Source organism: Triticum aestivum, chromosome 6A, assembly GCF_018294505.1.
Source record: "Triticum aestivum cultivar Chinese Spring chromosome 6A, IWGSC CS RefSeq v2.1, whole genome shotgun sequence".
Taxonomy (NCBI): Eukaryota; Viridiplantae; Streptophyta; class Magnoliopsida; order Poales; family Poaceae; genus Triticum; species Triticum aestivum.
In genome coordinates this window covers 296180722-296252810 of record NC_057809.1, presented here as the reverse complement: position 1 = coordinate 296252810, position 72089 = coordinate 296180722, and positions in this window count along the sequence as shown.

Here is a 72089-nt window from a genome sequence, read left to right as displayed (position 1 = left end):
TGTTCACTTCCCGGACTCCGCCGAAAAGAGATCATCACGGCTACACACATGGTTGATGCATTTTAATTAAAAAGTTCAAAACCCTGCAGGGGTGTCCCAACTTAGCCCATCACAAGCTCTTACGGTCAACGAAGGATATTCTTTCTAGCGGGAAGACCTGATCATTCTCGGAATCCCGGTTACAAGACATTTCGACAATGGTAAAACAAGACCAGCAACGCCGCCCGATGCGCCGACAATCCCGATAGGAGCTGCACATATCTTGTTCTCAGGGCAACACCGGATAGGTCAAGCTACAAGTAAAACCAACCCTCAAGTTTTCCCGAGGTGGCCCCGCAGGCTACCCGTTTCGGACCAACACTTAGAGAAGCACTGGCCTGGGGGGTTAAAATAAAGATGACCCTTGAGTCTGCATAACTCGAGGGAAAAAGGCTTAGGTGGAAAATGTTAGAACCAATGTTGGGCCTTGCTGGAGGAGTTTTATTCAAAGCGAACTGTCAAGGGGTTCCCATAACACACAACCGCGTAAGGAACACAAATTCAAAGAACATAACACCGGTATGACGGAAAAAAGGGAGGCAAGAGTGGAACAAAACACCAGGCATAAGGCCGAGCCATCCAAGTATATATAGATGCATTAATTAAATAAGAGATATTGTGATATCCCAACATATCCATGTTCCAACATGGAACAAACTTCAGCTTCACCTGCCACTAGCAACGCTATAAGAGGGGCTGGGCAAAGCGGTAACATAGCCAAACAATGGTTTGCTAGGACAAGGTGGGTTAGAGGCTTGACATGGCAATATGGGAGGCATGATATAGAAAGTGGTAGGTATCGCAGCATAGCAAAAGAGCGAGCAACTAGCAAGCAAAGATAGAAGTGATTTCGAGGGTATGGTCATCTTGCCTGCAAAGTTCTCTGAGTTGACGTAAGCTTGATCCTCGTAAACGTACTCAACGGGTTCCACAAACATGAACTCGTCTCCCGGCTCTACCCAAGGCAAGAACACAAGCAGGAAACAACAATCAACCACGGTGCAATGCGCAAGCAACATGATGCAAAACATGGCATTATATGCGGGATGTGATATGCAATGCATATGTGTGCTCCGGAAGGAAAATATTGAAACAGGCCTCAAATTGGCAAACCCAAGTGCACCACTGGAAAGATGAGTTGATTTCAGTCGAAATCGATATAAAGATCACCGGAATCGGATGCACGGTTTGCAAATGGCAAGCAAAACAAGAATGGCACAAATCTGCGATTAACAGCATGATGCCATCTAGAACGCAACAAGAAACTAAGCTATTGCACTCCAACATAACAACAAAGCACACGGCAGTGATCTACTCAAGATACTTGACAAAAGATGAACACTGAGCTACGGCTAAAACACACAAGAGCAGGTGTCGGATTTCGGGTTCCGGCAGACCCTTGAGGTTCGAACACTGGGGTGCGCACGGAGATTTCGCCTCCTACCTACCTGCACCCCTCCGCCTTGCTAGGATCTAAACTATGGAAAGAACAACACAAGAGACGCAGAGTTTATACTGGTTCAGGCGACCGTTGTGGTGTAATACCCTACTCTAGTGTGTGGTGTGGTGGATTGCCTCTTGGGCTGATGATGATGACCAATACAAGGAAGAACAGGCTCGCGAGGGTCTGTTCTTGGCTGGGGTGATGAACTGCTGGGAGGAGCTCAGTCACCTTTCTCTCCCTCTCTTTCTGATCTTCTCTATCCTTCCAACCCCCCGGCCACCTCTCTCTTTTTCTTCCTTTTTTTTCTAGCTCTGTGGGTGGCTGGTCCTATTTATAGAGGCCCTGGTCCTCTTCCCAAATATCGAGCGGGAAGGGAGCCAACAATGGCGGGCTAATTTGAAGGGGGCAGCTAGTATCAGCTATCCTGACAAAAGTAGTCTTCGCCTGCGCAAAGCTCTGGTGATGACGCCGTCTTGGACTCCACGGTGACCTCCGTCTCGTAGTCTTCCTGGTCTTGGTCTCGTTGCACCAAAATGGCAACCTTTGCTTGATGCCTCGGTACTCCGCGGCTGCGCTTGCCCCCTTTGCACCAAAGAGGAAGGGAGGACACTGCGCGGGCTGGCACCCGCCTGGCACCCCCGGTCGTCATGGCTTGCGTCACGGGCACCTCGTGAGGTACCCCGCCTTGATCTCTCCGCCTCCTCGTGAGCCATCCTGACGAGGCCGTGCCTGAGGAAGCTCCGCGTCGTCCGCCCCGCGAGGCTTGGCCCCTCGCAAGGGTCTTGGGTTTTTGTTGGTGAAGATGGGCCGCGCTGGCCGCCCTTTGAGCCACACCACAGGCCGCAGGCAGGCAAGTCTGGGGACCCCCGTTCCCAGAACGCCGACAGTAGCCCCCGGGCCCAAGGCGCGCTCGGACTTGTCCGTGCAGGGAGGCGGAAGGGCAAGAGCGAAGCGCCGCGGGCCCTAACAGCCTGCGGCCTTGGGCGCCGCGTGGCGGTTGATTGGACGTGGGCGGCTCCACTTCCCCATGGCGCCTCGGCAACTGCACGGATTGGACAAGTCCCTCCATGCAAAGTGGGTCGTGATTACCTGCAACCGTGGAGGCAGGCGGTTGGCCTTCGCCGGCCATAAGTACGGAACAACGCGCGCCCTTCCAGTCCATCCCTCCTTGCTTCCCCTTCTTCCCGATCCTTGCTCCGTCTTGCTGCGATGGCTCCGATCCGCCGGTTCTCGACGGCAAAGAAGGGAAAGGCTCCCAGAGGGGAACCAGACCCACTCCCGCCGAAGAAACGGCTCGCCCCCCGTGGCTCGGATGAGGGGGGCCCTTCAGGTGGTGTCAAGGCCTTGGTGCGAGCGGGTGCCGCCGGGGTTCCCGCTGCCATTGTACGCCCACGTCAAGGGCCCCGAAGGAGCTGATGCTGACTGCCATGGGCGGTGCCGCCGTCGGCGCCGACGGGTCACGAAGGTGTGGGTCGTCCCCCCTGGGGTCCACACCGAGGGCTCCTCCCGAGAGTTCATGCTCCACGTCGCCATTCCTCTTCAGTCTTGGATCCGCCTTCCTCCCTTCTTCGCCTCCATCGTCCCGCAGGGGGAGCCCCTGGAGCTCTGGCTGCAGCATGCCGGTTGCAGCACCCTCGCGACCGAGGCAGAGGTCGCGGTCGTTGCCCCGGGCGAGGTCTTCATGACTCGGGGCTGGAGAGAGATCGCCCGGGTTTGCAGGGTAAGGGGCGTCTTCGCGGTCCACTTGGATTACGACGGTGCTTCAGTGATGCTCTTCAAGGTCTTCGATGCGAGCGGGCGCCGGCTAGAGTGTTGCCCCGGGGAAGGTGGCCAGGACCCTGCCGCGACGAGGACTGGGCCCGCCAACCGCTCCCTTGGCGGCTCCTCAGGCAGTGGAAGCGTCGGAGGCTCCAGCGACTCCGGCGAGCTCTTCGCGACTCCAGAGACGAGCGACGACAGCTACGAGCCCCCGAGCCGGCGCCGCTCCTGGAGTAGGGCGGGCTCGTCAGGCCGCCGCTGACTCTGATCTGGATGGGGTTGGCATCGGTGCTTGACGGCCCACTGTTGATGATGGCGTCCTTTGTAGGGTCGTGCGTAGTTTGTGTCCCTTTAGGATCTGTTCCCTGCGAGGAATCAAAAACGCGTCCCGTGGGGGCTTGTAAGGTGCCTGTGATCCAGTTTTGTTAATATAACCTTTGTCGTAGAATTGCGCGAGTTGCTCATTCCGTCTTAGCTCAGTCCTCCCTTTCGAACCTCACGAGGGCTCGGTGCTCTGCGCCGACAGGTCCCAGTACCAAGGCGGCTTCAGTCGTCGCTGGTATGCCAGGTCGCGATGTCGTGGTCAAGGCCAGGAGGTGAGCGACCCGGAGTCCGGTAAGAGCCCCTGAGTCGCGATGCTCAGGAGATCCCCTTTGGCGCCCAAGCAGCCGTCGTTTGGTGAGAAAGGAGAGCGGCGTCGCTAACACGGGATAGCATTAGGTGCGGGGATGGTGCCACGGCAGCTGGTGCTTCCGGGTGATGACTTATCTCAAGGATCAGGGGCCGCTCTCTGGTGTGTCGCCGGGTCTGTGCATCGGCAGGCGCGAGGTTGCTCGGCGAGGTCCTCGCGTGTCTCTCCCCTATCGCCTTTGCTCCCCTTTCTGGTTCACGCTCTAGAAGATGTCGCCCTTGGCCTTGGCCCTGCGGCCGAGGCCGAGGCACGTGTCCTGTCTTCTGCAACAATGACGCGGGTCCTCACCCACATCTACCTTCGCGATCCCGGTGTCGACCTCGACAGCCTGCTAGAGCCAGTGAGCGGCGAGCGTGCCGCTGCTGCTGCCAAGGTGTGGGGACCCCGACTCATAAGTCGTGATCACTGAATGCACATGTACAGTGATCCCAGAGATCAATGCTCACTGAACACACAGAAGCTGAATAACGAGAGTCTTACATCCATACATACCGTATTGCACAAGTAGGACCATTATGGCCGAGTCTTGAGTATAACATCGCAGCGGAAATCTTTGTTGATAACTTGGATCCATGCCAACTGCCTTAACCCTACAGGCATTCTGACTGGGAAGCGTCCTAGCTCGCATGTTCGTCACGAAGTATTCTTCATCATATCCTGTTCTTTCATGCCTGGCCAATAAAATAACCAGTGGCAAGCCAATGAGTACTTTGAATGTACTCGCAAGCAACCCATGTTTTGGTTCAAGATACAACAATGCATGATATAGGTAAATTTTTGCGGAAAGCTAGTTTTGAGTGCAATGACATGTTCAACAACTTGTAAGACATGCATCAGGAGAATTCATGAGGACAGGTTACAGATATCAACATAAATAGAGTGGGCATCAACCCAACTCAATCATGTCAAGTCCTTTGACTTGACCCAAGTAGTTCTTCCCACTTACACACTTGTTGAAAACAAGTGGACGTAGCCCAAGAGCGGTTACCCAACTGTCCTTGACCGTGGACACGGCTATTCGAATAGTTTTACACTCTGCAGAAGTTGCACACTTTACCCACAAGATCCGGGGAACTTCCGTGTCATCCACGACCCGCGGTACCTGAAGTACCCGGGGTAAGCACCCGATCACTATCTTTCCCTAGACGACACTAACATGGAGTCCACTCGATTGGTAGTAACCCCCGTGCCCAACATTTCACAACTTAAAATTGTGGAGCCTCGCTCCTATATTCATCACATACCACTGGCACGGGGTACCAACGGTGTGTCCGGTGCCCCATAAAAATGTTCTTGGCCGCCCTACCTGGCACGACCCCATCCCGAGAGAGAGCACCAACTCTCCCCCGTCACTAGTAATGCGGGCTCAAAGCTAGTATCGGCCTAGGTAATCAATAATGCCCTTTCCCATATAAGGCTAGAGTGGTTGCGCATGTAAGGTTGGAATGACGGTCGCAACTTAAACCAATTCGTTTTTGAAAGCAACACACACACACTTGCCTCGGTACACCACTTCGTCATCAAGTGGTTACCCATCTCATTATCTCCCTCGGGCATAAGTGGCACCCGACGGGGTTTTCGAAAAGTCCTTTCAAAATACTTTGTCTCCATCACCATGCATATTCCCGTCCCTTTTTGTGTAGCAACTACTTTAGCATCCTATCTACTCCCACCGGCATAACCCTCATAAGAAGGTAGGGTCATGCATAATGCAGGTATCAACGAGGAAGTAACGAAGGCAACCTACCAAAGTGGTTACCATCTCATCATGATTCTGAAGCAAAACTAATAAAGTGCTATATGACATGCATAAAAAGGGTTTCATAGACATGGTCAAAGGGTTGCTTGCCTATTTTAACAAAGTCTTCGAGGTCTTCAAATATCTGTGGTCCAACTCCGAGCATTTCATCTACTTCATCAACTATCGTCGAAAGCAACCACAATAAGCAACACAACAATGTAGAAAATAAAAGTGCTCTACAAATATTGATTTGACTTTTCTAGAACATCTCAGGTTATATGAAAAATAACCAGAGTGGTTTCATTGGAATTGGGTCCGTGGATATTTCTAAACATTTTGATATGATGGAATCAAGGGGTTTATGGATTTGCAAGAAGTGTACATAAACATATTTTTGAAAAATGAGCAAAGGCACCCATTTAACAAAGGATGATTTTAGAAGCATCTAGGAATTGGTTTTACTGGATTTGGAGTTGAAATGGTTTTCCTATGAATTTGCAAAGTTGACAAATATGAAGAAATGACTCATTATCTTGTGTGGCACAGAAAGTATTAGGAAAAATGTTGAAAAACTAAGTTATGAACTTAGAAGTATCTAGGATCTTGAATCATGGCATTTGGATCAAATTTGAGCCCTCTATGATTTTCTAAAGTTTATGACAGAAATGGAAAAATGGTATTTGATAATTATTTGTGAAAGAAATACTTCTGGAAAAATGTTAAAATAGCACCATGATATAGGGCATGAATTAGAAACTACTAGAAATTTGAATCATTGGATTTGGAGCTCTCATGAATTATTTATGGATTTTTGAAGTTGACTTGAAAAGGAAAAAGGGAATAAGGCTTTAACCTTATCATGCGCACAAGGCGACAGATAGACCGTGGGCCGGCCCAGTGCCACGGCTGCGTGGGCAGAGGTGGTGATGTCGAAGGCGGCTTCGCGGGAGTACGCCTTCACGCAGGGGAGGCGGATCCGGCCGAAGCCGTTTCCACTTAAACGGTCGGGGCCCACCCGCTGGGTCACCGACGCGCGGGGCCCAGCACTCAGGCCTTCGCCTTCCTCCCGCTCGAACAGGCAGAGGTAGGGGAGGCGAGGCCGAGCGGGCACCGGTGATCTCCCCGGTGGTACCGGCCACCTCCGGCGACGCCCGGCATACCGGCATGCTCAGGAGAGTGTGCCGCATCCTCCGAGGTGCGCCAAAACCGCAAGGGTGGCCAGACGCGAGCGCATCCTCGGCCGCGGCAGGCAAGGCCGACGGTGGTGATGGAACTCGACGGCATGGCCATGGAGAGGAGAGGGAGAAGCGCGGGAGGGGCCCGCGGTGATGGTGGAAGTGCTCTGGTGCGGTATAGAGGGGAGGAGGAGGAGTGGTGGGCGCGAATTTAAGCGGAGGCCGACGGAAAGGCTCTGGCCATGGTGGTGGATGGAGGGCACGAGGAGGGAGTTGGCTTGGTCCAGGCGGTCGCTGGGAGGGAGAGAGAGCGAAGGGCATCCAGAGGGAGGCCTCGGGGGCCCTTAAATGGCGAGGCCATGGCTCACCGTGGACGTGGCCTACGGGCATCCGCGGAAATGGCCATGGTGGCCACGGGAAGCGGTTCGGGGCTGTCTGCGGCCCTCGTGGGCATTGAGCAGGGCGCCAGGAAGAGAGAGGAGGAGCGGGGTGAGCTCGAGGGCGGGACCCGTGCTTGAGCAGAGAGTGGCGGAGCTAGGCGGCGCTCTGTCCATGCGTGGGACGGGCAGGGGGGAGAGAGGAAGGAGGGGGCCGGCAGCTTGCCGTGTTGCGGACACCGAGGTGGTCCTTCTGGCGCGTGGGTAAGGCTCGAGGTGGTGGGGGAGTGCAGCGTCAACGGTCGGGAGCACGCTGACATGCTCCAGAGCGCGCAAATGGCCGGCACCCGCGGCTTTTTCTCGCGTCCTCACGCGCCCACTTGTGTCTGGAAGCTGCAGGTGGGAGTAAACAATGTGACAATGGCATTGGATGCCCCGGGGATCCACTGGAGTGAGGAGGGAGGTTGAGAGAGAGAAATGGTGCTGTCCAGAGAGGGAAAAAGAGCTTTTCACCACCAATCATCATGGCTCCTTGGGCAGGGAAAGATGAAGGGGTTAGTGGAGGACCAGATGATGCCGTGGGAGAAAGCTTAGCTCATGGAGATTAATGGAAATGGCCAAAACATGCATTTTAAATTTCTGCCAAAAGGTGTTTGATGGTGGTTTGGGCAAGCAGATGATTTCCATTTGCCATGAGACTCCACAGGGTGAAATTTCTCATATAATTAGGGCCTTCCACCAATTTTGAGCTCATTTGGGCAAAGTTGCCAGTGCAACTTTTGTAAACCCTAGAAATCGACAGAAATGGGTTTTTCAAGATTTAGTCATCCAAAACTATTCTCCTTGGTGCACCACTTGGTTTAGTGTCATCATTTGAGGATTTGAACATGTCCACAAAAATTCAGATCAAAAGGACACACTTGGCAATGTAGAGTTGTTCAAATTTGGTTCTGGACAGAAAGGGTTTTGGGGTACTTTGATCAAGATAAAATTCTCTCGAACTTGTTCCATTTGGTCTAGATCCATTATTACACCATTTGAGAATGTGCACCAAGTTTGAGAGCATTTGGACATGTTTGACAGTGCAAAGCTGTTCAAACTTGAAAAGGACAGAAGTGGTTTTGAGAGGTTTTCATGGGGTTATACTGTTCTCCATGACATGGTACTTGGCAAGATCATAAAAAATGTCATATGTGACATGCTAGAATTTTCCTAGATTTATTTGAAAATATTTCTTATAGAAATATTTCAAATATTTGAAATGAGCTGAAATGGTTCTGGAGGGTTTTGTCCAATATTTTGATCATGACCATAAGTTGAAACTCATATATATGGAAAATATATGTCCATTGAGTCTCCCTAATTTTTCTCAAATATTTTTAAAGCCTTTAAATAATTTTAACCTATTTAAGACCATTTCTGGCCTTAAGAAAAAGACTTTAAATAAAATAGAAAAATAACTTTTAAAATTATCTTTTTGTGGTTTCTGGGTATCCTATATCTAATAGGAGTCAAAAATATTTTTGGAAAGATTTTTACTTCCCTTAATTAAGTACTTGAAGTGCAAACCTCAATTCAGGGGTTTTTGAAAAACTAATTTTTTTAAAAATACTATTTGGCCAAATTATTTTTGTAAGAAATTATTTTTATGTCCTATACACATGGCATGATTATTGGTTCAAGAGTTTGGAGCAAGGAGATGAAGTATAGGAGTTGGAGGATTTATTTGATTTTTAGAGCACTTGCAAACAGCAGACAAAAACCAATCAAGGCAAGGTCCAAAACACTCAAAAGTTTTTGTCAAACCACATTTTATCATGATTGTTAGTTTTAGTGTAGTGGCTTGAAAATCAGGGTGTGACACGAGGCCGTGAAGGGTCGTGTAGAGGCCCTGTTGGGGAAGTTTCGGGCCTTCAGCACCAAGCCGAAGCAAGGCGCTGCCGACCCCACCGCTCCGTGAGGCGTACTCAATCTGCGCCGCTCCATCACCGATAAGTGACTCCGTCGCGGCTCCTGTCCTGCCTTTAATTCCTGCACATGTATCATGCCTCGGGGAGGCGTTAAACTTGCGTTTGGCATCGAGATAACAGTGTGGACTGTAATATTTGCTTTTGAACTTCTTGAAATTTGTGCCTTTCCTTCCTACTTGCTTATGTTCTACGCCGGCAGAGCCTGGCCCCGCGCATGCCTCACACAGCGTTGGTCCCGACCGGAAACCAGGACGGGGCCCAGGAGTGAGGGGCCACGTGACAAGTTAGGCTCTTGAGTCACGATGCTCAGGAGTCCCCTTTGGCGCACGAACAACAAGTAGGGTGGTGTGATGCGGGTGGATCTACCGTTCTACGTCTGCAGAGCCCGGCTGCGTGCGTACCTCACCTAGCATTGGTCCCGACCGGAAACCAGGACGGGGCCACGGAGTGACGGGCTACGTGACCAGTTAGGCTCGTGAGTCGCGATGCTCAGGAGTCCCCCTTGACACACGAACAGCAAGTAGGGAGGCGTGATGCGGGTGGATCTACCGTTCTACGTCTGCAGAGCCCGGCCGCGCGCGTACCTCACCCAGCGTTGGTCCCGACCGGAAACCAGGACGGGGCCACGGAGTGAGGGGCTACGTGACCAGTTAGGCTCCTGAGTCGCGATGCTCAGGAGTCCCCCGTGACGCTCAAACCGCCTGCGTACCTTGGCTCGGCTCAGGGAGAGACGCGCGACGAACCAGGCCCGGGGGGACTTGGCTGGGCGGCGTGCGTCTAGGTGTGACCCAGGCGCAGCCCCCGTGCCCAGCCCCCTCGCGCGGCACTCTCGAGGGGAGGCGTTACGATGAGGCTAGACACTGAGCTCTGGGCTCCCTGAGATTGGTGCGGCCCGGGGGCCACCCTCAGTTATTTATCACCAGCGCGGAGCATAACGCTACCGTATGTGTACGGGCATAGCCGCTCCTCGGCAGTGTCGTCAGCCAGCACGGAGCATGGTGCTTCCACTGGTACGAGGGAGGGAGCCCCCTCCGGGAGGAGCCCCCGGGGCGTGTACAGCCCTGCCCTGACACGTGGCTGGCACGGTAGGGCCTGGCGAGGTGTATCTGGGCACACGTGAGCCAGCGCGGGATTCACGGGGCCCTACCTGTAGGCGGGTTGCGCCTGGCACTGGGCCTTATCTTGTGATGTGTCCCTGCAAATTGGTTAGATGTCGGCACTCTACGTCCTCGGGTCACCGGCCCTCGAGCTGGTCTCAGCCGTCGCTGGTATGCTAGGTCGCGATGCCATGGACAAGGCCAGAGGGTGAGGGCTGGAGAGCCAGTAAGAGCCCTGAGTCGCGATGCTCAAGTACCCCCCCTTTAACGTGCAAGTGGTCGGCATGGAGAAGAACAGGTGCCGTGGACCGGTATCAAATAATCAAGCATGGTGGGTCTAACGCATAATCGGAAATAAACGCAAACGGGATACATGCCGCTGGGCCTGGCCCAAGCGGCTTGGGGATCATGCAGCCCGAGGGGCGCCCCCAACAAGGTAAGCTAACAACATGGAATAAAAAGGGATACACGCCGCAGGGACGGACCCACGCGGCCTGGGAATAATGCAGCCCTGGGGGGCGCTCCCAGCTGCAAACAAAACTCGAAAGATGTCACCTGATAATGTTGAGGACGAAGGAGCGTTGGTGTAGCAGGCTCGGTGGGCTGCGGGAGCCGATCCTCACGAGCCCCCAGGCCCAGGGGCCTCAGGAGGCTCCGGAGGCGCTGGAGGCTCCTCACGGGCCATCTCCATCCCTGCCAGGGCTCCGGAACGCCCTGCCTCTCGTGCCTCCGTGATGCCCCTCATGAGGCGTTGGTACATGTCAGCCGCGTTCGGCAAGCCGTAAGGCATGCGAACGTAGCTGTGGGGTGGGCCTCCGCAGCGCCCCACTCACGAGGGCCAGAGGCGCTCCAGAGAGGCGACTCGGTTGAGCCCTGGTATGTCGATGCAGGCGCGCAGCCCACCATCCTCGCCTGGATGGGGAGCCAGTGCTGGTAGGCGGCGGCCGCCTTTCATGACTCTTGACTCCTGTAGCTCCTGAATGGCCTTGCTAACGAACTCCAGAGGGTCTGGGTCTCCTTGCCATGCTCCTTCTTGAGGGAAACGTGCTTCGAAACACGCCTCCATGTGGTGCCCAAGCGCCTCCCTCATGACCCTAGCTAGGTCGGTGGCCCTCCAGGGGAGAGCCCCTGAGCCCTGCCTGAGGAGGGCGTCGGGCGCGCTTTCCTAAGCAATGGAAGGAGGTTCCCCTGGGCAGGCGCGGGCCCAGAGGGGCCTGCCTCCTGAGTGGTCGGGCCGGACGATGTCTTCTTCTTCTTAGGGGCGGTCTCGGGAGGCCTCCTGCTTCCATGATCCGGGTCTTCCAGTGACGCGGACTGAAAGGCTCGTTCCAGGGAACACACCGCGTCCTTCTCTTCACATGGCACCGTGATGACTCCGCCGCTTCCTGGCATCTTGAGGACGTTGTAGCCGTGGTGAGTTACGGCCATGAACTTGGCCAGCGCTGGGTACCCAAGGATGGCGTTGTACGGCAGGCGAATGTGAGCGACGTCGAAGTCGATAAGCTCGGCGCGGTAGTTGTCGCGTGCCTCGAAGGTGACAGGGAGGCGAACCTGCCCAATCGGGACCGTGGAGCCATCGGTGATACCGGAGAAAGGCTTGGTTGGCTGAAGCTGGCTGTAGGGCACTTGGAGGTTGTTGAATGTTTCCATGGACAGGACGTTGAGCCCTGCTCCACCATCGATGAGGGTCTTGGTGACCACCACGTTGCTGATGATTGGGGAACAAAGCATCAGGAGGACTCCGGCTGTAGCCGCACACTTGAGCTGATCTGCTGAGCTGAACGTGATGGGGCACGCCGACCACCTGAGAGGGCGTGTGGCTTCGAGCCTGGGGAGGACTGCGTTCACATCGCGGGCGAACTGCTTGAAGATGTGCTGAGAGGCTGGGGCTTGTGCCCCGCCCAGGATGCAGGCGATCGCACGCGGCTCCTGGAAGCCCCCAGCCCCCTAGTCCTGGTGGTGGTCCTCGTTTCTTCTTGGCTGCGGCGGCAGCGGTGGGAGGCCTGCGTTGCCTTGCGGGCGATCGTCGCGAGGCTGATCCCTCCAGTCTCCCTCGCGAGGCTGATCTCTCTAGCCTCCCTCGCGAGGCGGGTCTTGCCAGCGATCCCCGCGAGGTTGATCGCGCCACCCTTGGCGCGGGCCACGGTCTTCCCAGCGTCCTGCGTTCCTACCTCCTCCTCGGCCGTAGCCCCGGTCACTGCGGTCAGGGCGACGGCCAATCCTTCCTTCTCACATGGCTCGGAGCTCTTGACATTCGTTGGTGTTGTGGGTGTGGAGGTCGTGGTACACACAGTACCGGCTGCCCTTGGAAGGTTCGGGCTGATCTCTGCCCCACTTGGTGTCTGGTTCTGCTGCCAGCACGGCAGCCCCCTTGCGCTTCACATCCTTGGCCTTGGGCTTCTTCTCTTCTGGGTCTGCGGCAGGCAGCTCGAGGAGGGAGAGACGCCCTTCCTCGGCCCTGGCGCACTTGGTTGCCAGGTTGAATAGTTCCAAGGAAGTGCACAGGTCTTCATGCATCGCGAGCTCCTCCTTCATCTTGACGTCGCGCACGCCGTCGGAGAAGGCCGAGATGATGGCCTCCTCAGTCACCTTGGGAATCTTGAGGCGCGCGTTGTTGAAGCGCTGGATGTACTTCTGCAGGGTCTCCCCGGGCTGTTGCTTGATGCGGCGCATGTCACTCACTGCGGGTGGCCGGTCGCGAGTGCCTTGGAAGTTGGCGATGAAGCGGGTGCGCATCTCGTCCCAGGAGGAGATTGTGCCTGGAGCCAGGTTTAGGAGCCAGGTGCGGGCCCCGTCCTTGAGTGCCATGGGGAACCAGTTCGCCATGACCTTCTCGTCTCCGTTGGCAGCTTTGATGCCCAGCTCGTAGTACGAGCTGGAGGAACTCTGCAGGGTCAGCGGTGCCGTCGTAGCGAGGAGGCAAGTCTGGCTTGAACTTGCCGGGCCACATGACGTTGCGTAGCTCGGCGGTGAAGGCGCAGCAGCCTACTGTGGCCACGGGAGGCCATGGATGACGGGGAACTTGGTCTTGCATGTCCCCACACGCAGCAGCTGGGAGAAGCGCGGGGTCTTCACGCGCGGGAGCAGGAGCATGGTCGCGAGGTGCTGGAGCAGGGAGCGCCCGGGCAGCTTCTTGCGGGTGAGGGACTTCTTGACAGCTCTGCTCTTGCTGCGCTGGCGCCTGACGGAGCGGGTTCCGCCCAGGGGCCACGCGCCTTGGAGCCATGGCGCCTTCCTTAGGAGGAGGTGGCCGGGGCACCGCCGGAGCTTCATTGCCTGCGCGGGGCGAGGTGCGGTGCAGCGGAACGGACGGCGCAGGAGAGCCCCCTGCAGCGCGGACGAGCTTGGCGACGCGGTCGAGCCATTCTTCGTAGACATCGTCGACGGGACGGTAGCGTAGGAGCTCGTTCGCTGCGATGAGTGCAGCCTGAGCCTCCATGGGCACGCGGAGCGCGCAGGACGAAGAACCAGCTGGGGTGAGCGAGGGAGTCGCGGTGCGGCCGTCTTGCCGCACGGATGGATGCTGGGACGATGCTTGCTGCTCGTCCCCCGCCGGGCCGGTGGTGGCGTTGACGGCAGGTGACGGGGAACGGCGAGGACGCCCGCCGACAGGGGCCGTCTGATCTTCTCTATCCTTCCAACCCCCCGGCCAGCTCTCTCTTTTTCTTCTTTTTTTTCCAGCTCTGTGGGTGGCTGGTCCTATTTATAGAGGCCCTGGTCCTCTTCCCAAATATCGAGCGGGAAGGGAGCCAACAATGGCGGGCTAATTTGAAGGGGGACAGCTAGTATCAGCTATCCTGACAAAAGTAGTCTTCGCCTGCGCAAAGCTCTGGTGATGACGCCGTCTTGGGCTCCACGGTGACCTCCATCTCGTAGTCTTCCTGGTCTTGGTCTCGTTGCACCGAAATGGCAACCTTTGCCTGATGCCTCGATACTCTGCGGCTGCGCTTGCCCCCTTTGCACCAAAGAGGAAGGGAGGACACTGCGCGGGCTGGCACCCGCCTGGCGCCCCCGGTCGTCACGGCTTGCGTCACGGGCACCTCATGAGGTACCCCGCCTTGATCTCTCCGCCTCCTCGTGAGCCAGCCTGACGAGGCCGCGCCTGAGGAAGCTCCGCGTCATCCGCCCCGCGAGGCTTGGCCCCTCGCGAGGGTCTTGGGTTTGTGTTGGTGAAGATGGGCCGCACTGGGCCCCCCTTTGAGCCACGCCGTAGGCCGCAGGCAGGCAAGTCTGGGGACCCCCATCCCAGAACGCCGACAGCAGGTTCAAACAAGCATGGCAAAAGTGCAAAAGATAACAGCATCACAGACTTAGTGAAAATAACATGTCAGGAATTAACATCAGGAAGCAATGTTTAGAGCAAGGTATCAACATGCTATAGGAATAGAACATAGCAATACAAGGCATGGCATGAATCTACTCAAAGCATATAACAAAAGGCCCTTACTGACCATAAGCCAAAAAGGATTAGAAGATATGTTGGCACCCATGTAAACATAGCAAGTTTCGTTAACACATTAAGACTTAGCAGAAAACTGGACATGGCATAAACAGAATTATGAAGGCATGTTTGCGAGCTCGATGCACTCAACACAAGGAATGGCATGACAAGATAAGCATACTACCAGCAAGAAGACATGATCAAGAAGCTAACCATGGCAAGAACAATCTCCTAGCATGCATGGATCAACTACAACAACCTTGGCAAAATTGATTAACATGTAAACAATCTGCCATGAACATTTTATAGCAAAAGTAGAGCAAGATTGAGTCATGCTAGGTTATTCCATAAATGCAAACAGGGACATGGATGGATAGCGCACAACCATATCTCAAAATTATCCTTACTGAACATACTCAAAAGAATCATGGATCTCTCTATAGCAACATGAATAGATGGCATAAAAATAACAGCAGACAAAGACTTGGTGAAATTCTAAGTCTCTGAAATCAGCAACATCACGAGAGCTACTTTGCATGCTTGTGCTAGTCACCCCATTTATCACAAAAATACATGGCATACACCCCTGTAAAGATGGAATGGCATATAACAAAACACATGTAGAGCTCATGCCCATATGCAGCACACGATAATCATGGCAAAAATGACAAATGCTCATAATCTGATAAGAATCAGCAACTAACATTTTATAGCACTCTTGCATCAACAATTTGGGCATAAAAGTGGACTCAAAAAAGCATGGTGCAATGGAACAAAACTAAGAGGATATCATGATGAACATTTTGATATCTCATGGACGCAAAACGGAGCAAGGGTGATGATGTTGTGATGCGATGAACAGGGGCTCAAAATACTGCAGAAAAATGACTTAGTGATGAAACGAGGTCAACCTCCGGTACAGATCTACGGTTGGCGCGGATCTCGAGGTTCACCAGAGTAACCCGCCGGATTTGGCATGGAGGAGGTCGCCGGAGAAGCGGGACGCTGTATCCGGACGGAGGTGGGGCGTGGTCGGGGCTCCGGCGAGGCCCTACTAGCCGGAACGGCGACAAGGAGCGACGGAGGGCAGCTCTGCCGGCTAGGCGACGCCGAACGGCGGCGGGGACGCAGCGGCGGCGCCGGCGCTCGGTGGCGGGGTCGAGGCATTGTGCAGGCCCGGAGGAGCAGCAAGGACGGCGGGGGCGCGTGCGGTGGAGCAGCGGGCGGCACGGCGCGCGTGGACGAGCGGGGCGGCGAGGCGCACAAGGCGGCGCGGTGGAGGTCGCCGGCAGTGGTCAGCGGCGATCACCGGCGGAGGAGGCGGTAGGCGAGCGGGCGACACGGCAGGCGCGGGCCGGCGGCGCAGCCGGATGGGCTCAAGCGGGCCATGCCCGGGCTTCGTGGGCCCCGTGGTGGAGGAGAGAGAGGCGGCGGCACATTGCAGTGGGGGATAGGTCCAGGTGGCGGTGACACTGAGGTGGCGGCCTGCGATTGGCCGAGGTGAGGTGGAGGCTGCGGTGGACACGTCCGGCGCGGCGTGGACGCGTCCGGTGGCGCGGGGAAGGAGAGCTCTAGGGTTTGGACTGCGCGAAAAATTCGGAGGGGATCACATATATATAGGTAGAGGGAGCTAGGAGAGTCCAAATGGAGTGCAGTTTTCGGCCACACGATCATGATCGAACGGCTGAGAGGATGGAGGGGGTTCGGATGGGTTTTGGCCCACTTTAGAGGGGTGTTGGGCTGCAACACACATGAGGCCTTTATGGTTCCCCGGTTAACCGTTGGAGTATCAAACGAACTCCAGGCATAAAACTTGACAGGCGGTCTACTGGTAGTGTACCAAGGCCGCTTGGCAAATCTCGGTCCATTCTGAGAAAGTTTAACACCCACACACGAAAAGAGGCAAAAGGGGGCGCCGGAGGACATAGGAATGTCGGATTGCAAAACGGACAACGGGGAAAATGCTCGGATGCACGAGATGAACACGTATGCAAATGCGATGCACATGATGACATGATATGAAATGCATGACACGCAAACAAATGACAAGGCAACAACAGCGAATAACTAGAAGACACCTGGCGCAACGGTCTCGGGGCTTTACAACACTCCACCACTATGAGAGGATCTCGTCCCGACATCTAGGATGGCACCGGAGGGGAAAACGGAAGAGGAAGATAACAGGTAAAACTAAGTTGCTTCTTTGACAAACGAGTGAAACCAAAGAACCTTGAGTTGTTAAACCATTTCAAGAAAAGAATACAACGGAGATAAACGAAGTTGAAAACACTCCGTTAGAAAAGAGGAACAAGGAAGAACCAATTCGGGCAGCACTCCGGTTGAAAAGGGATTTGAAACTTGATAAGATGAAAATTTTTGCAGATATGACACAACACTCCGGTTAAATGGATTAGCATGAAAAGAACACAATCCTCACAATTCGAGATGATGAGAGAAGAGAGCAACATCACAATGCCTCCAGAAAAAATAATAGACGATATATCATTGGAACAAAAGAATGGAGATGAAAATGCCAACTTCTGCCACAAATGAGCTTGGAAAGCACCCTTCCAAGAAGGTTATAATAGAGTTGTTGGAAAAAAACAACAACGAAACGAATAAGCTTGTAGTGGGCTTATGGAAAACTTCTCAAAATTATGAGGTGAAATTCTGCCACTAACGGAAACAATAGATTGGATTGATAGCTAGAAAAGAATAGGAAGCTTCTTGCACTGAGGTGATAAGAAAACTTGGATCATAGGTAATCACCACAAGGAGCAACATTCCCAATGGAAGGCTTTAGGTGAAAACTATACCAAGATAACTCTAAGGAAGAAAATGATGGGTTTAAATATCTCATTCCTGACAACTATTGAATCATGAAACATGAAAGAAAATTGTCAAGAATGGCATATCACCATCCCAAAAGATAAGGTAGAAAGAATTGCACTTAGAAATGCAAGATGAAGAATACTTGAGCTTCTTTGAAAAGAATCTCGATGAACACTTCGAGAAGGAATTAAATCCTTGATGAACCATCATGTAGAGTCTCCAAGAAGAACTCCGGTAACAAAAGAATGATCAATCGAAATGAAATACAAGTTAAAAACACAAGGTGAAGACTTGCAATGATTAGATGGATCTTCATGACGAGAAAATTGAGAGAGCTTGTAACTCCGGGAAAAGAAAAGATGAATCAAGTGAAACCGATAATTTGATGAGCCTCCGGAATAAAGAATTAATCATTTGGGTGAATCAAGATTAAGAATTATGTTATGATCATCCTTCACCAATTTAGATTGATGATGATGAGGACATCAATACCATAGTTACACCCACAGCCCCTGTTGTCATACATGCTGGACCAATTACTAGAGCTCGCGCACGCCAATTGAATTATTAGGTACTTTTGTTTCTTGGTAACGATTCTAATGTTCAGAAGAATATGATGCTGCCTAAATTGGATACATTTGCTTTGCTTACAAATGAAGGGCCTAGCTTGGTGATGTAGGGTAGAGACCCTAATCGCCCGATCTTTCATGAAAGGAGCGGATCCCAGGGAAAACACGAAGAACACGGGGAAGAACGGAAGGACAACACAAGAGGAAATCACTAAACCGACACGAATAAGTCACACATGGGCTAGATCCTCGAGTACATAGAACGATATACGAATCCACGGACAACTAAGGACCATACACGGTAACCGGTTCTTCTCCGTGAGGAGGTCTTGAATCCACAAGGGATCTTCCCGTAAAGGGGGCTTGAATCCGCTTGGGGGATCTTCTTCGGTGGAGGCTCGAATCTCCGAGGAGAAGGTAACCAAGTGGATGAGCAAAGCTCTCTCACAAATATGAGCTAAACATTTTCTAAGCCTAGCTAGGATGAATGGGGGGTCTATTTATAGTCTAAGTGCAAATGGGGCGAAGTGAAGGGGTACATGGGCCTCGGGCCCGAACACTGTGCGCAGACAGGGATCGGACGTCCATTGGGGACCGGTCGTCCGGTGTCTCAGGAGCTGCCAGACGTCCGGTGTCCTCCGGTCGTCCGCTGGTTCCGTTCTTTGATGGGGGTGCCGGATGTCCGGTAGCTCCCGACTTCCGCTGATGTTGGCTCGGGTGCTGGTGCGCTGGTCGTCCGGTCCGGACCGGACATCCGCTCGTTTGCTTCGGGTGCAGGGGCACCGGTCTTCTAGTCTGGACCGGACGTCCGCTCGCTGTGGTTCGGCTGAGGCTTCAGGCGCCGGACGTCCGGTCCCGGCCGGTCGTCCGGTGGCGGGGACTTTTCCTTCAGCCCTCCATCTTCTCCGTCTTCTCGTCCATCTTCCTCTTCTTCTTGTCCTTGCTCCTTAGCTTCTCCATGGTACCTGAGTATGCACAAAGTGTCCATATGAGGTAGTAGCCATGCTTCATGTGCATCGAGGTGGAATTGTGAGAGGAGATATGTCACCTCGGTTTCAAGGGCTCTTGCACGTGATCGAGTCATGGGTCCACTAGGCACTTGATGAGACGATGGTAGGTCCATGGGGATGACCTTGGGATTCTCCGCATCATCTCCCCTCCCTTGGGGAAGATCTGACCTCAGATCGAAATCCTCATCTCCATGGTACGGGGAGAGATGTTTGATGTTGAATATGTCGCTCACGGAGTACTTGTCACGTGGGATGTCGATCTTGTATGCGTTGTTGTTGTAGCGTGCAAGCACCTTGAATGGTCCATCGGCTCGTGGTAGTAGCTTGGACTTGCGTTCGTTGGGTAAGCGTTCCTTGCGAAGGTGTAGCCATACAAGATCTCCAATGTTGAATATCATGTGATTCTTGTTGATGTTGAGCTTGGTTGCGAGTCGTTGTACTTGGAGCTCAATGGTGTGCCTTGTATCTGCATGCATCTTCTTGAGGTGGTTGGCTCGGTCACTCGCGTCCATGTTTATGCACTCGTGTAGTGGTAGAGGTAGGATGTCCAATGGGGACAACGGGTTGAAACCGTACACAACCTCGAAGGGGGACTTGCCGGTAGTCAAATGTCTTGCGCGGTTGTAGGCGTACTCGGCGATGGGTAAGCACTCCTCCCACTCCTTGATGTTCTTCTTGATTAGCACGCGAAGAAGGGTGGACAGTGTGCGGTTTGTCACCTCCGTTTGACCATCGGTTTGTGGATGATAGGCCGTGGAGAATAGAAGCTTGATTCCGAGCTTGGCACATAAGGTCTTCCAAAAGTAACTCAAGAACTTGACGTCGCGGTCCGAGACGATGGTCTTTGGCACACCATGTAGACGCAATATTTCCCTACAAAAGAGATTAGCAACATGTGAAGCATCGTCTATCTTGTTACAAGGAATAAAATGAGCCATTTTTGAGAAACGGCCCACAACGACAAATATAGAATCTTTCCCATTGCGAGTCCTAGGAAAACCAAGTACAAAGTCCATGCTAATGTCTTCCCATGGTTGGTATGGAATCGATAGAGGCATATAGAGGCCATGAGATTGAGCTTTGGACTTAGCTTTGCGGCATGTCAAACATCGGTTGGTGAAGCAATTGACGTCCCAAAACATCTTTGGCCAAAATTAGCTCTTTGAGAGCGTGGCGAACGTCTTGTCGCGTCTGAAATGTCCCATTAAGCCGCCTCCATGTGATTCCAGCAAAAGCAACAAACGAAGGGACGACTTGGGGATGCAAAGTTTGTTAGCTCTCATAAGATAGCCATCTTTGATGTAATAGCGTTCCCAAGATGTATTCGACAAACACTTGGCATAAGGAGTGGCAAAAGTTTCATCATGCTCATACAATTCTTTGATATGCTCGAAGCCAATGACATCTAACTCAAGTTGCGTGACTAGCATGCATATGCGGGAAAGAGCATCCGCTACGATGTTTTCTTTACCCTTGATGTACTTGATGACATAGGGAAAAGACTCAATGAATTCACTCCATTTAGCATGACGCTTGTTCAACTTAGTTTGACCCTTAAGATACTTGAGAGTCTCATGATCAGTATGAATGATAAACTCATGGGGACGAAGGTAATGTTCCCATTCATGTAAAACGCAGACTAAAGCATATAGCTCTTTGTCATAGATGGGTTAGTTGAGTTGCGCTCCGGAAAGTTTCTCACTAAAGTAAGCTATGGGGCGCTTCTCTTGCGTTAACACACCTCCTATGCCATTACCGCTAGCATCGCAATGAATCTCAAAAGGCTTGTCGAAGTTGGGTAAAGCAAGCACGGGAGCATGAGTAAGCAAATTCTTAAGCTCATAGAATGCGGTATCTTGGGATGGTCCCCAAACAAAAGGCGCATTCTTCTTGCTCAAAGCATGTAAAGGCGAATCAATAGTGCTAAAGTCCTTCACAAAGCGACGATAGAAACCCGCAAGACCAAGGAAACTACGCACTTGATGCAAGTTGGTTGGTTGCGGCCAAGTCTTAATAGCATTGATCTTGGACTCATCTACATGAACACCCAATGAAGAGACAACAAAACCCAAGAAAACGAGCTTATCAACACCAAAAAGGCATTTCTCCATATTATCATAGAGACGCTCTTTCCTAAGAGTTTGCAAAACGCTACGGACATGGGTGACATGCTCTTTGATAGATTTGCTAAACACAAGAATGTCATTGAAGTAAACCACAACAAATATACTAATGTAAGGGCGAAAGACATGATTCATAAGGTGCATAAAAGTGTCTGGTGCTTCCGAGAGACCCATAGGCATGACTAACCACTCATACAAACCAAACTTGGTTTTGAAGGTGGTTTTCCATTCATCACCCTCTTGTATGCGGATTTGATAGTAACCACTCTTAAGATCAATTTTGGAAAATATAGTGGCACCACTAAGCTCATCTAGCATATCATCTAGGCGTGGAATGGCATACCTATAATGAACGGTGATAGCATTGATAGGTCTATAATCGGAGCACATGCGAAAGCTACCGTCACGTTTTGGCACAAGAATGACCGCTACGGCACAAGGACTCAAACTTTCACGCACATGACCATGGTCTATGAGATGCTTTACTTGCCTTCGAATTTATTTGGTTTCTTCGGGGTTGACGCAATAGGGAGCTTTGTTCGGAAGCGGTGCTCCAGGGATGAGGTCGATGTGGTGCTCAATGCCTCGTAGTGGAGGTAGTCCCGGAGGTAGCTCATCAAGGAAAACATCTTGAAATTCCTGCAAAAGAGAAGACAACACTAGAGGAAGAGTGTGAGAAGTGTTAGTTTGTGGTGCATTGTCCTTGCACACGAGGACGTAGTGTAGGACACTAGATGGGTTCTCACACACTTCTCTCATCTCACGTTTGGTGGCAAATAGAATTAGGTTCTTGTTTTCGCTCATCGTGGAGGCACTCAATTTGGGCTTGTGGCGCTCACTCTCTTTTTGGTGGCTCACTCTCTCACCATTCTCTCCACGATGGGTGGCTTGCTTATGGGTGATCACTTGGCTTGGAGACATAGGGCGTAGCACAAACTCCTTTCCTTGAATCTTGAAGCTATAGTGGTTGGTACGACCATTGTGGAAGACTCCTCTATCGAATTGCCATGGCCGTCCAAGGATAAGATGACAAACGGTCATTGGGATGACGTCGCACTCCAAGGTGTCTTGGTCGGCGCCGATCTTGAAGGAGACTTGCACTCGGTGCTCGACTTGGATGGTACCGGAGTTACTAAGCCATTGCACTTTGTATGGATGTGGGTGCTTCGTCTTGGGCAATTGGAGCTTGGAGCAAAGTTCTTCACTTGCGAGATTGTGACAACTCCATCCGTCGATGATGACCTTGACGGATCGTCCATTGATGCCGACCTTGGTGTGGAATATGTGGCATTGTTGGTCTTCTTCTGGGTGATGTTGGAGAGTCAAGACTTTGGAGACAGCAAGTGCGGGACTTGAGTCTTCATCACAAAAGACTTGTTCTTCTTCATTGTTCACTTGGCGGTGCATGGCGACTTTCTCAAGGGCTTCCATTTCTCCTTCGCTCATGGAATCATAAGTGTGATCGTCGTTGAAGATCATGGTGCGCTTGTTGGTGCACTCATAGGACTTGTGGCCTCGGCCACCGCAAGTGAAACACTTGAGGGAACTCGTCTTGACGGTCTCATCGGCAGGGGTTGATGATCATGAAGCTCTCGGCTTGAAGTTACTCATATTAGGATTGCTTGTAGTTGGCGAAGCTTTCTTGGAAGTCGACTTGTCAATGTTGGAAGTAGAGGGTCTTGTAGTCGGTGTTAGAGTCATTGAAGGTTGATTATTGGAGAAACCGTAGGACTTGGATGAGAACTTGGCATACTTGAAATCATCTTGCACTTGGCGTTTCGCTTTGGTAGCTTGGTGCACGAGCTCGATGAGATTTGAGTATGGTTGGAAGTCGGCGATCTTATTAATTGGATGATTGAGTCCATTCAAGAAACGTGCCATTGTTTGCTCATCATCTTCCGTCACATTGGCTCTTATCATAGCAATCTCCATCTCCTTGTAGTATTCTTCAATGCTCTTGGTTCCTTGCTTGAGTTGTTGGAGTTTCTTGAAGAGGTCGCGGTTGTAGTAGTTAGGCACGAAGCGTGCTCTCTTTACATCCTTCATTTGTGCCCAAGTAGTGATGGGTGGTTCACCTCTTGCCTCGCGGCGCTCTATGATTTGTTCCCACCAAATGAGGACATAGTCTTGGAACTCAAGGGATGCCATCACGATCTTCTTCTCTTCTTCATAATTGTGCAAACGGAAGATCTTGTCAACTTTAAATGCCCATGAAAGGTATTCTTCAGGATCGTTGCTTCCGTTGAATTTGGGCATGGTGAACTTGAGCTTGCCGTAGCGTTGCTCTTCATTGTGTTGGGGTCGGGGATGATGATGCCCATATTGTAGATGATTGTTCAACTCGTGGTGCTCTTGACACGGAGGGTTGTCAACCTCGTGTTGCTCTTGTCGGGGAGGATTACCATTGTCGTCATGCTCTTGATGAACTTGATGGTCTTGGCGAGCTTGTGGAGGAGCACGTCGAGATGGAGGAGGAACGAAACAATGCATGCGAGCTTGAAATCGTCGTTCTTGAATTTCCTCACGAAGTGCTTCCTCTTGTTCACGGGCTTGTCGGCCTCGGTCGGCAACAACTCGACTCGCATCGCGTAGAGCTTGTTGCGCCTCAAGTGCTTGAGCGTCACGGAGTTGTTGTTCTTGACGTTGAGCCTCGGCATCTTGTGCATTTTGGTGTAGACACGCGCGTTCTTCGTCTTCATGTTCGCGTTGTTGTTGGCATTCTCGAGCTAGCGCAATGGCTTCTTCAGCTTGACGTCGTCGATGTTCTTGCGAGTCGGTGTCTCGAAGTGGATTGGGGTTTGCTTGATGCTCGTTGCGCGCGGCACGTCGAAGTGTGTTTGAAGACGATGTACTTGAGCCGGAGAGGGTAAAGTCGGAATGGCGACTTGAACGGCTCCTTCTTGAAGTGGAAGAAGAGCGGTTGAGCAACAAAGCACGAATCTCGTCCATCCTTGCGTCATTCTCTTGCTTGTGATCATCGAGCTTGTGGTCGAAGTAGTCCCTTGTACGTTGTTCAGGAAGTCGCAAGTCAGTGGCAAGGTTGTCGATGCGTTCACTCATAGCTTGTTCCTCTTGATGCAAAGCACGTTGTGCACCAACGAGGTGACTCTTGGTGACGAAGGAGTTCATGTCGTCGTCTTGCTCCATGAAGAGTGGCTTGGTAGAAGTACTTGGCCTATCCATCATTCCAAGACAAATGTGAGTGGTAGAAAGATAAGAACGAATACCAAATGTACCTTGACCGAAGTTGAAAGTGAATAGATGATCACTCCAATGTAGGACAAGGAAATAGCCCAATTGGTACGAATTCTCGTCGGTTTCTCACACCTACACAAGTAAAAGCTTATGGTGGAGCTTGGTTAGGATGGTGGCACAATTTTTAATGTGAATGTAAGCGAGATTCAATAATGTTGGAAACGATTCGCAAGATGCAATGTAACAAGTAGACCAAGCATATAAGGTACACGGAAACACACGTGCAAAAAGGTAAGTGGGGTTGGGCAACCAAGGGTGACCCAAAATGTGGAATCCACAAAAATGCTCTTGTTGCACAACACGAGAGAGACGCTAGCACGATTGCACGATTGGCGGATACAAGAACTTGTGCACAACCTACTTAGCAAAAATGCAACGACTTCTATCCCAAATATGTTTATGCAAGGCGTTGCTATGATATCATCCAAGATGATCGAGTATGACAATCTTAATGTTGTATGATGCTATGGTTCTTGCTTAAAAGATCTTTGCTTATCTTTCCTCTTTGCTTAAAAGCTTCTTTGGCTCTTTGATGTTTGAGCTCTTTTCTCATGCAATGCTTGACGAACCAAGATAGCAAGTGAGTCTGCGATGACAACTTTGTGACACAAGAGATGATACCAATATAGGCAACAATGATGTATGTATGTATGCTATGGGAAGTATGATCACTAATGTGCACAAGTCTTGTTGCCGGCAATACTCAATGGCTAGTCTCGATGGGTAAGGAACGCAAAGGAGTAAGGCTATGATGGCTATCAATGCAATGGCAAGAGTGATATGTCCAATACCAAGATGAGGTTACCGGCCTTGCTTCCGGTATGGTGTCCAAATGGTGGAACGAATACCAAGTTGTAGTCGAGGTGGTCGTTGTTGATGACGCGTCCGTGGTGAAAATGAGCGACGGTGATGTCGATGTCGAACCGTACCTAGATAGCCGAAACTCAAATTCTCAAAACCAAGTGCGACCAAAAGCGTCGGAGTAGGTAGCGGTAAGTGGTGGTGTGGGTTGGGATATTGGAAATGTTTGCGGAAGTCGATGGTGGTGTAGCGGATGATGTGATGGAAGCCTAAACAACAATTTGAGAGAAATCGGTTTCAATGTAGCGGTCGTACGGAAATGGACGGATGTCCGGTCGCCGAACGTCCGGAAGGGTCGGAAATCCGCTAATATCAGCTCGGTTTAGAGGTTCCGGTAGTCCGGTAAGGTCGGACGTCCGGTGGTTCCTGGGTCGCCGGACGTCCGGTAAGTTGCGGTCGTCCAGTGGGTCGGGGTCAAAATTGAATTGATTTCATGGATTTTGGATGGATTTCGAGGTGGAGATGGTGGGGGATGGCTAGATCGACTTGCAACACAACAAATTCACGGATCAAAACCAACAAAACATCATCATAACTCACAAAACACAAGAAAAATTTGTGGGGCTATTTTTGTGGGGATTTTCGGATTAGGACGAAAAACAACAAAATCAAGCTAGAAAACAAAGAGGGGGCTCCGAAATCGTGATCAACCTTGCTCTAGATACCAAGATGATGTAGGGTAGAGACCCTAATCGCCCGATCTTTCACGAAAGGAGCGGATCTCAGGGAAAACATGAAGAACACAGGGAAGAATGGAAGGAAAACACAAGAGGAAATCACTAAACCCACACGAATAAGTCACACATGGGCTAGATCCTCGAGTACATAGAACGATACATGAATCCACGGACAACTAAGGATGATACACGGTAACCGACTCTTCACCGTGAGGAGGTCTTGAATCCACAAGGGGATCTTCCCGTAAAGGGGCCTTGAATCCGCTTGGGGGATCTTCTCTGGTGGAGGCTCGAATCTCCGAGGAGAAGGTAACCAAGTGGATGAGCAAAGCTGTCTCACAAATATGAGCTAAACATTTGCTAACCCTAGCTAGGATGAATGGGGGGTCAATTTATAGTCTAAGTGCAAATGGGGTGAAGTGAAGGGGTACATGGGCCTCGGGCCTGAACACTGTGCGCAGACAGGGACCGGACGTCCGCTGGGGACTGGTCGTCCGGTGTCTCAGGAGCTGCCGGACGTCCGGTGTCCTCTGGTCGTCCGCTGGTTCCATTCTGTGATGGGGGTGCCGGACGTCCAATAGCTCCGGAGTTCCGCTGATGTGGCTCGGGTGCTGGTGCGCCGGTCGTTTGGTCCGGACCGGACGTCTGCTCGTTTGCTTCAAGTGCAGGGGCACCGGTCGTCCGGTTTGACCGGACGTCCAATCGCTGGGGTTCGGCTGAGGCTTCAGGCGCCGGACGTCCGGTGGTTGGGACTTTTCCTTCAGCCCTCCTTCTTCTCCATCTTCTCGTTCATCTTCCTCGTCTTCTTGTCCTTGCTCCTTAGCTTCTCCATGGTACCTGAGTATGCACAAAGTGTCGATATGAGGTAGTAGCCATGCTTCATGTGCATCGAGGTGGAATTGTGAGAGGAGAGATGTCACCTCGGTTTAAAGAGCTCTTGCACGTGATCGAGTCATGGGTCCACTAGGCACTTGATGAGACGATGGTAGGTCCATGGGGATGACCTTGGGATGCTCCGCATCACTTGGACAAGAAAGATGAACCTTGGAGCAAGTTCAAGCATGGAGATGATGGCATGCGCAAGGGGAACAAGAACAGAGTTACAAGTGATGATTCCAGGACTTTGAAGCCACCATAATGAGTGCATGAAGCCTTGGACAAAATATACAACATGCCACTTCATAAATTTCGTCCAGAGGCTATTCTAGGTGTTGTGTCACCTTATTAGTGGGCCAAGCCCATGTATTTTCTAAGTACTTAAGTATAGGCTGTTTCTATAGTCCGTATGTGTGGGGAAACAAGAGTTAGGGTTGGTTTCGGACCCCTCCACCAAGGTCCACAAAATTCCCCCTCTCTCCTCCATATATACAGCCCTTAGGGCATCGTTTAGACTTTGGGTTTGTTTAGATTAAAGTTTGCCATAGCTGAACTTCGCGTACTTCGTTTGTGTTCAAAGACCAGACAAAGGCGTCACAGAACCCCACCTTGATCAATAAAGCTTTCATCTTATATTCGCAATATCCAGATTGCAATCTCAGTTTATTGCTTGTTCTTCGTTTGCCTGCAGGAAACAGACCTTTGTGGTCAGGTTGATCGTGCTCTGGCGTGGTCAATAACCTCTCGGAGTTGGTTTAGCGATTGCTAAGGCGCGACGTCCTCGCACGTTCGTAGTCGGATCGTCAAAGTCGACTTCCTCCAAAACGATAGCCACCATCTCATCGAAAGACGGTACACCTTTGCCTCTATCAAGTGGTATCAGATTTCCAGGTTGCCCAGTGAGATTTTACAGTTTTTCGTAGTTTAGATCGAGTATGTTCTTCATACCTATAATCCACGAAAAAGCCAAAAAAATTAGGGTTAGTTCATCCTGTCCGAACCAATCTGAGCCTTTGCATAATCTTTTCTGTATTTGCTGTGTTGAATTTGCGGTTGCATCGTCGTGTCTCGTTGCTGGTCTTAGTGTGTAGTCCTTTAGAGTTTCGAGTTCTGTTCACAAGTAGTCACGCCGCCGCCGCATCATCATCATCACTGCTGCCATATACCACCACCGTCATCACCGCTGCCATATTCCGCATATCCACCGCCATCACGATAATTCGAGTCCACGCCCATCACCGATTCGCCACCAGTCCGCGTTCCACCGTCCTACATATCTTTGCCACCAGTCCGAGTTTCCACCAGATTCATCTCCGCCACTAGTCCTAGTCCGAGTGCAGTATTTGTTGCTTTGTTTTCGAGTTCCAGATCACGCGATACTTCGAGTCATGACAGAGTAGGACTCTCCAACTTTCGAGCCATCCACAGAAGAAAAATAGTTCCAAACTCAAAAAAACTATGTCTGGAAAATTTTGACTAGGCAGTTTTTAGACCATTTGTAGACTTTTTCAAAAAAAATTGTTGCGGAGCAAAAAAGAAGAAAAAAAGTGCAAAAAAGTGAAAAAAAAGAAAAAAAATCAGAGCGTGCTCCTCCCTTGTTTACGTGGAGCGCCATGATATTGTTAGTGTTCTAGGCTCGCGTCTCTAGCACGGTCTAGCCTAGGACCAGCACAGTATCGTCGTTGAGCGTTTATTCAACTTTGCATCTCTGAATTGATTATTACTGACCCTTTTTGCTACCATATTATAAGCCTTCCTAGCTCCACATACATCTACGTCGTGCGTTTGAATCTCCCTGGTAATCGCTCTATCCAAGCTTTGAGAGTTTTGACTACGACGGTTGTCGATCACCGCCTGCTGCTAGGTAAGAACTGGTAAGAATTTGAGATTTGCTTGACGGATTTGTGACACTCCACCACCACCATTTTCTAGCAGTCTGTAGGATCATATTCTTGTGTGTTTCTATTACTACTAACCATGGCAGGATCACAACCCGACGTGATTGACTGGGAGAACATGACGAACAAAGAGTTACATGATAAGTTTCAGCAAATGATGAGTGGACAGGTGGAAGATGTGCTAAACAGATTTGAAGAGGCCATGGAAAATATAGATGGCATTGAGAAGGCATTTGAAACAAAGATCAATAACAAGTTTAATGAATTGCTCGTGCGTCTTCCACCGCCTGATGCACATGTCGCACCTCTACAACAACAACAACATCGTCTTCCAAATCAAGTGGGACGAGCACAACGCGTTCCCATTGAGCCTGGTCAAACTTCCGGTGCTGCTGTACCTACTGTTGGTGCTTCTGTTGCTCCTGTTGCTACTGTAGATGTGGAGGACCATTACGAGGATGAGGTTGATCAAAATCAGAACTACGTGCAAGCACCAGCACCAGCACCAGCACCACCACCACCAGGGCGTCCTCATGCATATCATCGCAACGGTAGGGCTACACCACCACATGAGGTACATGACCATCTTCCTAAACTAAAATTGAATATTCCACCATTTGAGGGTAGATATGTTCCTGATATATATCTTCCTTGGGAGTTAGAAACTAAACAATGATTTACATGTTTACAATATCCTGAGGAGCGACATGTTCCTGCTGTTGTTTGTGCTTTCACTAGCTTTGCATGTGTTTGGTGGTCTGGACATTGTAGATTATATCCTATTCCAGCTACTTGGGCTTCTTTGAAAACTGCTATGCATACTCGTTGGGTTCCACCATATTATCAACGTGAATTAATTCAAAAATTGCAGCGTTTAAGACAAGGAAAAAATTATGTAGAAGAATATTATTAGGAATTACAAACTGGCATGATTAGATGTGGTATTGTTGAGGAGAATGAAGCTATGCTTGCACATTTTATGTGTGGATTAAATAGAGAGATTCAGACCATTCTAGAGTATAAGGAGTATACTAATATCACTCGTTTATTCGATCTTGCTTGTAAAGCTGAACGTGAAGTGCAGGATCGACAGGCATTGGTGCGAACTAACTTTTCTGTAGGTCGATCTTCATCATGGACACCACGTGCATCCTCTACTTCCACTCCACCAGCACCTCCATCGGGTGCCACCTACAGCCGTGATACAAGAAAGCAGGCACAACCACCACTATCTGCCAAGAGCACACCTGCCGGGCCTGCGTAGAGCTCTTCTTCTTCCATGGCATCAACAGGGCACACAAGTGATATTATTTGTCGCCGTTGTAAGGGAAGAGGACATTTTGCGAGAGAATGCCAATCTCAGCGCGTGATGATTTCTTCTGAGGATGGTGGGTATGAGTCCGCTAGTGACTATGATGAGGAGACTTTGGCTCTTATTACACATGAAGAACGTGGTGGAGAGGATTCTGATCATGAGACACAATACATGGCTGTTGAAGATGCTAACAGGTATGAATGTTTAGTTGGTCAACTTGCTTTGAGTGTGCAGGTTACACAAGCTGAGCAAAATCAGAGGCATAATTTGTTCCCTACAAAGGGAGTTGTGAAGGAACGTTCTGTTCGCGTCATCATAGATGGAGGGAGCTGCAATAACTTGGCTAGCATGGAGATGGTGGAGAAGCTATCTCTCACCACAAGACCACATCCACATCCTTACTACATCCAATGGTTCAACAACAGCGGCAAGGTTAAAGTAACACGTACTGTTCGTGTGCATTTTAGTATCTCTACATATGCTGATTATGTTGATTGTGATGTGGTACCTATGCAAGCATGTTCCTTATTACTTGGTAGACCATGGAAATTTGATAAAAATTATGTACACCATGGTAGAAACAATCAGTATACTCTTATCCATAAGGATAAAAATATTACTTTGCTTCCTATGACTCCTGAATCCATTTTGAAAGATGATATTAATAGAGCTAATAAAGCAAAATAGGAGAAAAAAAGAGTGAAAATCAGATTGTGGCAAAAGAATTTGAGCAACAAATGAAACCTAATAATAAACCATCTAGTGTTGCTTCTGAAATTAAATTGAAAAGTGCATGTCTACTTGCCACAAAATCTGATATTGATGAGCTAGGTTTCAGCAAATCTGTTTGCTATGCTTTTGTGTGCAAAGAGGCATTATTTTCATTCGAGGAAGTGCCTTCCTCTTTGCCTCCTGTTGTCACTAACATTTTGCAGGAGTTCCCTGACGTCTTTCCAGAAGACGTGCCACTGGGATTACCATCTATTCGAGGGATTGAACATTAAATTGACTTAATTCCTGGTGCATCATTACCCAACCGTGCACCATACCGTACCAATCCAGAGGAGACGAAGGAGATTATGCATCAAGTACAAGGACTGCTTGACAAAGGTTATATACGCGAATACCTTAGTCCTTGTGCTGTTCCTATCATTTTAGTGCCGAAAAAGGATGGTACGTCGCGTATGTGCGTTGATTGTAGAGGCATTAATAATATTACTATTTGTTATCGTCATCCTATTCCTAGGCTAGATGATATGCTTGATGAATTGAGTGGCTCTACAATATTCTCCAAAGTTGATTTGCGTAGTAGATACCGTCAAATTCGTATGAAATTGGGAGATGAATGGAAAACAACATTTAAAACTAAGTTTGGATTATATGAGTGGTTAGTTATGCCTTTTGGGTTAACTAATGCACCTAGTACTTTCATGAGATTAATGAACGAAGTTTTACGTGCTTACATTGGACGATTTGTGGTAGTTTACTTTGATGACATATTGATTTATAGCAAATCTTTGGAGGAACATTTGGAACATTTACGTGCTGTTTTTATTGCTCTACGTGGTGCACATTTGTTTGGTAACCTTGGAAAGTGCACCTTTTGCACCGACCGAGTATCTTTTCTTGGATATGTTGTTACTCCACAGGGAATTGAAGTTGATAAAGCCAAGATTGAAGCTATTGAGAGTTGGCCGCAGCCCAAAATGGTCACACAAGTGAGGAGTTCCCTTGGCCTCACTGGATTCTATAGGTGTTTTGTGAGAGATTTCAGCACCATTGCTGCACCTCTCAACGAGCTTACAAAGAAGGATGTGCCTTTTGTTTGGGATACCGCACAGGAAGAAGCCTTCACGGTATTGAAAGATAAGTTGACACATGCTCCTTTACTCCAACTTCATGATTTTAATAAGACTTTTGAGCTTGAATGTGATGCTAGTGGAATTGGATTAGGAGGTGTGTTATTACAAGATGGCAAACATGTTGCATACTTTTCTGAAAAATTGAGTGGGCCTAGTCTGAACTATTCTACTTATGATAAAGAATTATATGCTCTTGTTCAGACCTTAGAAACATGGCAACATTATTTATGGACCAAGGAATTTGTTATACATTCTGATCATGAATCTTTGAAACACATTAAAAGTCAAGCAAAACTGAACCGTAGACATGCTAAATGGGTTGAATTCATTGAGACTTTCCCTTATGTCATTAAACACAAGAAGGGTAAAGAAAATGTTATTGTTGATGCATTGTCTCGTCGTTATACTATGCTTTCACAACTTGACTTTAAAATATTTGGTTTGTAGACCATCAAAGATCAATATTTTCATGATGCTTAATTTAAAGATGTATTGCAGAATTGTAAGGAAGGGAGAACTTGGAACAAGTTTGTTCTTAACGATGGATTTGTGTTTTGTGCTAACAAGCTATGCATTCCAGCTAGCTCCATTCATCTTTTGTTGTTGTAGGAGGCGCATGGAGGAGGATTAATGGGACACTTTGGCATCAAGAAGATGGATGATATACTTGCTACACATTTCTTTTTGGCCAAAGATGAGACGGGATGCTGAGCGTTTTGTTGCTCGCTGCACTACATGTCAAAAAGCTCAGTCACGACTCAATCCTCATGGTTTATATATGCCTTTGCCTGTACCTAGCGTTCCTTGGGAGGATATATCTATGGACTTTGTTTTAGGTTTACCTCGAAAAAGAAGGGGAGGGATAGCATATTTGTTGTCGTGGATAGGTTCTCGAAAATGGCACACTTTATAACATGTCATAAAAGCGATGATGCTGTTAATGTTGCTGATTTGTTCTTTTGTGAAATTATTCGCTTGCATGGTGTGCCAAATATTATAGTTTCAGATCGTGATACTAAAAATTTTAGCCACTTTTGGAGATGTTTATGGGCTAAGTTGGGGACTAAACTGCTTTTTAGTACTACTTGTCACCCCCAAACTGATGGACAAACTTAAGTAGTCAATAGAACATTGTCTACTATGCTTAGGGCTGTTTTGAAGAATAACAAGAAAATGTGGGAAGAATGCTTGTCTCATATAGAATTTGCTTATAATCGTTCATTGCATTCTACTACTAAGATGTGCCCTTTTGAAATTGTGTATGGTTTCCTACCTCGTGCACCTATTGATTTGTTGCCTTTTCCATCTTCGGAGAAGGTTAATTTTGATGCTAAAGAACGTGTTGAATTGATTTTAAAAATGCACGATTTAACTAAGGAAAACATTGAGCGTATGAATGCTAAATATAAACTTGCTAGAGATAAGGGTAGAAAACATGTTGTGTTTGCACCTGGAGATCTTGTTTAGTTACATTTGCGTAAGGATAGATTTCCTAATTTGCGCAAATCAAAGCTAATGCCACATGATGATGGTCCTTTTAAGGTGTTAGAGAAAATAAATGATAATGCATATAAACTTGAGCTGCCTGCAGATTTTGGGGTTAGTCCCACTTTTAACATTGTAGGTTTGAAGCCTTATTTGGGTGAGGAAGATGAGCTTTCGTCGGGGACAACTTCGTTTCAAGAAGGGGAGGATGATGAGAACATCAATACCATTGTTACACCCACAGCCCATGGTGTTATACATACTGGACCAATTACTAGAGCTCGCACACGCCAATTGTATTATCAGGTACTTTCATTTCTTGGTAATGATTCTAATGTTCATAAGAATACGATGCTGCCTAAATTGGATACATTTGTTTGGCTTACAAATGAAGGGCCTAGCTTGGACAAGAACGATGAACCTTGGAGCAAGTTCAAGCATGGAGATGATGGCATGTGCAAGGGGAACAAGAACGGAGTTACGAGTGATGATTCCAGGACTTTCAAGCCACCATAATGAGTGCATGAAGCCTTGGACAAAATATACAAGATGCCACTTCATAAATTTTGTCCACAGGCTATTCTAGGTGCTGCGTCACCTTATTATTGGGCCAGTCCCATGTATTTTCGAAGTACTTAAGTATATGCTGTTTTTAGAGTCCGTATATGTGGGGAAACAGGAGTTAGGGTTGGTTTCGGACCGCTCCACCAAGGGCCACGAAATTCCCCCTCTCTCCTCCATATATACAACCCTTAGGGCATCGTTTAGACTTTGGGTTTTGTTTAGATTAAAGTTCGCCATAGCTGCAACTTCGCGTACTTCGTTTGTGTTCGACGACCAGACAAAGGCGTCACAGAACCCCACCTTGATCAATAAAGCTTTCATCTTATATTCGCAATATCCAGATTGCAAACTCAGTTTCTTGCTTGTTCTTCATTTGCCTGCAGGAAACAGACCTTCGTGCTCAGGTTGATCGTGCTCCGACGTGGTCAATAACCTCTCGGAGTTGGTTTAGCGATTGCTAAGGCGTGACGACTTCGCACGTTCGTAGTCGGATCGTCAAAGTCGACTTCCTCCAAAACGAGAGCCACCATCTCATCGAAAGACGGGACACCTTTGCCTCTATTAGATGACAAGCAACGAATTTGGCATACTACTTATTCACGTAGAAAGGATTAAGATAGATAGAGCGCAAACTTGAGAAAAGACTTCAACAAACCACTGTTAGGATTGAAACAACGAATAAATCGATATGATACCAAGAGAAAAGGAATGTTGAATGAACCACCGTAAGAATTAAGAAACGATCAAGGAAAAGATAGTGAAACACCGGGAAGAATTAGCAAATGACGAAGAAGCTTGATTAGAAAATATTTGAATGATGCACCGGTAAGATTTGGAGAATGAGAGCTGAAAGCTAAGAATGAATAAACTTGAAATGATGGCCTTCGAAGAATCAAACTGAAAAGACTCTTGAATTGCTCCGGATGGATGAAAAGAATTCTCACAATCAAAAACAATTATGAGAGGATGGCAGCAAGCTACTCTTCTTCGGTCTTCAATTGTCGAGAATGACGATGAGAAAACACCACCATGAATTTTTGAGATACTCCGGAATGAAAATAGAAAGGTTGAACCAACGATGAAAAGAATTGAAAGATCTTGGAGAAAGGCATTTGACTGATGATAACTCATTCTTACGTCAAACTTTGAAAGATTTGAGAATAGTTCCGGTAAAATTAGAAGAGTCAGGTAAGATCCTGGGAAAAAACCTGTGGGTTAGGGCCCACTCAAAAGATACACCATTGAACGATTTGAAAGAGAGATTGTGCCGGTTGAATTAAATGGCTTGAATGAGATAACTGTTGGAAATATGCCCTAGAGGCAATAATAAAAGTATTATTATTATTATATTTCCTTGTTCATGATAATTGTCTTTTATTCATGCTATAACTGTATTATCCGGAAATCGTAATACACGTGTGAATACATAGACCACAATCTGTCCCTGGTAAGCCTCTAGTTGACTAGCTCGTTGATCAATAGATGGTTACGGTTTCCTGACCATGGACATTGGATGTCATTGATAAAGGGATCACTTCATTAGAAGAATGATGTGATGGACAAGACCCAATCCTAAGCCTAGCACAAAGATCGTAGTTCGTATGCTAAAGCTTTTCTAATGTCAAGTATCTTCTCCTTAGACCATGAGATTGTGCAACTCCCGGATACCGTAGGAATGCTTTGGGTGTACCAAACGTCACAACGTAACTGGGTGGCTATAAAGGTGCATTACAGGTATCTCCGAAAGTGTCTGTTGGGTTGGCACGAATCGAGACTGGGATTTGACACTCCGTGTAAACGGAGAGGTATCTCTGGGCCCACTCGGTAGGCCATCATCATAATGTGCACAATGTGACCAAGGGGTTGATCACGGGATGATGTGTTACGGAACGAGTAAAGAGACTTGCCGGTAACGAGATTGAACAAGGTATCGGTATACCGACGATCGAATCTCGGGCAAGTACAATACCGTTAGACAAAGGGAATTGTATACGGGATCGATTGAGTCCTTGACATCGTGGTTCATCCGATGAGATCATCGTGGAACATGTGGGAGCCAACATGGGTATCCAGATCCTGCTGTTGGTTATTGACCGGAGAACATCTCGGTCATGTCTGCATGTCTCCCGAACCCGTAGGGTCTACACACTTAAGGTTCGATGACGCTAGGGTTATAAAGGAAGCTTGTATGTGGTTACCGAATGTTGTTCGGAGTCCCGGATGAGATCCCGGACGTCACGAGGAGTTCCGGAATGGTCCGGAGGTAAAGATTTATATATAGGAAGTCCTGTTTCGGCCATCGGGACAAGTTTCGGGGTCATCGGTATTGTACTGGGACCACCGGAAGGGTCCCGGGGGCCCACCGGGTGGGGCCACCTGCCCCGGGGGGCCACATGGGCTGTAGGGGGTGCGCCTTGGCCTATATGGGCCAAGGGCACCAGCCCCAAGAGGCCCATGCGCCAAGGAAACTTGGGGAGGGAAGAGTCCTCAAAGGGGAAGGCACCTCCGAGGTGCCTTGGGGAGGATGGACTCCTCCCCCCCTCTTGGCCGCACCCCTTTCTTGGAGGAATGGGCAAGGCTGCGCCTCCCCCCTCTCCCTTGCCCCTATATATAGTGGAGGGGAGGGAGGACATCCATACCTGAGTCCCTGGCGCCTCCCTCCCTCCCGTGACACCTCCTCCTCTCCCGTAGGTGCTTGGCGAAGCTCTGCAGGATTGCCACGCTCCTCCATCACCACCACGTCGTTGTGCTGCTGTTGGATGGAGTCTTCCTCAACCTCTCCCTCTCTTCTTGCTGGATCAAGGCATGGTAGACGTCACCGGGCTGTACGTGTGTTGAACGCGGAGGTGCCGTCCGTTCGGCACTAGGATCATCGGTGATCTGAATCACGACGAGTACGACTCCATCAACCCCGTTCACTTGAACGCTTCCTCTTAGCGATCTACAAGGGTATGTAGATGCACTCTCCTTCCCCTTGTTGCTGGTTTCTCCATAGATAGATCTTGGTGACATGTAGGAAAATTTTGAATTTCTGCTACGTTCCCCTACAGTGGCATCATGAGCTAGGTCTATTGCATAGATTCTTTGCACGAGTAGAACACAAAGTAGTTGTGGGCGTTGATTTTGTTCAATATGCTTACCATTACTAGTCCAATCTTGTTTCGATGGTATTGTGGGATGAAGCGGCCCGGACCGACCTTACTCGTACTCTTACGTGAGACCGGTTCCACCGACAAACATGCACTAGTTGCATAAGGTGGCTGGCGGGTGTCTGTCTCTCCCACTTTAGTCGGAACAGATTCGATGAAAAGGGTCCTTATGAAGGGTAAATAGCAATTGGCATATCACGTTGTGGTTTTGCGTAGGTAAGAAACGTTCTTGCTAGAAACCCATAGCAGCCACGTAAAACATGCAAACAACAATTAGAGGACGTCTAACTTGTTTTTGCAGGGTATGCTATGTGATGTGATATGGCCAAAAGGATGTGATGAATGATATATGTGATGTATGAGATTGATCATGTTCTTGTAATAGGAATCGCGACTTGCATGTCGATGACGTGACAAGATGATCATGGAGCCCCAAGATGGAGATCAATGGAGCTATATGATATTGGCCATATCATGTCACTACTATATAATTGCATGTGATGTTTATTATATTTATGCATCTTGTTTACTTAGAATGACGGTAGTAAATAAGATGATCCCTTACAACAATTTCAAGAAGTGTTCTCCCCTAACTGTGCACCGTTGCTACAGTTCGTCGCTTCGAAGCACCACGTGATGATCGGGTGTGATAGATCCTTACGTTCACATACAACAGGTGTAAGACAGATTTACACATGCAATACACTTAGGGTTAACTTGACGAGCCTAGCATGTACAGACATGGCCTTGGAACACAGAAGACCGAAAGGTCGAGCATGAGTCGTATAGAAGATACGATCAACATGAAGATGTTCAACGACGTTGGCTAGTCCGTCTCACGTGATGATCGGACACGGCCTAGTTGACTCGGATCATGTAATCACTTAGATGACCAGAGGGATGTCTATCTGAGTGGGAGTTCATAAGATGAACTTAATTATCCTGAACATAGTCAAAATACCTTTGCAAATTATGTCGTATGCTCGCGCTTTAGTTCCACTGTTTAGATATGTTCCTAGAGAAAATATAGTTGAAAGTTGATAGTAGCAATTATGCGGACAGTAGAAAGCTTATGTGTTTAATGCACTGCTCAGTGTGCTGACCCCAAACGTCGTTTGTGGATGTTGCGAACATCGGACATACACGTTTTGATAACTACATGATAGTTCAGTTAAATGGTTTAAGTAGAGGCACCAAAGACGTTTTCGAAACATCGCGGAACATATGAGATGTTTCAAGGGCTGAAATTGGGATTTCAGGCTCGTGCCCACGTCAAGAGGTATAAGACCTCCGACAATTTTCTTAGCCTGCAAACTCAGGGAGAAAAGCTCAATCGTTGAGCTTGTGCTCAGATTGTCTGAGTGCAACAATCACTTGAATCGAGCGGGAGTTGATCTTCCAGATGAGATAGTGATGTTTCCCCAAAGTCATTACCACCAAGCTGCTAGAGCTTCGTGATGAACTATAACATATCAAGGATAGAGATGATGATCCTTGAGGTATTCGTGTTGTTTGACATCGCGAAAGTAGAAATCAAGAAGGAGCATCAATTGTTGATGGTTGGTGAAACCACTAGTTTCAAGAAGGGCAAGGGCAAGAAGGGATACTTCATGAAACGGCAAATCAGCTGCTGCTCTAGTGAAGAAACCCAAGGTTGAACCCAAACCCGAGACTAAGTGCTTCTGTAATAAGGGAACAACCACTGGAGCAGCATTACCCTAGATACTTGGTAGATGAGAAGGCTGGCAAGGTCGATAGAAGTATATTGGATATACATTATGTTAATGTGTACTTTACTAGTACTCCTAGTAGCACCAGGGTATTAGATACCGGTTCGGTTGCTAAGTGTTAGTAACTCGAAATAAAAGAGCTACGGAATAAACGGAGACTAGCTAAAGGTGAGCTGACGATATGTGTTGGAAGTGTTTCCAGTGTTGATATGATCAAGCATCGCACACACCCTCTACCATCGAGACTGGTGTTAAACCTAAATAATTGTTATTTGGTGTTTGCGTTGAGCATAGACATGATTGGATTATGTCTATCGCAATACGGTTATTCATTTAAAGAGAATAATGGTTACTCTATTTATTTGAATAATACCTTCAATGGTCTTGCACCTAAAGGAATGGTTTATTGAATCTCGATCGTAGTGATACACATTTTCATGCCAAAAGATATAAGATAGTAATGATAGTACCACTTACTTGTGGCACTGCCATGTAAGTCATAATGGTATAAAACGCATGAAGAAGCTCCATGTTGATGGATCTTTGGACTCACTCGTTTTTGAAAAGTTTGAGACATGCGAACCATGTCTATTGGTGTATACGCATGAAGAAACTCCATGCAGATGGATCGTTTGGACTCACTTGATTTTGAATCACTTGAGATATGCAAATCATACCACATAGGCAAGATGACTGAAAAGCCTCGGTTTCAGTAAAATGGAACAAGATAGCAACTTGTTGGAAGCAACACATTTTGATGTGTGCAGTCCAATGAGTGCTGAGGCATGCAGTGAATATCGTTATGTTCTTACTTCACAGATGATTCGAGTAGATGTTGAGAATATTTACTTGATGAAACACAAGTCTGAATTATTGAATGGTTCAAGTAATTTCAGAGTGAAGTAGAAGATCATTGTGACAAGAGGATAAAATGTCTATGATATGATCATAGAGATGAATATCTGAGTTACGAGTTTTGGCACACAATTAAGACATTGTGGAAATTGTTTCACAATTAATACCGCCTGGAACACCATAGTGTGATGGTGTGTCCGAACATCATAGTTGCACCCTATTGGATATGGTGCGTACCATGATGTCTCTTATCGAATTACCACTATTGTTCATGGGTTAGGCATTAGAGACAACCACATTCACTTTAAATAGGGCACCACGTAATTCCGTTGAGATGACACCGTATGAATTATGGTTTAGAGAAACCTAAGTTGTCGTTTCTTAAAGGTTTGGGGCTGCGACGCTTATGTGAAAAAGTTTCAGGATTGATAAGCTCGAACCCAAAGCGGATGAAATACATCTTCATAGGACACCCAAAACAGTTGGGTATACCTCCTAATTCAGATCCGAAAGCAATATGGATTGTTTCTTGAACGGGTCCTTTCTCGAGGAAAAGTTTCTCTCAAAAGAATTGAGTGGGAGGATGGTGGAGACTTGATGAGGTTATTGAACCGTCACATCAACAAGTGTGTATCAGGGCACAGGAAGTTGTTCATGTGGCACCTACACCAATTGAAGTAGAAGCTTATGATAGTGATCATGAAGTTTCGGATCAAGTCACTGCCGTACCTCGTAGGGTGACAAGGATACGTACTACTTCAGAGTGGTACAGTAATCCTGTCTTGAAGGTCATGTTGCTAGACAACAATGAACCTACGAGCTATGGAGAAGCGATGGTGGGCCCGGATTCCAATAAATGGCTCGAGGCCATAAAATCCGAGATAGGATCCATGTATGAAAACAAAGTGTAGACTTTGACAGAATAGCTCGATGGTCATAAGGATGTTGAGTGCGGATGGATTTTAAAAGGAAGACGGACAATGATGGTAAATGTCACCATTAAGAAAGCTCGACTTGTCGTTAAGATGTTTTCCGACAAGTTCAAGGAGTTGACTACGGTGAGACTTTCTCACTCGTAGCGATGCTAAGAGTCTGTTGGAATTATATTAGCGATTACTGCATTATTTATGAAATCTTGCAGATAGGATGTCAAATCATTGTTTCCTCGACGATTTTCTAGAGGAAAGGTTGTATGTGATACAACCGAAAGGTTTTGTCGATCCTAAGGATGCTAAAAGGTATGCTAGCTCCAGCAATCCTTCTAAGGACTGGAGTAAGCATCTTGGAGTTGGAATGTGCGCTTTGATGAGATGATCAAAGATTTTGGGTTTATACAAAGTTCATGAGAAACTTGTATTTCCAAATAAGTGAGTGGGAGAACTATAAAATTTCCGATGAGTATGTGTTGTTAACACGTTGTTGATCGGAAATGATGTAGAATTTCTAGAAAGCATGCAGAGCTATTTGAAAAGTGTTTTTTTTAATGGAAAGCCTGGATTAAGCTACTTGAACATTGAGCATCAAGATCTATAAGGATAGATCAAAACGCTTAATGGTACTTTCAAATGAGCACATACCTTGACATGATCTTGAAGGTGTTCAAGATGGATCAGTCAAAGAAGAAGTTCTTGCCTGAGTTGTAAGGTACGAAGTTAAGACTTAAAGCTCGACCTCGGCAGAAAAGAGAGAAAGAACGAAGGTCGTCCCCTATGCTTAAGACATAGGCTCTACAGTATGCTATGCTGTGTACCGCACCTGAAGTGTGCCTTGCCATGAGTCAGTCAAGGGATACAAGAGTGATCCAAGAATGGATCACAGTACAGCGGTCAAAGTTATCCTTAGTAACTAGTGGACTAAGTAATTTTCTCGGTTATGGAGGTGATAAAGAGTTCGACGTAAAGAGTTACGACGATGCAAGCTTAACACCTATCCGGATAGCTCTGAATAGAGATACCGGATACGTATAATGGAGAAACAATTTAGAATAGCTCCAAGTAGAACAGTTATTTGGAATAGCTCCAAATAGAGCGTGGTAGCTGCATCTAGGAGATGACATAGAGATTTGCAAAGCACACACGGATCTGAAAGGTTCAGACCCGTTGACTATAACATCTCTCAAAAGCATAACATGATCAAACCCAGAACTCAACAAGTGTTAATCACATGGTAATGTGAACTAGATTATTGACTCTAGTAAACTCTTTGGGTGTTAGTCACATGGGGATGTGACCTTGAGTGTTAATCACATATCGATGTGAACTAGATTATTGACTCTAGTGCAAGTGGGAGACTGTTGGAAATATGCCCTAGAGGCAATAATAAAAGTATTATTATTATTATATTTCCTTGTTCATGATAATTGTCTTTTATTCATGCTATAACTGTATTATCCGGAAATCGTAATACACGTGTGAATACATAGACCACAATCTGTCCCTGGTAAGCCTCTAGTTGACTAGCTCGTTGATCAATAGATGGTTACGGTTTCCTGACCATGGACATTGGATGTCATTGATAACAGGATCACTTCATTGGAAGAATGATGTGATGGACAAGACCCAATCCTAAGCCTAGCACAAAGATCGTAGTTCGTATGCTAAAGCTTTTCTAATGTCAAGTATCTTTTCCTTAGACCATGAGATTGTGCAACTCCCGGATACCGTAGGAATGCTTTGGGTGTACCAAACGTCACAACGTAACTGGGTGGCTATAAAGGTGCATTACAGGTATCTCCGAAAGTGTCTGTTGGGTTGGCACGAATCGAGACTCGGATTTGTCACTCCGTGTAAACGGAGAGGTATCTCTGGGCCCACTCAGTAGGACATCATCATAATGTGCACAATGTGACCAAGGGGTTGATCACGGGATGATGTGTTATGGAACGAGTAAAGAGACTTGCCGGTAACGAGATTGAACAAGGTATCGGTATACCGACGATCGAATCTCGGGCAAGTACAATACCGTTAGACAAAGGGAATTGTATACGGGATCGATTGAGTCCTTGACATCGTGGTTCATCCGATGAGATCATCGTGGAACATGTGGGAGCCTACATGGGTATCCAGATCCCGCTGTTGGTTATTGACCGGAGAACATCTCGGTCATGTCTGCATGTCTCCCGAACCCGTAGGGTCTACACACTTAAGGTTCGATGACGCTAGGGTTATAAAGGAAGCTTGTATGTGGTTACCGAATGTTGTTCGGAGTCCCGGATGAGATCCCGGACGTCACGAGGAGTTCCGGAATGGTCCGAAGGTAAAGATTTATATATAGGAACTCCTGTTTTGGCCATCGGGACAAGTTTCGGGGTCATCGGTATTGTACCAGGACCACCGGAAGGGTCCCGGGGGCCCACCAGGTGGGGCCACCTGCCCCGGGGGGCCACATGGGCTGTAGGGGGTGCGCCTTGGCCTATATGGGCCAAAGGCACCAGCCCCAAGAGGCCCATGCGCCAAGGAAACTTGGGGAGGGAAGAGTCCTCAAAGGGGAAGGCACCTCCGAGGTGCCTTGGGGAGGATGGACTCCTCCCCCCCTCTTGGCCGCACCCCTTTCTTGGAGGAAGGGGCAAGGCTGCGCCTCCCCTCTCTCCCTTGCCCCTATATATAGTGGAGGGGAGGGAGGACAACCATACCTGAGTCCCTGGCGCCTCCCTCCCTCCCGTGACACCTCCTCCTCTCCCGTAGGTGCTTGGCGAAGCTCTGCAGGATTGCCACGCTCCTCCATCACCACCACGCCGTTGTGCTGCTGTTGGATGGAGTCTTCCTCAACCTCTCCCTCTCTCCTTGCTGGATCAAGGCGTGGGAGACGTCACCGGGCTGTACGTGTGTTGAACGCGGAGGTGCCGTCCGTTCGGCACTAGGATCATCGGTGATCTGAATCACGACGACTACGACTCCATCAACCCCGTTCACTTGAACGCTTCCGCTTAGCGATCTACAAGGGTATGTAGATGCACTCTCCTTCCCCTCGTTGCTGGTTTCTCCATAGATAGATCTTGGTGACACGTAGGAAAATTTTGAATTTCTGCTACGTTCCCCTACAATAACAATCTCGAAAAGGCCTGAACGAATACAGAGTGGAAGCATGAATCTTCAAGATATCTTCAGCACTCCAGAAAAATTGAATAGCGAGGAGTGGATGATTAAGACGTGCACCGGCATGAGAAAGCATTTGAAACAAGGAAAAGGGATATGATCAACACCAAAAGCTTGATTTGAATCCACCGGAGAAGATAAAAGAAACATAGAATGATGAACTTGAAGCTCTGTTAGTATCTTCATGAGAATCACCGGATAAGAACATTGGAAGAAAAGAATGGAGAGACTTCACATCAATAAGATGGATACTTGATTAAGAAATCTTAGTCCTTGAAGAAAAAGGGTGGGAGGGCGGGAAAACAAAGGCAGCTTGGTACGGACGAAACAAACAATGTTGAGAAGCCTTGAGTTGATCTTGCGGATGTTGAAAAAGATCGGATCCACTTGAAGAGAGACACACCAGTTCATAAGAAATTGAGATGTCAAACTCGAAGATCAAGAAGGATCTGTATTCACATAGGAATATGAGAACACCGCTTAGGAAAGGTATGGAATCAACATTTGACTTCGAAGCAACTCGAATACCACAATGAAAACAAAACAAAGGATTGGCTTGCAGAATAAGCCGGAAACAAACATAAGATAGACCCCATGTCGTATCATGTGTCTGTTGGAAGGATGTCCTACGATATACTTGAATTCCCACTTATAAACTCCCGAAACTTTTTGGTTATGCAATCAGGTGTTGGGGATACAGGGGAAGCATAATATCTCACCCAAACTAATAATACCTACATCCAGTTGTATCCATCCTTCAACACATAACCAAGAACCTTCGGAAATCATTTACCTCAACCTTAGAAAAGCATCCGTTATACGAGTTATGGAAATACTCCCGGACTCCCACCCCAGTACTGGGTGGCGTCGAGGTTATCTCACCAACAACTGCATAAAAGAGAATTTTCAATGTCGGCGAAACTTAGGTATTCCAGAACTGTAACGATAAAATTGTGATGACAACACCTCGGAGCTCAACTCCCCGGGACACTGCCACAACCCCTAAATGTCAGGAGGCACCAAGAACAATGTTCTCGTCACAAAACCATCATAATGATTCCAAGATATCTGCGTGATCGTAAAAAAAATTAGTGAAATTTGAGGAGAGAAGAGTCAAAACTCTACATCAGGATGTCTCACCAGAGCGATGAAGGGACTGAGGAGTAAAAAGAATCCTACTCTCCTATAAGACTCAAAACATTTTTCTAGACTCAACAACGCCAGCGATTGATCAAGCAGGGGGCTCCTAAGTCGGGGAAGGCTCTGATTGCCAATTTGTAACACCCACGATGCGGCTATATCTCCCACGTGTCGGAGCATGACTTAGAGGCATAACCGCATAGTAGGCATGTCGCGAGAGGGGTAATCTTTATACATCCCATGTACTGAATAAGAAAGGGATAAAGAGTTGGCTTACAATCGCCAGTTCACACAATACATAAATATAGCATTACATCATCCAGAATACAATCAAGGTCTGACTACGGAACCAAATAAAGAAAGACAACCCCTAATGCTAGATCCCCGATCGCCCCGACTAGGCTCCACTACTGATCGCAAGGAAACGAAAAAACACAATGAACACGATCATCATTGAGCTCCCACTTGAGCTCAGTTGCGTCATCTGCACTGGTATCATCGGCACCTGCAACTGGTTTTGGAAGTAATTTGTGAGTCACGGGGACTCAGCAATCTCACACCCGCGAGATCAAGACTATTTAAGCTTATGGGTAGGAAAAGGTAGTAAGGTGGAGCTGCAACAAGCACTAGCATATATGGTGGCTAACTTACGCAAATGAGAGCGAGAAGAGAAGCAAAGCATGGACGTGAACTAGAAGTGATCAAGAAGTGATCCTAAATCTACTTACGTTCAAGGATAACACAAGAACTGTGTTCACTTCCCGGACTCCGCCGAAAAGAGACCATCACGGCTACACACGCGGTTGATGCATTTTAATTAAGTTAAGTGTCAGGTTTTCTACAACCGGATATTAACAAATTCCCATCTGCCCATAAACGCGGGCACAGCTTTCGAAAGTTCAAAACCCTGCAGGGGTGTCCCAACTTAGCCCATCACAAGCTCGCACGGTCAACGAAGGATATTCCTTCTAGTGGGAAGACCCGATCCGTCTCGGAATCCCGGTTACAAGACATTTCGACAATGGTAAAACAAGATCAGCAAAGCCGCCCGATGCGCCGACAATCCCGATAGGAGCTGCACATATCTTGTTCTCAGGGCAACACCGGATAGGTCAAGCTACGAGTAAAACCAACCCTCAAGTTTCCCTGAGGTGGCCCCACAGGCTGTCCATTTCGGACCAACACTTAGAGAAGCACTGGCCCTAGGGGTTAAAATAAAGATGACCCTTGAGTCTGCAGAACTCAGGGGAAAAAGGCTTAGGTGGCAAAAGTTAAAACCAAGGTTGGGCCTTGCTGGAGGAGTTTTATTCAAAGCGAACTGTCAAGGGGTTCCCATAACACCCAACCGCGTAAGGAACGCAAATTCAAAGAACATAACACCGGTATGACAGAAACTAGGGCGGCAAGAGTGGAATAAAACACCAGGCATAAGGCCGAGCCTTCCACCCTTTACCAAGTATATAGATGCATTAATTAAATAAGAGATATTGTGATATCCCAACATATCCATGTCCCAACATGGAATAAACTTCAGCTTCACCTGCAACTAGCAACGCTATAAGAGGGACTAAGCAAAGCGGTAACATAGCCAAACAACGGTTTGCTAGGGCAAGGTGGGTTAGAGGTTTGACATGGCAATATGGGAGGCATGATATAGCAACTGGTAGGTATCGCAGCGTAGCAAAAGAGCGAGCAACTAGCAAGCAAAGATAGAAGTGATTTCGAGGGTATGGCCATCTTGCCTGCAAAGTTCTCCGAGTTGACCTAAGCTTGATCCTTGTTAACGTACTCAACGGGTTCCTCGTACACGAACTCCTCTCCCGACTCTACCCAAGGCAAGAACACAAGCAGGAAACAACAATCAACCACGGTGCAATGCGCAAGCAGCATGATGCAAAACATGGCATTATATGCGGGATGTGATATGCAATGCATATGTGTGCTCCGGAAGGAAAATATTGAAACATGCCTCAAATTGGCAAACCAACTGCGCCACTGGAAAGATGAGTTGATTTCAGTCGAAATTGATATAAAGATCACCGGAATCGGATGCACGGTTTGCAAATGGCAAGGGAAACAAGAATGGCACAAATCTGCGATTAACAGCACGATGCCATCTAGAACGCAACAAGAAACTAAGCTACTACACTCCAACATAACAACAAAGCACATGGCAGTGATCTACTCAAGATGCTTGACAAAAGATGAACACTGAGCTACGGCTAAAACACACAAGAGCAGGTTCAAACAAGCATGGCAAAAGTGCAAAAGATAACAACATCACGTACTTAGTGAAAATAACATGTCAGGAATTAACATCAGGAAGCAATGTTTAGAGCAAGATATCAACATGCTACATGAACAGAACATAGCAATTCAATGCATGGCATGAATCTACTGAAAGCATATAACAAAAGTCCCTTAATGACCATAAGCCAAAAAGGATCAGAAGATATGATGGCACCCATGTAAACATAGCAAGTTACGTTAACAGATTCAGACTTAGCAAAAAACTGGACATGGCATAAACAGAATTATGAAGGCATGTTTGCGAGCTCGATGCACTCAACGCAAGGAATTGCATGACAAGATAAGCATACTACCAGCAAGAACACATGATCAAGAAGCTAACCATGGCAAGAACAATCTCATAGCATGCATGGATCAACTACAACAACCTTGGTATAATTGATTAACACGTAAACAATCTGCCAGGAACATTTTATAGCAAAAGTAGAGGAAGATTGGGTCATGCTAGGGTACTCCATAAATGCAAACAGGGACATGGATGGATAGATCACAACCATATCTCAAAATCATCCTTATTGAACATACTCAAAAGAAGCATGGATCTCTCTATAGCAACATGAATAGATGGCATAAAAATAATAGCACACAAAGACTTGGTGAAATTCTAAGTCTCTAAAATCAGCAACATCACGAGAGCTACTTTGCAAGCTTGTGCTAGTCACCACATTTATCACAAAAATACATGGCATACACCCCTGTAAATATGGCATGACATATAACAAAACACATGTAGAGCTCATGCCCATATGCAGCACACAATAATCATGGCAAAAATGACAAATGCTCATACACTGATAAGAATCAGCACCTAACATTTTATAACACTCTTGCATCAACAATTTTGGATTCAAGATGGACTCAAACAAGCATGGTGCAATGGAACAAAATGAAGAGGAAATCATGATGAACATTTTGATATCTCATGCACGCAAAACGGAGCAACGGTGATGAAGTTATGATGCGATGAACAGGGGCTCAGAATACTACAGAAAAGGGACTTGGTGATGAAACAAGGTCAACCTCCGGTCCAGATCTAGGGTTGGCGTGGATCTCGAGGTTCGCCTGAGTTGGCGTGGAGGAGGTCGCCGGAGAAGCGGGACGCCGGATCCGGACGAAGGTCGGGCGCGGTCGGGGCTCCGGAGAGGCCCTGCTGGCCGGCGCGGTGACAAGGAGCGGCGGAGGGCGGCTCTGCAGGCGAGGCGACGCCGGACGGCGGCGGGGAGGCGGCGGCGGCGCCGGTGCTCGGCGGCGGGGTGGAAGTGTTGTGCGGGCGCAGAGGAGTAGCAAGGACGGCGGGGGACGCGCGCGCGGTGGAGCAACGGGCGGCGCGGCACGCGGGGGCGAGCAGGGCGGCGAGGCACCAAGGCGGCGCTGTGGAGGTTGCCGGCGGTGGTCGGCGGCGATCGCCGTCAGAGGAGGCGGCAGGCGAGCGGGTGACTAGGCAGGCGCGGGCCGGTGGCGCGGCCGGATGGGCTCGGGCGGGCCGCGCTCGGGCTTCCCGGGCCGCGCGGTGGATGAGAGAGAGGCGGCGACACGTGGCGGCGGGGGATAGGTCCAGGTGGCGGCGACGCTGGGGTGGCGGCCTGCGATTGGCCGGGGTGAGGTGGAGGCTGTGGTGGACACGTCCGGCGCGGAGCGGACGCGTCCGGTGGCGCGGGGAAGGAGAGATCTAAGGTTTGGACTGCACGAAAAATTGGGAGGGGATCACATATATATAGGTAGAGGGAGCTAGGAGAGACCAAATGGAGTGCGGTTTTCGGCCACATGATCGTGATCGAACGGCCGAGAGAATGAAGGGGGTTTGGATGGGTTTTGGGCCACTTTAGAGGGGTGTTGGGCTGCAACACACACGAGGCCTTTACGGTTCCCCGGTTAACCGTTGGAGTATCAAACGAACTCCAAATGGCACGAAACTTGACAGGCGGTCTACCGGTAGTGTACCAAGGCCGTTTGGCAAATCTCGGTCCATTCCGAGAATGTTTAACACCCGCACATGAAAAGAGGCAAAAGGGGGCGCCGGAGGACATAGGAGTGTCGTATTGCAAAACAGACAACGGGGAAAATGCTTGGATGCATGAGATGAACACGTATGCAAATGGGATGCACATGATGACATGATATGAAATGCATGACACGCAAACAAATGACAAGGCAACAACAGCGAATAACTGGAAGACACCTGGCGCAGCGGTCTCGAGGCGTTGCAATACCGGAAGCTGAAATCTCCACTATGCTTGCTAATTATACTTTTAAAGATGGAGTTCCTAAAAAACTTGGAGATCCGGGAATACCAACTATACCTTGCTCTATCAGAAAGAATTATGTGAAAACTGCTTTGTGGGATTTAGGAGCTGGTGTTAGTGTGATGCTTTTCTCTTTATATAAAAGACTTGACTTGAATAAACTCACACCTACTGAAATATCTTTGCAAATGGCTGATAAATCAACTGCCATACCTATCGGTATATGGGAGGATGTGCCTGTTGTTGTTGCTAATGTTACTATTTTGACTGACTTTGTTATACTTGAGATGCCCGAGGACGACAACATGTCGATTATCCTTGGTAGACCCTTCTTGAATACTGCAGGGGTTGTTATTGATTGCAATAAAACCAAGGTCACTTTTCATATTAATGGTAATGAGCATAGGGTGCACTTTCTGAAGAAACAATTCCTAGTGAATGGTGTTAATGTTATTGAAAAATCTCTGACAATCACTATTGGAAGTTTTCAAATACCTCTATCTACTGTCAAAAAATATTATGAAATGCTTATTGTTGGGGAAATGCATATCCCCATTGAGGTAACCTAGTGATTTACGAAAGTTCTTTGATTTTATGCTAATCGAATGTGGTTGTTAATAATACTTGATCAGCCTTATTAATGGATCATTTTTGAACGGTATGAAGTTGATGAATTTAAGCACTCCTTTCTGTCCCTACTTTTTATTCTCTGCTTTTATTAGTTAAATAAAATAAAATGCCATGTTTTCTCTGTTTTCTGAATTTCCCGTGCAATAAAAAATGACCCAAAAATAAAAGTTCTCAGAATGCCCTGAAAATTTAATACGATTTTTTTTGAATATTTGAGAATTTTTGGTGCAATAAACATCAGAGGGAGGTGCACCAGGTGGGCGCAACCCAGCTGGGTGCGCCAGCACCCCCAGGCACGCCCTGGTGGGTTGTGGTCCCCACGTGGGCCCCCTCACTTACCACTTCATACCACATCATCAAATACCTCCAGAAAAAATCCCCATTGCTCTCTCTCCCGTGTTCTTGAGCTCAAACCCACGGATTTCGATCTCTTTGCTCGAAGCTCCATTTCCGAAACTGTTTCGGGGGATTGTTGCTTGGTATGTGACTCCACCATTTGTCCAATTAGTTTTTGTTTTAGTGGCTTATACTTAGAATAATTAGCTACTCTTGGTGCTTTTGTAGATGTGCTTGCATGTTGAATTCTTAGAGTTTTAAGTAGTTTGAATGCTTGTTATAGCTTCTATGTGTCCCTATGAGTAGTTGCTATCAATCTTACAAAGTTTTGTTCACAAATTTTTGTCACCCCAAAATTTTTATTTTTAGAAAGTTGTACGTGAACATGAATATCTTTAGGAACTTTGGCTCTAAGAAGAAGTCCAAGGATGTTATTGGGGAGTCATCTGACAATGATCTCCACCCTCGGAGGTTGGCGGAAGTACGGCCGTGTGAATGGCCGCACACCATGTTCCTGCAAGAGGATGGAATTCTTGAGGAGTTCATGCAATATATTGCTAATGCCGGCCTCACCGACTTCATCGCAGATGAGTGTGACCAGCACCACATCCTCACAAACATCTTTGTTCTAAGCTTTACTTTCTTGCCTAGAAATAACCCCTGGAGTGAGCTTTGATTTATATGCTGAAAACCATCAGATACCACTTATAGAGTTTTGTGACATATGCATGATCCCATCTGATGGTGATGTAGGGTGGAACCCTAGATGGCCGATCTTTCACGAAAGCAGCGGATCCCGTGAAGAACGTGAAGAACACGAGGGGAAAGACAAGGGGAAAACACGAGAGAATCACTCAAACCAACAAGAACGATCACACATATGCTAGATCCAAGTACACATAGAGATCACACGATCCAAAGTCAACACGGGATGATACAAAGGGTAACCAGTTCTTCTCCATGAGGAGTTCTTCATGGGGGTCTTCTCCGTAAAGTAGGTCTTGAATCCAACGTGGATCTTCTCCGAAGAGGGGCTGCGGTCTCTCGCAAGGAGTAGATCCATATGGATGAGCAAAGCTGTATCTCAAATGAGCTAAACCAATGCTAACCCTAACTAGGAGGAGGTGGAGGAGTATATATAATCTAGGGCCACGAAGTGGTAAGTTGGGGATACATGGGCCTCGGCCCGATACTCTGCGCACAGACAGGCGCCGGTCGTCCGACGGGAACCGGACATTCGGTGCCTCGTGAGGGTCCGATCGTCCGGTACTTATCGGACGTCCGGTGTTATAGCTCGGTTGAGGTGGCGCCAGATTACCGGAGACGGTCGGACGTCCGGTCGCTGGAGTGTGTTGGACGTCTAGTACTTGTCGGTCGTCTGGCCACTGTAGCTTCCGTCGGCTGGCCCTTCTTACTGGATGAGTGTCCAGGCGTCGGACGTCCGGCGTCGTCCGGTCGTTCGGTGGCTGAAGCTTCCAAGCAGCTCCTTCTCTTGCTCCTCGCGCTTGGTGTACTCGCCGTCTTGTCCATGGTCTCCCTCTTGGTTCCTAGTCATGCACAACATATATGTTTAAGGTAGTAGCCATGTCTCACATGTGGAAAGTGACGGTCCGGAGAGGAGCGATTTCACCTTGCATCCAATGGCGTATAGTCGAGGTCTCATCGTATGTCCTCTTGGGGCATGGGGAGTAGCTGTAGTGTACATGGGGATGACCGTAGGATGCTCTGCATCATATACCCCCCCCCCCCTTGGAAAGATCCGACCTCGGATCATGATCCTCATCACCATGGAAACGTTTGTCGTGGATGGACTTGTAATTGGACGTAGTTGAAGACAGGGCGCAATCCAAGTACTCCAAAGTGTCTCCAAAGCGATACACATGCAAAAAGAGCAAACACAAGCGACACTTGGAAATACAATTGTTAGCGCACACAAAGTATCCATCAAGTAAGTATGAGTCTGTTCAGCAAGATTTTTCGTGACAAAGCACATGAAGCTTATCAAGATGATATAGAATGATATGCGAAGCATTCATGGGAACAATAGGATTAGTAGCAAGCACAAAGGTGTGGTGAATGTGATTAATGCGACCATAGTGCAAAATGATGTCATAATGGGATGGTTTATCAAAAGCATGAACATGGTAATTGGTGCTCAATGTGATTATGTTGTCATGCAATTGATGGTAGGCAATATGATCATGATGTATGAATATGCCATCAAGGTAGATCACAACAAATTTCCAAGGAAATGCACAAGCTCATATATCATGGATGACATGGGAATACAAGAGGCAACAAGGCAATCATAATGTGAGTCAATCCATGCATAAGATGCAAATTTGTCATGTGTATGATATGTCCATTGATAGAGGCAAAGGTGTCCCAATGTTTCGATGAGATGGTGGCTATAGTTTCTGTGGGAGTCGACCTTGACGATCTGACTACGAACGTGCGAGACGTCGCGCCTTAGCTATTGCTAAACCAACTTCCGAGGGGTTATTGACCACGCCGGAGCATGATCAACCTAACCACAAGGGTCTGTTTCCTGCGAGCAAACGAAGAACAAGCAAGAAATTGAGATTGCAATCTGGATATTGCGAATATAAGATGAAAGCTTTATTGATCAAGGTGGGGTTCTGTGACGTCTTGGTCTGGTCGTTGGACACAAACGAAGTACACGAAGTTGCAGCTATGGCGAACTTTTAATCTAAACAAAACCCAAAGTCTAAACAATGCCCTAAGGGTTGTATATATGGAGGAGAGAGGGGGAATTTCATGGCCCTTAGTGGAGGGGTCCGAAACCAACCCTAACTCTTGTTTCCCCACACATACGGACTCTAAAAAAAGCCTATACTTAAGTACTTCGAAAATACATGGGCTTGACCCAATAATAAGGTGACGCAGCACCTAAAATAGCCTCTGGACGAAATTTATGAAGTGGCATCTTGTATATTTTGTCCAAGGCTTCAGGCACTCATTATGGTGGCTTCAAAGTCCTGGAATCATCACTTGTAACGCCGTTCTTGTTCCCCTTGCGCATGCCATCATCTCCATGCTCGAACTTGCTCCAAGGTTCATCTTTCTTGTCCAAGCTAGGCCCTTCATTTGTAAGCAAAACAAATGTATCAAATTTAGGCAGCATCATATTCTTTTGAACATTAGTATCGTTACCAAGAAATGAAAGTACCTGATAATTCAATTGGCGTGCGCGAGCTCTAGTAATTGGTCCAGTATGTATAACAGCAGGGGTTGTGGGTGTAACAATGGTATTGATGTCCTCATCATCCTCCCCTTCTTGAAATGAAGTCGTCCTCGACGAAAGCTCATCTTCCTCACCCAAATAAGGCTTCAAATCTGCAATGTTAAAAGTGGGACTAACCCAAATTCTGCAGGTAGCTCAAGTTTATATGCATTATCATTTATTTTCTCTAACACCTTAAAAGGACCATCAACACGTGGCATTAGCTTTGGTTTGCACAAATTAGGAAATCTATCCTTACGCAAATGTAACCAAACAAGATCTCCAGGTGCAAACACAATATGTTTTCTACCCTTATCGCTAGCAAGTTTATATTTAGCATTCATACGCTCAATGTTTTCCTTAGTTAACTCATGCATTTTTAAAATCAATTCAACATGTTCTTTAGCATCAAAATTAACCTTCTTTGAAGATGGAAGAGGCAACAAATCAATAGGTGCACGAGGTAGTTAACCATACACAATTTCAAAAGGGCACATCTTAGTAGTAGAATGCAATGAATGATTATAAGCAAATTCAATATGAGGCAAGAATTCTTCCCACATTTTCTTATTATTCTTCAAAACAGCCCTAAGCATAGTAGACAATGTTCTATTGACTACTTCAGTTTGTCCATCAGTTTGGGGGTGACAAGTAGTACTAAAAAGCAGTTTAGTCCCCAACTTAGCCCATAAACATCTCCAAAAGTGGCTAAGAAATTTAGTATCATGATCTGAAACAATAGTATTTGGCACACCATGCAAGCGAATAATTTCACGAAAGAACAAATCAGCAACATTAACAGCATCATCACTTTTATGACATGGTATAAAGTGTGCCATTTTCGAGAACCTATCCACGATAACAAATATGATATCCCTCCCCTTCTTTGTTCGAGGTAAACCTAAAACAAAGTCCATAGATATATCCTCCCAAGGAACACTAGGTACAGGCAAAGGCATATATAAACCATGAGGATTGAGTCGTGACTTAGCTTTTTGACATGTAGTGCAGCGAGCAACAAAACGCTCAACATCCTGTCTCATCTTTGGCCAAAAGAAATGTGTAGCAAGTATCTGCTCCGTCTTCTTAACGCCAAAGTGTCCCATTAATCCTCCTCCATGCGCCTCCTGCAACAACAAAAGGCGAATAGAGCTAGCTGGAATGCATAGCTTGTTAGCATGAAACACAAATCCATCATTAAGAACGAACTTGTTCCAAGTTCTCCCTTCCTTACAATTCTGCAAAACATCTTTAAATTCAGCATCATGAACATATTGATCTTTGATGGTCTACAAACCAAATATTTTAAAGTCAAGTTGTGAAAGCATAGTATAACGACGAGATAATGCATCAGCAATAACATTTTCTTTACCCTTCTTGTGTTCAATGACATAAGGGAAAGTCTCAATGAATTCAACCCATTTAGCATGTCTACGGTTCAGTTTTGCTTGACTTTTAATGTGTTTCAAAGATTCATGATCAGAATGCATAACAAATTCCTTGGGCCATAAATAATGTTGCCATGTTTCTAAGGTCCGAACAAGAGCATATAATTCTTTATCATAAGTAGAATAGTTCAGACTAGGCCCACTCAATTTTTCATAAAAGTATGCAAGAGGTTTGACATCTTGTAATAACACACCTCCTAATCCAATTGCACTAGCATCACATTCAAGCTCAAAAGTCTTATTAAAATCAGGAAGTTCGAGTAAAGGAGCATGTGTCAACTTATCTTTCAATACCTGGAAGGCTTCTTTCTGTGCGGTACCCCAAACAAATGGCACATCCTTCTTTGTAAGCTCGTTGACAGGTGCAGCAATGGTGCTGAAATCTCTCATAAAACACCTATAGAAACCAGCAAGGCCAAGGAAACTCCTCACTTGTGTGACCGTTTTGGGCTGTGGCCAACTCTCAATAGCTTCAATCTTGGCTTTATCAACTTCAATTCCCTGTGGAGTAACAACATAGCCAAGAAAAGATACTTGGTCGGTGCAAAAGGTACACTTTCCAAGGTTACCAAACAAACGTGCATCACGTAGAGCAATAAAAATAACACGTAAATGTTCCAAATGTTCCTCCAAAGATTTGCTATAAATCAATATGTCATCAAAGTAAACTACCACAAATCGTCAAATGAAAGCACGTAAAACTTCGTTCATTAATCTCATGAAAGTACTAGGTGCATTACTTAACCCAAAAGGCATAACTAACCACTCATATAATCCAAACTTAGTTTTAAATGTTGTTTTCCATTCATCTCCCAATTTCATACGAATTTGATGGTATCCACTACGCAAATCAACTTTGGAGAATATTGTAGAGCCACTCAATTCATGAAGCATATCATCCAGCCTAGGAATAGGATGACGATAACGAATAGTGATATTATTAATGCCTCTACAATCAACGCACATACGCGACGTACCATCCTTTTTCGGCACTAAAATGATAGGAACAACACAAGCACTAAGGGATTCACGTATATAACCTTTGTCGAGCAGTTATTGTACTTGACGCATAATCTCCTTCATCTCCTCTGGATTGGTACGGTATGGTGCACGGTTGGGTAATGATGCACCGGGAATTAAGTCAATTTGATGCTCAATCCCTCGAATAGGTGGTAATCTCGGTGGCACGTCTTCTAGAAAGACGTCAGTGAACTCCTGCAAAATGTTAGTGACAGCAGGAGGCAAAGAGGAAGGCACGTCCTCGAATGAAAATAATGCCTCTTTGCACAAAAAGCATAGCAAACAGATTTGCTGAAATCTAGCTCATCAATATCAAATTTTGTGGCAAGTGAACATGCACTTTTCAATTTAATTTCAGAAGCAACACTAGATGGTTTTTATTAGGTTTTATTTGTTGCTCAAATTCTTTTGTCACAATCTGATTTTCACTCTTATTTTTCTCCTGTTTTTCTTTATTAGCTCTATTAATATCATCTTTCAAAATGGATTCAGGGGTCATAGGAAGCAAAGTAATATTTTTATCCTTATGAACAAGAGTATACTGATTGTTTCTACCATGGTGTACAGAATATTTATCAAATTGCCATGGTCTACCAAGTAATAAGGAACATGCTTGCATAGGTACCACATCACAATCAACATAATCCGCATATGTAGAGATACTAAAATGCACACGAACAATACATGTTACCTTAACCTTGCCGCTGTTGTTGAACCATTGGATGTAGTAAGGATGTGGATGTGGTCTTGTGGTGAGAGATAGCTTCTCCACCATCTCCATGTTAGCCAAGTTATTGCAGCTCCCTCCATCTATGATGACGCAAACAGAACGTTCCTTCACAACTCCCTTTGTATGGAACAAATTATGCCTCTGATTTTGCTCAGCTTGTGTAACATGCACACTCAAAACACGTTGAGCAACTAAACATGCATACCTGTCAGCATCTTCAGCAGCCATGTATTGCATCTCATGATCAGAATCCTCTCCACCGTGTTCTTCATGTGTAATAAGAGCCAAAGTCTCCTCATCATAGTCACTAGCAGACTCATACCCACCATCCTTAGTAGCATCACGTGCTGAGATTGGCATTCTCTCGCAAAATGTCCTCTTCCCTTACAACGATGACAAATAATATCACTTGTGTGCCCTGTTGATGCCATGGAAGAAGAAGAGCTCTGCGCAGGCCCGGCAGGTGTGCTCTTGGCAGATAGTGGTGGTTGTGCCTTCTTTCTTGTATCACGGCTGGAGGTGGCACCTGATGGAGCTGCTGGTGGAGTGGAAGTAGAGGATTCACGTGGTCTCCATGATGAAGATCGACCTGTAGAAAAGTTAGTTCGCGCCAATGCCTGTCGATCCTGCACTTCACGTTCAGCTTTACAAGCAAAATGGAATAAATGAGTGATATTAGTATACTCCTTATACTCTAGAATGGTCTGAATCTCTATTTAATCCACCCATAAAACGTGCAAGCATAGCTTCATTCTCCTCAACAATGCCACATCTATGGTGGAACCCAACGAGTACGCACAGCGGTTTTCAAAGCAGCCCAAGTAGCAGGAATAGGATATAATCTACAATGTTCACACCACCACACACATGCAAAGCTAGTGAAAGCATAAACAGCAGCAGGAACACCTCTCTCCTCAGGATATTGTAAACATGTAAATCGTTGTTCAGTTTCTAACTCCCAAGTAAGATATATATCAGGAACATATCTACCCTCAAATGGTGAAATATTCAATTTTAGTTTAGGAAGATGGTCATGTACCTCAGGTGGTGGTGCAGCCCTACCATTGCGATGATATGCATGAGGACGACCTAGTGGTGGTGCTGCTGGTGGTTGCACGTAGTTCTGATTTTGGTCAACCTCATCCTCGTAATGGTCCTCCACCTCTGCAGTAGCAGCAGGAGCGGCGGAAGCATCAACAGCGGCACCAGAATTTTGCCCAGGGTCAATGGGAACGCGCTTTGCTCATCCCACTTGATTTGGAAAGTGACGTTGTTGTTGTTGTTGTTGTTGTTCTTGTGGAGGTGCGTTAGGGGTAGCCAGTGGTGGTGGTGGAAGACGCGTGAGCAATTCACTAAACTTGTTATCGAGCTTTGTTTCGAACGTCTTCTCCATGCCATCTATCTTCTCCATGGCCTCTTCAAATCTGTTTAGCACATCTTGCACCTGTCCACTCATCATTTGCTGAAATTTATCATGCAACTCCTTATTTTTCATGTTCTCCCAGTCAGTCTCGTTGGCTTGTGATCCTGCCATGGTTAGCAGCAATAGAAACACACAAGAATATGGTCCTACAGACTACAAACAAGAGGTGGTGGTGGATGTCACAAATCCGTCAAGCAAATCTCAAATTCTTACCAGTTCTTACCCAGCAGCAGGCGGTGATCGGCAACCGTCATAGTCAAAACTCTCAAAGCTTGGATAGAGGAATTACCAGGGAGAGTCAAACACACGACGTAGATGTATGTGGAGCTGGGAAGGCTTATAATATGGTAGCAAAAAGGTTCAGCAATAATCAATTCAGAGATGCAAAGTTGAATAAACGCTTAACGATGGTACTATGCTGGTCCTAGGCTAGACCGTGCTAGAGACGCGAGCCTAGAACACTAACAAAATCACGGTGCTGCACGTAACCAAGGGAGGAGCACGCTCTGATTTTTTTTCTTTTTTTCTCACTTTTTTTGCACTTTTTGCACTTTTTTTTGCTCCGCAACAATTTTTTTCGAAAAAGTCTATAAATGTCCTAAAAACTGCCTAGCCAGAATTTTCTAGACTTAGTTTTTTTTTTGAGTTTGGAACTATTTTTCTTCTGGGGGTAGCACGGAATCTCAGGAGTCCTACTATGTCACGACACGAAGTATCGCGTGATCTGGAACTCGAAAACAAAGCAACAAATACTGGACACGGACTAGGACTAGTAGCGAAGATGAATCTGGTAGAACTCGGACTGGTGGCGGCGATGAATCTGGTGGAACTCGGACTGGTGGTTGTATATGGCACCGGCGATGTATATGATGGGGTGGTGGTATATGGCAATGATGATGACAATGGTGCGGCGGCGGCGTGACAACCTGTGAACAGAACTCGAAACTCTAAGGGACTAGATGCTAAGACCAGCAACTCAACACGACGATGCAACCGCAAATTCAACAAAGCAAAACTCTAAAAAGACTATGCAAAGGCTCAGATTGGTTCAAATATGATGAACTAACCCTAATTTTTTTGGCTTTTTTATTGTGGACTGTAGGTATGAAGAACAGACTTGATCTAAACTATGAAAAACGGTAAAAGGTGTCCCGATGTTTCGATGAGATGGTGGCTATTGTTTCTGTGGGAGTCGACCTTGACGATCCGACTACGAACGTGCGAGACATCGTGCCTTAGCAATCGCTAAACCAACTTCCGAGGGGTTATTGACCACGCCGGAGCACGATCAACCGGACCATGAGGGTCTGTTTCCTGCGAGTAAATGAAGAACAAGCAAGAAACTGAGATTGCAATCTGGATATTGTGAATATAAGATGAAAGCTTTATTGATCAAGGTGGGGTTCTGTGACGTCTTAGTCTGGTCGTTGGACACAAACAAAGTACGCGAAGTTGCAGCTATGGCGAACTTTTAATCTAAACAAAACCCAAAGTCTAAACAATGCCCTAAGGGTTGTATATATGGAGGAGAGAGGGGGAATTTCGTGGCCCTTGGTGGAGGGGTCCGAAACAACCCCTAACTCTTGTTTCCCCACACATACGGACTCTAAAAACAGCCTATACTTAAGTACTTCGAAAATACATGGGCCTGGCCCAATAATAAGGTGACGCAGCACCTAAAATAGCCTCTGGACGAAATTTATGAAGTGGCATCTTGTATATTTTGTCCAAGGCTTTAGGCAGTCATTATGGTGGCTTCAAAGTCCTGGAATCATCACTTGTAACTCCGTTCTTATTCCCCTTGCGCATGCCATCATCTCCATTCTTGAACTTGCTCCAAGGTTCATCTTTCTTGTCCAAGCTAGGCCCTTCATTTGTAAGCAAAACAAATGTATCCAATTTAGGCAGCATCATATTCTTATGAACATTAGAATCATTACCAAGAAATGGAAGTACCTGATAATTCAATTGGCATGCGCGAGCTCTAGTAATTGGTCCAGTATGTATAACAGCAGGGGTTGTGGGTGTAACAATGGTATTGATGTCCTCATCATCCATCGAGCGTGACATGTGTGAGCACAATCAACAAATATGGAGGTGTTGGTGTACCAATGCTCGATGTCGTCAATGTCGCTCCTCCGTTCGCAGGATGTATCATGTAGACAACAAGAAGGAAACATTAATGAAACAATGACCCATCCAATATGCATATTTGAGGATTGCTCCAATGGAAGGATTTCACCTTAGGAATGTTCACGAAGATGTTGGTGTCGCACATCGTATACACCTTGACATGGCCAAGTTGTCTCATGATAGTACCACCTTGTGAATCCTTCAAAATGAAAGAACATGACAAATGAAAGTGCTAGTGATCGACTAGAGGGGGGTGAATAGGCGATTTTTATTGAAGTCTTCAAAACAAGGAAGTTTCGAAGACAAACGATAGAAATAAACCTATTACCATGTAGCGGAAGGTAGACTACGCTAGGCAAACCATAGTCAAGTATTCAATGAAGTGAAAGCACAATGACTAATAGCAGCTAGGCAGTAAAGATCAGGTAGGAAGATATTGTGAAGCCAATCAGAACAAGCAGTCACTCAGTGAAGACAAAAGATAATGCAATCATACAATGACTTCACAAGGACCAACAGTAAGTAAAGGGAAGGGAAGGATGAAACCAGTGACTCGTTGAAGACAATGATTTGTTGGACCAGTTCCAGTTGCTGTGACAACTGTACGTCTGGTTAGGGAGGTTGAGATTCAACTCAGAAGACCTCGTCTTCACCTTATTCCGCTTGAGCTAAGGACACCCAGTCCTCGCCCAATCACTCTGGTAAGTATTCAAGGTAGACTTCCAAACCTTCACAGACTTCGTTCACCGGCGATCCACAATGACTCTTGGATGCTCAGAACGCAACGCCTAACCGACTAGAGGATTCACAGTCCTCAAGTGTAATAAGTGAGATAGAAAGCATAGAGAGGTTAGGGTTCGATCAGATTCACTTAGTTCAAAAGATTCAACAAGAGGACATAGCTATAAGTGATTGCTGTAGAGGACAGAACACTAGTATATATATATATATATCAGAAAGACAATCAAATCAACATAGTGAAGATAATCATGAAGACAAGTTGAGATTGAAGACTAGTAACGCCATGAGTGAAACGCTTCAAACAGAAAAATTTGGTGGTGGCGTTACCCACCGTATAGGAAGTATTAGACCCAGACACGGCGCACAATTATCGTGGCACTCCGAAGTCAAATTCCACATTAATGTATTCACACATAGAATGTAAGTCTTCATTGATTGAAGATATACTTTACTTCGTGTGTTGCACATCTAAGTCATCAATATGCATAAGTGTTAGGATGTGTGCCTGATCACAGGACATTTGAAGATTCCAAGATATTTAGCTCACACCGTAACTTGCAAAACCTCTTCTCATCCAAGGGATTGGTGAAGATATCTGCCAATTGCTCTTCAGTGTTGACGTGTATGATATCAATATCTTCCTTCACAACATGATCTCTGAGAAAGTGATGACGAATTTCAATGTGCTTTGTCTTCGAGTGTTGAACTGGGTTGTTGGCAATCTTGATGGCACTTTCGTTGTTGCAGTAGAGTGGCACTTGCTTCAGATTAATGCCATAGTCTTTGAGTGTTTGCTTCATCCATAGAAGCTGAGCGCAGCAAGATCCAGCAGCAATGTATTCCGATTCAGCAGTGGAGAGAGATACACAGTTCTGCTTCTTTGAAGACCAACATACAAGTGATCGTCCCAGAAAATGACATGTACCTGATGTAGACTTGCGACCCACCTTGTCACCAGCATAATCAGCATCCGAGAATCCAACTAGATCAAACTCTCAGCCCTTTGGATACCATAATCCTAGTGTTGGGGTGTGAGCCAAATATCTGAGAACTCGCTTCACAGCTAAGTGATGTGATTCCTTTGGTGCCGCTTGGAATCGAGCACACATGCAAACACTAAGCATAATATCTGGCCTAGATGCACATAGATAAAGTAAAGAACCAATCATGGAGTGGTATACCTTTTGATCGAACTCTTTACCATTATCGTCGGGACCCAGATGATGTTTGGCTGGCATTGGCGTCGTGAAGCCTTTGCAGTCTTGATCCCAAATTTTTTTAGGCAATCTTTGAGGTACTTCTCTCGAGATATGAAGATGCCGTTGCATTGCTGACGTATTTGAAGACCAAGGAAGAACTTCAGCTCACCCATCATGGACATCTGATATTGCTCTCGCACCATATATCCAAACTCGTCAGTGTATTTTTGATTGGTGCAGCCAAAGATAATGTCATCCACATATAGTTGGCACACAAACAGTTCACCATCATATGTCTTTGTGAAGAGAGTGGGGTCAAGGGAACCAGGTTTGAAGCCTTTGCTCTTCAGGAAGTCTTTGAGTGTGTCATACCAAGCCCTAGGGGCTTGTTTGAGGCCATACAGTGCCTTGTTGAGTTTGTACACCATGTCAGGATGTTTTGGATCTTCAAAGCCAGGTGGTTGTGCAACATACACTTCTTCAATCTTGCCATTGAGAAAAGCGCTCTTCACATCCATTTGATACAGAAGAATGTTATGATGATTTGCATAGGCCAGCAGTATGCGTATGGCTTCAAGTCTAGCCACAGGAGCAAATGTTTCATCGAAGTCAATCCCTTCAACTTGAGTGTACCCTTGAGCAACGAGACGAGCTTTGTTTTTGACAACTTGACCATGCTCATCTTGCTTGTTGCGATATATCCATTTGGTGCCTATTATATTGTGCTTGCGAGGATCAGGACGCTTAACCAGTTCCCATACATTATTCAGCTCAAACTATTGAATCTCTTCTTGCATAGCTTGAATCCATTCAGGTTCCATGAAGGCTTCTTCAACTTGCTTGGGTTCAGATATTGAGATGAATGCGAAGTGCCCACAGAAATTTGCTAGCTGTGTTGCCCTTGAACGAGTGAGTGGACCTGGTGCATTGATGCTATCAATTATTCTCTCAATATGTACTTCATTTACAACACGAGGATGTATAGGACAAAGATTTTGATCTTGCTGATCATTGCCATCGTTAGAAGGATTGTCTTCAGGCTGAGCATTGTCTTCAGTTTGATCAGGTGCGGAGATGATAAGTTCCTCTTCAGGCTGAGCTTCAGAAGGTATGATTTCTCCAGTTCCTATAAGTTTGATTGATTCACTGGATGGAACTTCATCTAGCACATTTGGCAGGTGCTCTCTTTGTGGAAAAGCCGTTAGTCTCATCGAACCGCACATCCACTATTTCAACCACTTCATAGTGAAAGAGGTTGGAGACTCTATAGGAGTGCGAGTCCTTTCCATATCCAAGCATAAAACCTTCATGTGCTTTTGGTGCAAATTTTGAAGTGTGATGTGGATCCTTGATCCAGCACCTGGCACCAAATACTTTGAAGTAGCTGACATTTGGCTTCTTGCTAGTAAGGAGCTCATAGGATGTCTTGTTGAGAAGCTTATGAAGATAAACACGGTTGATGATATGGCATGGAGTGTCAATGGCTTCAGGCTAGAACTTTCTTGGAGTCTTGTATTCATCAAGCATTGTCCGGGCCATCTCAATGAGTGTTCTGTTCTTGCGTTCCACAACACCATTCTGCTGCGGTGTGTACGGAGCTGAGAATTCATGTGTAATGCCCAAAGTATCAAGATAAGTGTCTAGACCAGTGTTTTTGAATTCAGTGCCATTGTCACTTCTGATATGCTTGATCTTGACACCATAGTTGTTCATGGCTCGATTGGCGAAGCGTCTGAAGACATCCTGCACTTCAGTCTTGTAGAGGATTATATGCACCCAAGTATATCTTGAATAATCATCAACAATGACAAATCCATAGAGACAAGCAGTAGTAGTAAGAGTTGAGTAATGAGTGGGACCGAAAAGGTCCATGTGGAGCAGTTCAAAGGGTTGAGTCGTTATCATGATTGTCTTCGAGGGATGCTTGGCCCTCGTCATCTTTCCTGCTTCACAGGCACCACATAAGTGATCCTTCTTGAACTTGATGCCCTCGATGCCTATGACATGCTTCTTCCTTGCAAGGGTGTGGAGGTTCCTCATGCCAGCATGCCCTACCCTCCGATGCCAGAGCCAGCATTCAGAAGCTTTTGCTAGAAGACATACAACAAGTTGTGGTCCTGCTGAGAAAGCTACCACGTACAAATCATCTTTCCGATACCCTTCAAACACTAGAGACTTGTCAGATTCCATTAGAACAAGGCAACGATATTTTCCAAACATCACAATCATGTTTAAATCACAAAGCATTGAGACAGACATTAAGTTGAAACCAAGGGATTCAACAAGCATGACTTTATCCATGTGTTGATCCTTTGAGATTGCAACTCTACCTAGACCCAATACCTTGCTTTTACCAGTGTCAGCAAATGTGAGGTGACTTTTGTCAGATGGACGTAAGGTTGAGTCCATGAGAATACTTCGCTTACCAGTCATGTGATTAGTACACCCACTATCAATAATCCATTCTGAAGCAGCTGGTGTCGTACAATACAGCGCAGTTAGGGGATAGGCTTTACGAAGAGAATTGTGAAGCATAAACATTTGACGAGCAAGTGGATTATGAAAGCTTAGATCAAGATTAGGACTGATAGGGCAAGTAGCAAGCGACTCAGGAACAAAATACATAATAAGACCATTTGGGCATTTGATCTTGCGCCCTACAAGATGTTTAAGGTCCCCAGCAATAGCTTCAAACGATTTTGGTTTTTGGCTGGAGACCTTTCCCTGTAAAAGAGAGTTAAGCTTTCTTCAAGGGTGGCTTCGAAGCAATGAGTCTAAGTGCAGCATCTGAGAACTTTGGCTTTGGAGCCCTAGCAAAAAGTCTTGCACGTGGACAATAGTACTCATAGGAATAAGCAGAATAGTTCTTGGTCTTATGAACATGGCGGTTTGATGAACCACGCTCATATTCATAGACCTGAGTATGGCTTCCCTGCAAAACATTTGCATTAGTGCGACTCAGGTGAGTCCTCTGTCTATATGAAGCCTTTGGGCCGTATGAAGCCTGTGGTCTGGGATTTGTCTTCTTTACTTGAGGTGTCATGACGACATTCACAGGAAGATTATCCAAACACCTTTTCGGCACCCAGACCTTCTTCATAGGCGGCCCATTCCTGCAGTTAGTACCAATATACCTGGCAAACACTTCACCATTCTGGTTCTTAAACAGTTTATAGTTTGCATCAAAGGATTCATCAATAACAATGGGATTAGCACAAGTGAACCCAGATAGGGTGGATGGATCCGCTGAAGGTTCCTTTGCAGCAACCCATGTGGTTTTGGGGTACTGCTCAGGTTTCCAGTAAGAGCCATCAGCATTCATTTTCCTTTCGAACCCAACACCCTCTTTCCAAGGGTTTCGGTTCAGGATCTGCCTTTTGAGGACATCACATAGTGTCTCATGCCCTTTGAGACTTTTGTACATCCCTATTTCAAGCAATGTCTTCAACCTAGCATTCTCATCAGCAATAGCAGTGGTATCCTCAGCAGAGGGGTTAGTTACCCCATAAACAGTTGAAGATATTGCAATAGTAGCAGTAGTAGAACATTCAGTAACAGAAGTAGCGTTATCACGCTCAAGGCATTTAAGACATGGTGGTTCAAATCCTTCCTGAGCTGAACTGATCTGTTCGGCGTGAAGTGACTCGTTTTCCTTTTGAAGATCTTCATGAGCCGCTCTCAATTTCTCAAGATCTTGCTTCCTTTGAAGATAATCATAGGAAAGCTTTTCATGAGTTGTTGAGAGCGTTTCATGACGACTTTCAAGTTCCTCATACTTAACGTGAAGATTTTTTATGTATTCAATTAAGGACTGAGATCGAGTCATTTCAGCGTCTAACAGATCATCGCTTTTGTCTAACAGTTTTTGAATATGTTCCATAGCTTTCTGTTGTTCAGTTGCAATTTTAGCAAGTGTTTTGTAGTTGGGTTTGGAACCACAATCAGAGTCATCTTCACTAGATGTTTGATAGTGAGTAGTGCGTGTGTTTACCTTGGCACCGCGTGCCATGAAGCAGTAGGTAGGAGCGGAGTAGTCCTTGTCATTTGCATCGGTGTTGGTGATGAAGTCCTTGTCTTCAGTGTTGAAGATGGACTTGGCAACGTATACTGTAGCCAGACTCGCAACGCCAGAATCGGACTCCTCCTCAGACTCCACCTCCGCCTCCTCAGAAGCGGACTCCTCCTATGAATCCATTTCCTTGCCAACAAACGCACGTGCCTTGCCAGATGAGCTCTTCTTGTGTGATGAAGACTTTGAGGAAGACTTGGAAGAAGACTTTGAGTATTTCTTCTTCTTCTTGTCGTCAGAGTCATACTCCTTGCTCTTCTTCTTCTTCTTCTTTCTCTCATTGTCCCACTGCGGACACTCAGAGATGTAGTGGCCAGGTTTCTTGCACTTGTGGCATGTTCTCTTCTTGTAGTCATGAGCAGAAGCTTCATCATTCCTTGAGCTTGATCGTGAAGACTTTCTGAAGCCTTTCTTCTTGGTGAATTTTTGGAACTTCTTCACAAGCATAGCAAGCTCCTTTCCAATGTCTTCAGGATCATCAGAACTGCTGTTAGATTCTTCTTCAGATGAGGAGACAGATTTTGCCTTCAAGGCACGAGTTCTCCCATAGTTGGGACCATAGATGTATCTTTTCTCAAAAAGCTGAAACTCGTGTGCGTTGAGCCTCTCAAGTATGTCAGACAGATCGAGTGTCTTGAAGTCAGGACGTTCTTGAATCATCAGGGCTAGAGTGTCAAACGAGCTGTCAAGTGATCTCAGGAGTGTCTTGACGACTTCATGCTTGGTGATCTTAGTGGCACCGAGAGCTTGAAGCTCATTTGTGATGTCAGTGAGTCGATCAAACGTGAGCTGGACATTCTCATTGTCATTTCTCTTGAAGTGGTTGAAGAGGTTGCGAAGGACACTGATTCTCCGATCTCTCTGGGTTGAGACGCCTTCATTGACCTTGGAGAGCCAGTCCCAGACTAGCTTAGATGTTTCCAAAGCACTCAAGCGGCCATACTATCCTTTGGTCAGATCACCACAGATGATGTTCTTGGCAGTGGAGTCCAGTTGAACGAACTTCTTGACATCAGCAGCAGTGACACCTTCACCAGCCTTGGGAACGCCATTCTTGACGACATACCATAGGTCGACATCGATGGCTTCAAGATGCATGCGCATCTTATTCTTCCAGTAGGGATATTCAGTTCCATCAAAGATGGGGCATGCAGCGGAGACTTTAATTATCCTTGTAGTCAACATAGCTAAAACTCCAGGTGGTTAAACCGAATCACACAGAACAAGGGATTACCTTGCTCTGATACCAATTGAAAGTGCTAGTGATCGACTAGAGGGGGGTGAATATGCGATTTTTATGAAAGTCTTCAAAACATGGAAGTTTCGAAGACAAACGATAGAAATAAAACTATTACCATGCAGCGGAAGGTAGACTACACTAGGCAAACCATAGTCAAGTATTCAATGAAGTGAAAGCACAATGACTAATAGCAGCTAGGCAGTAAAGATCAGGTAGGAAGATATTGTGAAGCCAATTAGAACAAGCAGTCACTCAGTGAAGACAAAAGATAATGCAATCATACAATGACTTCACAAGGACCAACAGTAAGTAAAGGGAAGGGAAGGATGAAACCAGTGACTCGTTGAAGACAATGATTTGTTGGACCAGTTCCAGTTGCTGTAACAACTGTACGTCTGGTTAGGGAGGCTGAGATTCAACTTACAAGACCTTGTCTTCACCTTATTCCCCTTGAGCTAAGGACACCCAGTCCTCGCCCAATCACTCTGGTAAGTATTCAAGGTAGACTTCCAAACCTTCACAGACTTCGTTCACCGGCGATCCACAATGAATCTTGGATGCTCAGAACGCGATGCCTAACCGGCTGGAGGATTCACAGTCCTCAAGTGTAATAAGTCTTCAGATCACACAGACAGGAAGTCTTAAGTGATGCCTAACACTCTTTGGCTCTGGGTGTTTAGGGCTTTGTCCTCGCAACGAATTCTCTCTCAAAGGCTTCGAGGTGGGTTGCTCTCAAACGACAAAAGCCGTACTCTAACTCTGAGCAGCCAACCGTTTATGGTTGTAGGGGGTGGGCTATTTATAGCCACTAGGCAACCCGACCTGATTTGTCCGAAATGACCCTTGGTCACTAAGGAACTGACACATGTTCCAACAATCAGATTTCAAACACACATGGCAACTTTACTTGGGCTACAAGCAAAGCTGACTTATCCAACTCTGGACAAGATTTGCTCTCATAGTCTTCACTCAAAGACATAGCATTTTTGGTTAAGCATCACTTCAGTCATTCTGACTAGTTCTCTTGGACCCCACTTAACAGTACGGTGGTTCCTATGACTCATCAAAGAAAAACACAGAACCACGAAACTGCTAAGTCTTCGCGCTCCATAGTCTTCACGCGATGTCTTCTCTTATCATAGTCTTCAATGTGAATGTCTTCACATATCACCTCTGACTTCAATGTCTTCATACATTTTTAGGGGTCATCTCTGGTAGGAAAACCGAATCAATGAGGGACTTCTACCTGTGTTATCCTGCAATTCTCACAAACACATTAGTCCCTCAACTAGGTTTGTCGTCAATACTCCAAAACCAACTAGGGGTGGCACTAGATGCACTTACAACAAACACTCAGAAAAACAAATGAGATTAGCGGAAGTGCAAAACCTATCATTCGCGTGGTAATATACCCAACAAGTGTAAGCATCATGCTCATCATTGGAAAGGACAAGGGAGCATTTCATAGTATGGAGGCATATGATGCAAAAACAACCAAATACAACAGGCTCGGTTAAACAAGCATGCATCACAAGTAATATGTCCAAGTCTCCACGATCAATAAGCATAGATGCAACAATTGGAGGCAAGCGACAATGAACAAGATATATCATGTGAGAGGTATGAACATGATGAGGACATCAATACCATTGTTACACCCACAGCCCCTGCTGCTGTACATACTGGACCAATTACTAGAGCTCGCGCACGCCAATTGAATTATCAGGTACTTTTGTTTCTTGGTAACGATTCTAATGTTCATGTGAATATGATGCTGCCTAAGTTGGATACATTTGTTTTGCTTACAAATGAAGGGCCTAGCTTGGACAAGAAAGATGAACCTTGGAGCAAGTTCAAGCATGGAGATGATGGCATGCGCAAGGGGAACAAGAACGCAGTTACAAGTGATGATTCCAGGACTCTAAAGCCACCATAATGAGTGCATGAAGCATGGGACGAAATATACAAGATGCCACTTCATAAATTTCGTCCAGAGGCTATTCTAGGTGCTGCGTCACCTTATTATTGGGCCAGGCCCATGTATTTTCGAAATACTTAAGTATAGGCTCTTTTTAGAGTCCGTATGTGTGGGGAAACAAGAGTTAGGGTTGGTTTCGGACCCCTCCACCAAGGGCCACGAAATTCCCCCTCTCTCCTCCATATATACAGCCCTTAGGGCATCGTTTAGACTTTGGGTTTTGTTTAGATTAAAAGTTCGCCATAGCTACAACTTCGCGTACTTCGTATGTGTCCAACGACCAGACCAAGACGTCACAGAACCCCACCTTAATCAATAAAGCTTTCATCTTATTTTCGCAATATCCAGATTGCAATCTCAGTTTCTTGCTTGTTCTTTGTTTGCTCGCAGGAAACAGGCCCTCGTGGTCAGGTTGATCGTGCTCCGGCGTGGTCAATAACCCCTCGGAGTTGGTTTAGCGATTGCTAAAGCGCGACGTCCTCGCACGTTCATAGTCGGATCGTCAAAGTCGACTTCCTCTAAAATGATAGCCACCATCTCATCGAAAGACGGGATACCTTTGCCGCTATCAGAACATATATGTCATCAACCCAAGAAAGTGAGTAAGAGTGAAATCATAGTGATCAAGTGGTGCAAGCTAGTAATGCGAAGATGCAACGTACTAGAAGGAATCATGGCAAGCATGTCATGTGTGCAAATAGTGGGCATGAATAATTCACATGACATATCACAAGCATGAAAGCAAGATATGAGGAAGGTATCATCATTGTATTGGCAAGAAGTCCTACGTAAATAGCAATGGAACATCATTACTCTCCCAACACAACAAGCATCAATAGCATGAGGCACATGATAAACATGGAAATAGCAACAAGGATCTCCACCAAGCATGCAAATACACATAGGAGTAGCATAATGGTGAATCATATGTAGATGTAAGAAATGGCCAAAGTTGCATGGCAAAATCATGTAATGATGCATAACATGCGAAGTGAACAAGATACAATGGGCATAAAGTAACAAGTGATATATAGCCCATAGCTGTGTGAGAGCCAAGTAGAAGAGATGCGCGTAGTCCTTGCGCGAAGGGAATGGTTGTAAGGATAGTCCATGGGATCCCAAGTCATCTTTGCTCTCAAGAGCTCGTTTTGTCAATTCTTGGGATTGAGAGGTTGACGGGTATATGTGAGTACCTACACAAAACAAAGACAAATGGAAAATTGTGTGTGGGTGGTATATGTACACATCATCCATCATGATGCGCATGTGCTTGTGTTGGTTAGCATAAAATATCCTATGCTCAAATAAATGAGATACATGATAGAGAAACATGTCATCCATCATGATAGGTTTGTTGTTATGTATAGCATAATGGAGACTCAAATTGTGTAATGCATCACAAGAAATATGTAGAGCATTGTTATTCATGGAATGCATACAGTGTACATTATCATGGGAATCATGCAAAGTATGGAATGCATCAAAATCTCCTCATATGTATGAGCAGACTATGGGGGTATCCTCATGAGCATTAATGGAAACATCACATGGAGAATATTTACAACATCCAAAACAATGCATATTTGGTTCTAAGTGATCATGGCATGGAATAGTAGATGAATTGCAAAAATCATGTAAAGGAAGCTTAGCAATATCATCACATGAAAAACAAAAGCCAATGACCATCATCTTGTCATCTATGCCATAAGTACAAATGGGATTTACTGTAATTGGGCATGCATAGTTACTATGTTGAGATTGAAATTATGCAATATGGGAGATCTCACTCATAGCATATGACAAGTTTAATGGTTGTCAAACATGATGTGACGAATAGAATTTTCACATGATATCCTATGGAGAATAGCATCACAACTAGGCAATTCAACATGCTCATCATCATATTCATCATAAATGGGTGGCATATCGAAACATGACATAGTATGTGATGAATCCATAAGGTGATCATAATCATGCAAGAAATCATTTGCAAGATAGTCGACTAGTGGGACAAGAGAAGCACCATCACCTATGTTACCTTTAGAGCATCGCTCATGTGTTGTAGGTAAGGTTGCAACATGATGGTACCATCAGGGGGTGCATCTTCTTCCACCATGGCCATCGTTGTCTCCATTGGAGGTATGGACTCGTTGAGGATAGGCATGTCATCATGTATGAGATCTAGCACCAAATAAGAAAACACACTCGGGGTAGAGGTTAGGTCATTAGAAATCATAGTGGCCTCACTCACTCCCTCTTGGATGCTCTCACTCATATGGTTAGTAGAGTCACTCAAATGGCTCTCAACCTCACATAG